This window comes from Cynocephalus volans, chromosome 12, assembly GCF_027409185.1.
Source record: "Cynocephalus volans isolate mCynVol1 chromosome 12, mCynVol1.pri, whole genome shotgun sequence".
In the NCBI taxonomy this organism is placed as follows: domain Eukaryota; kingdom Metazoa; phylum Chordata; class Mammalia; order Dermoptera; family Cynocephalidae; genus Cynocephalus; species Cynocephalus volans.
Window position 1 is genome coordinate 11463650 of NC_084471.1, and position 71663 is coordinate 11535312.

The 71663-nt window shown below is 46.3% G+C and overlaps 1 protein-coding gene across 1 annotated transcript; it reads left to right on the forward strand.

The window, feature by feature from the left end:
* The first annotated feature begins 14011 nt into the window (after positions 1-14011).
* On the forward strand, positions 14012-57785 carry APOBEC3B (apolipoprotein B mRNA editing enzyme catalytic subunit 3B). The gene is made up of 10 exons (XM_063115624.1): positions 14012-14111; positions 15158-15284; positions 15398-15554; positions 17423-17702; positions 17923-18037; positions 19580-19718; positions 19981-20067; positions 21535-21817; positions 22260-22394; positions 57523-57785. Exons 1-10 carry the CDS (start codon positions 14012-14014, stop codon positions 57783-57785), a joined length of 1686 nt encoding a protein of 561 aa, XP_062971694.1.
* The last annotated feature ends 13878 nt before the right edge of the window (positions 57786-71663 follow it).

Sequence of the window (71663 nt, forward strand, 5' to 3'; positions counted from 1 at the left end):
GGGCAAGGGTCTGACATGAGGTCCTGGGGGATTGGGGACCTGGGGAGCTGACCCTAAGGGAATGGGACCTGGGAGGGAGGGGGCTATCAGGTGGGGCCCTGGAGAGATGGGGCCCTGGGGAGGTGGGGTCCTAGGGAGATGAGGCCCAGGGAGATGGGGTCCTGGGGAGGTGGGGTCCTAGGGAGATGAGGCCCAGGGAGATGGGGTCCTGGGGAGGTGGGGTCCTGGGAAGATGGGGTCCTGGGAGATGGGGTCCTGGGTAGGTGGGGTCCTGGGGAGGTGGGGTCCTTGGGTGGTGGGTCCTGCGGAGGTGGGGTCCTGGGGAGATAGGGTCCTGGGGAGATGGGGTCCTGGGGAGATGGGCTCCTGGGAAATTTGTCCTGGAGAGATGGGTCTTGGGGGGATGGAGCCTGGGGAGATGAGGCTATAAGGGGACAAGGCCCTGGGGGAAGGGGCCCTGGGGGCATAAGGCCCTGGAAGATGAGACCTGGGCGGGGGAAGAGGGTGGCCTGGAACTTGCCCTTGGATAGCACAAGCTGAGGCTCTCTGTCCTCTTCCCAGGTTAGCTCCTTTGCCCAGATGACTACATTTTGTCAGCTTTTGGTCACATTCTTTCAGGGGTGGAGGCAGGACCTTGGCCAGAGCCCAGAAATCAAAACCAAAGGATCAGGGTTGATGACCAGGCTCTCCCTGAACCTTCCCCCTTATAGGAAGGTTGAAATGTTCTGATTTTGGACAGGGCTAAGGTGGGCCTCTGACTGTGTCTAGAGTTCCCGAGGAAGGTTCCCGTTTATCATGTGACCCTGACTATGTGGTTGTGTGTGTCCGTGTGCATCTGTGTCTTGGCCAGGAAGTGGTTAGGCCTGTTTGCCTGTGATCAGCTGCGTGGGAGACTCGTTCTTTGTCATATGTGCAGCTCCTGATGTCGCAGGGGACATTCTGAGGTGGAAGCCGCCTGCTGTGATCCACCACCTAGGGAGCAGGAAAGGGGCCCAGAGATGGAAGAGGGACCCACAGCCTCACAGAAGCCCAGGAATCCGAGAAACACACAGTGGCGTCCCTGTTCCCCTTTTCCTCACTGCACATGCTCTGGTCAGAATCCTCCTGTTCAGCCCTGGCCCCCAAAGCCCACCCAGCCACTTCTTCTGGGGTTGGAAACCTGGCTCTGCTGCGTTTTAATGGGGTGACCCTCAGTGCAGGATGAACACTCGATAATTGATACACCGTTGATATTATTCACTGAGTAATCACATCTGCTCCCCTACCCAATGTAGGCAGCAGGAGAGGCACAGAGAGACACAGACAGTCAGGGAGAGAAAAAACCTTCTCCTGGACCCATCTTGGTTTCCTTGGCTCCCAAGACTGGTGTGGACCCCTCACCCTGTACCCCTCTGAAGCCTCTAAAGAAAGCAGGCAGAGGCTGGTTCTGTTCCTCGAGCTCTGACACCCTGACATTGTTCCTGAAGAGCTGGGGCTGTCACCTGTCACAAAGAGCCCTGGGCCAGTGAGAGCCAGGGCTCTGCTCTCGGGACCTCCCTCCTGGGGTGTAGACCAAGGCATCAGGACTGAGCTCTTGAGTCCATTTCTGGATCTAGCTCAGCTCCCTCTGCTGTGCATACAGTAGGCACTGAGTGTGTGGGCGCAGATCTTGGGAGGTGATATAAGGGTCTCGTTGGGAGGAAGGAGCCTGGCTTCCGTCCCTGGCAGCCCATCCTGATCGCTGACGTCTATTGGCTGCTCATCTGTGCCGAGCAAGTTTCCATCCCACGCTCCTTGTGTCAACGTTGTTTATAGCATCTTCTGCTGCATAGACATTGTCTTTTATAACCAGCAATGCTGTCATGACCCAGCTGTGTCCCCCTGCCCCCTGCCCTCCACAAATTACCCATCAGTGCACCAGCACAGGTTGCCTGACACCACCTGCGAGTAGGAACTGGGGGGTTGGGCTACAGGCAGCATTGGGGCCTTAGCATGGGGGCCATGGCTAGAACCCAGGACAGGGACAGTCAGGGGAACGATGCCCAGGGAGGGGGCTGGTGTCCAGGGCTGGGCCCAGAGAGAGGAACAGCCACTGGGAGGCAGAGCTGGAGCCACAGGGAGGGGTCTCAGCCTGGAGGCAGGAGGCTCAGGAGGTGGAGACGGACCACAGGGCCAGGGCAACACAGGTGCCCGGACTGTGGCTGCAGCTCTGCCTAGCCCCGGGCCTTCGGCACTGGATCCTGGCTCAGTGACCTGGGACAATTTGCTTGATCACAGCTGGCGGCTTCCACCACAGGATGTCCTGTGGGACCTTAGGAGCCACACGTATGACAAAGAACGGGCCTCCCACATAGCTGATTGTGAGCAAACAGGCCCAACCACTTCCCTTGCCAAGACTTGCATACGTCACACACACACCAGCACAAGCATGCACACACACAAGCATGCACACAAACACACACACGAAACACATGCAGGCACACACACACAAGCAGCACAGTGACATGAGGAAGAGGAACCTCCCAGGGGTTGCCCCAGACACACCCAAAGGCCCACCTAACTCACCTCCACATGAGAGGATTTCAACATTTCCCATGGGGGGGGCAGTGAGGGGAGAACTTCATCATTAACCCTGATCCTTTAGTTTTGGTTTCTCACCTCTGACGACAGCCCCACCTCCATCCTAGAAGCCAGTGAGCAAAACCCCGCAAGATGCAGGCACTCTAGGCAAAGGGTAAACCTGGGAGACCACAGGGGTCCCCACCTTGGTGAAAGAGCTCACTCTGTGCTGTCCTAGGACAGGTTCCAGGTAGACTGGCCCAAGTCCTCCCAGGGGCCCCACCCTGTCTCCCCAGGGAGTCACTTCAGTACCCTGCTAAGACCTGGGAGCCCTGTGAGTTCTGGGGACGGGACTTGACAGTCTTGGAGATACTCCTGAGATGCCAGGCTGGGACCTGGCAGCCCTCCACTTCTAGGACCCCCACCCTGCTCATGATTCTAAACACTTTGTCCTCTGCAGCCCCGTCAGCCAGATCCTGAGGTGGCTTTGGGGCATCCTGCTGGCCCCTTCTCCCTGTGGTCTGACAGATGACTCAAACAAAACACCTTGGGGGAAGGTCAAAAACACCGTTGCTTGACTTCCCCACTACTCTTCAGGGAGAAGGATGCTCTTTGCCGAGATTTCTGTTGGAAAGTGACTTCAGAATGGACTTTTAGACGTGCAGACCCCCTGGGCAGAGGCTTGTCTGGCTTAAGGGGAAGGCAGGTGTTGGGAGGGGTCAGAGGACCCAGGGGATGACCTGGTCAGGCTGGTGCGTTGGGGGCGGGCAAGCAGGACGTGCCCAGGAACATATCAGTGAGGGAGACCCTAGCTGGAGGCTGAGGAGGGGGACTGGCAGGGCGACGTCCCCGGGTGCTGGAGCAGGGCACTCTCCCTGCATGGAGGGGCCCCTTGTCTCCCCACAGAAAGCTCAGGGAAGGTTGTGGTGGTCCCTGCTCCATGGGCGCATTTACTTGGGGGGCATGTGATGAAGTCTGAGCCCAGGTGAGAGGCTGTCGCTCTGAGCAGCAGGAGCCACCTGGGAAAGGGTGGGGAAGGACATGGGGGCTCTGCCCTCCAAGAGTCCCACAGGACACAGTGCAGTGTAGCAGGAACCTCAGACCAATGTGGCCATTCCCCTAACCCCAGCTCAGGGCTTTGTGCAAGGGGGACCCCTCTGTGACACCCACAGAGGTTCAGAGCACTTAGTGGGGACTGAGTGACCACAGGAGACTGGGGCTATGGGCGGAGAGCTGGCTGTGATCAGGACAATGTCATCCATCCAGGGACGGGCACATGTGGGAAGGCCTTGGGGGGAGAGCAGGGACACTGGCCCTTCCTTGTCTCAGGACCCCTGACGCTCACACAGACCCGTCTCTAGCTCAGCAGGGCTGTAAGTACTGGGGTGTGCAGCGTCTGCGTGTGCAGTCAGTGTGGGCTCTAGTCACACACACGCTACACACCCGAGATCACTTCACACCAGAAACCACCTACGACACCACTAGGGCTGACACCGCCCAGGGAAAGTCCTCTCCATTACAGGGGACCAAGGTCTGAGGACAGGTGAGACGGGGGCCCCTCACAGCAGAGGGGGCAGAGCAACCTCCCGTGTCTCTATGAGTTTGGCGCCCACCCGAGAACACAGGGGACACTGTGCTGAGGTTTTCCTCCCAAAGCATGTCACTGGCAACGAGGACGAGCAAGGAACGTGGTGTAAGTCCAGGTGTCCAGGACAGGACTGTCCCCAGGACGTGGATTTCCCCTGCATGGAAGAGCTGTGCATGGACAGGGTGGTCTAAGAGGATCCAGAACAAGGGGGTCAGCAGGACAGAGGGGCAGCCCTGTGGGACCCACAACACCAGCACCTTCCTGGGGCAGCTGTGCCCGGTGCTGGCCCGAGGACCAGGGAGAGCTCAGGGGCCGGCTCTGCCACTCGGACTCAGGGTCTCACTTGGGGCAGGAGCACACATTCCCCCAAATTGCTGGAGGTGGCAGAAAAGAGCACGGGCTGGCCCTTCCGAGGTCGGTGTATGTCCCTGCGCCCATCTGCCTGCTGGGAGGTCCTGGGTAACTCACCTAAAATCTGCGAGAATTTATTTTCCTCTCTGAGTAATGAGGATAAAAACACTCCTCTCTCTCGTTCGCCATCATTAGATGGACCGGGACACGGGAGGGTTCAGCCCGTATTTGTCCCCTGCCCGTCCCAGAGCCTGGGATGACGGCCAGGGTCCCGCCCCTCAGAGCAGACTGTCCCCTCCACAGGGCGGCACCTCCTCACCGGGCCACACCTGGCAAGCGCCGGGGAGCCCGGCCCAGGCGCGCCCTGCGCTGGCTTCTGTGGGGGACAAGGGGGCTGCCCTGTCACATGGACTCTGGGGCTTTGAGTCCTGGGTGTGGCCTTTCTCCAGGGTGTGGACACCTGTCCTCTCACCTGTCCCTCGCCTCCTGCCTTCCTGGTTCCTGCAGCAGAGAGTGACCACATTGCGACCTGAGGTCACTTTGCCCACTGTAGGTCCTCACGTGTCCAGGTAGGACTGGCATCAGAGCAGGGAAATCAAAACCAAAGCTTGCCCTGACAGCTCAAAGGGCATGATGTAGCAGAGAAGTTCCCTCCTGGGTGACACTGATGTGCGTGACCCGAGTCTGGGAAGGGGTGGGGCACAGCCTCCAGGTCGCTCTGATGCTGTAGGAGGCTCCCGGGTCCTAGGAGCATCCCAGGGAGGATGACACAGCCTCACACTGTGACGGTCACAGAAGCAGGAGGACTCAAGCCAGCACCGCTGAAGGGACTCAGACATGCAGGCCAGCTCAGCACCGATGCCCAGGTACCGCCACCCCTGGTAGCATTTCTACTTCTGAGACTACTCCTGGGGCGTCCCTGGCGGGGACTCGCCTCTTCCTCTCTAGTGGCTCTTCTTCGGACCCCAGGGCACCCCTCTCCTCCAGACCCTCTCTCTGGGCCTGGACTCTCGCTCTTGGGTCCCATCTGTGGTCCCAGCCATGGTCACTTGGTTGATGCCCCCAATTCTGCGTCCCCTCCAACCTCCTGCTGCAGGTGTGCCAAGGAGGAGACAGATCCCGGCGGATGACCGTCGTGCCTGAGAGGGGATAGACGCTGTGAGGGCTGCTTCACTGTCCTTAAATTTGTTGCACATTTGCCATGTTCCTGGACCTGGACGAAGCCCTTTTTATAACCAATCTCATCCCAGTTTACCAATGTTAGGAGTAGGGAGCTGCTCCTGTCACTATGCTGCTATGAGGACAAGTCCTGTGTCCTTTTCCCAGGAGCACACAGGTGGGACGTGGTGGAGCCAAGCCTCACACCTGGTCCATGACAACCGGAGCCCACACTGAGACTGCCCTAGGGACAGACTAATGCGACTCCCATGAGGGTGCACAGAGAGGGCTGGAGGAGCTGGAGGGGAAGCTGCGGCTTCCAGCCCAGGGTCTGGAGGTGGCCCCGCTGCTGCAGAGTCACAGATGTCACTGGGTCTATAAAGACATAGGGCTGATGTGGGATTTTTAATTGCCATATATATAGAGAGAAAGTATGTATACATATATATAATTATACATATGTATAATTATACAATTTCTAAATTTTAAAATAAATAAAATAAAATAAAATAAATTATACAATTTCTAAATTTTAAAATAAAGAAAAGGTGCTGGAACAGCCAAGGTCCTAGGAGGTGTCACCCAGGTATGGGCTTTGCATTCTTCTCCTGCATGACAGTGTTCCCTTCGGCCCTGATGTCCTCCAGCTTTACCCACTGGGTGTCCCAGACCCTCAGATTGGACAACACCACATCCGAAGTCCTGATCTTCATCCTGAACGTCTCTTCCAGCAGCCTTCCCTTTCATTCGTCCAGTTGTTTCAAGCCCCAAAGCAGCTTCCTCTCTGCTCTCACCACCATTTCCAAATAATAACTAATTCCCGTCACCTTTCTCCACCCAAGTCACCCCCAATTCATCTTTCCTGCCTTATGGTCATCTCTGTGTGGCTACATGGTGTGCTTGTCCTTCTGTGTCTCCATGCATCACCTTTCGATGTCACTCGGGACAGGGGAGCACTCACCCCCTGCTCTCCCTCCCTCCCTCCCTGCCTGATGTCGCCGCTCTCAGAGCCTCAGCTCATCCCCTCTTCAGCCTCAACTCTGTTTCTCATTCTGTCCAGGACGATCAGTCTCTCCTGGCTCCATCTTTGTAAAATTCAAAGTTTCCAAATCTTTGTCTCCACACAGTCAAGCAGAGATTGACTGCCCTTCCTTCTACAGCGTTGCAAGTCCCTCGTGCAATGACACTGGTGCATCTCAAAGAAGCGTCTTCTTAGTGTCAAGTTCAACTGGCAGCCCACTTGCTCTTGGTACTCTTTCCATCCGGTTTCTGTTCTATCCCAGGGCACCCAGGCCTTTCCTACTGCAGATGCTGCACTTCTGTTCCCTCTGCCTGCAAAGCTCTTCCCTGGGCTCCTCCCAATGCCTGTCCCTTCTTATCCTTCAGGCCTCAGTTCACAAGTCACCTTTCCTGGCCTCTTTGAAGTCGCTGCCTTGCTGGTTCCTTTTTTTTTTTTTTTTGTCATGTCACCATGTTTATTTCCTGCACTGTCCTTATCACAAACTGGAGTTATCTTGCTTATTCATACATGTTCTCACTTCTTGCCTACCCACCTCCACTGTCACATGGGTCACAAGTCCACTGCTTCCCACTCATGCCTGGAACTCCAGCGCCTAGAATTCATCTTGCCACCTGGATGGGAATCAATTGCTGTTGGAAAAAAGAGGAAACGTGAATTATTTAAAAACTCTAAAGGAATAAGAAAACGATGGATAGTAACACATAAATTATGAATTAGCCCTGAGGAGTTGGATAGGAGGTGGGAAGGTGGTGGTGGTGGCGAGGAGATAGTGACATTTTCTAGATGTGTTTGCATTGTGTCCTTTAGAAATTAACAAAGTGATAACTCTGTTTCCAGAGACACCCTTTTAAAACTGATCACAGGGGAGAAGCCAGTGGACAAAATACATGTTTCCAAATATATCTGGAAAGAAATACATCTCTGGAGACTGAATTAAGGTGAGAGGGCAACTACCAGAGGGTCCCATGTAGAATCGTGTTTGTTCTCCATGGGGTCTCACCGGGCATCTAGTTTGGACTCCTCATTAAATGGTAGCTGTGTTCCAAATAACTAGGGTTTCATCCCGACTCTGCCACGTGACAGTGGCTAATGACCCACTGGCCAGAGGAAGTCATGTGGTCAAGCTCAGTATTAATATGGGAGGGGATGCACAAGGACTTGAACATCGGGAAGGTGTGATTCGACCATGTCACAGTTTGCCACCACCTTCCCTCTGACTCCTAATGATCCATATCCCACCCACATGCAAAATGACCCACCCACACCCATGACCTCAGAGAATCATCCAATTATAAAATCATGTTCTGACTTGATTCCAGGACCTTGTCTTTTAAATCAAGCCCAGGTAGAGATGGGGTGCCTTGGGTTTGTGTCTTTGGGTGAGGTGCCTCCACTTCAGAGATCTGTGTCCTAAAAACCAAGTGATCTCCATGGACACATCCAGTGATGAAGCAGGGACAGGGCAACAGCAGTAAACATGCTGCTTAAAAAGGAGGGGGTACCCGGAAGGATCTCGCAGCCACTTGCCTGTGGTAATTCTGGAGTCCACCCGGCACATGTCACCAGGGACAGTGCCTGGGTGGACAGCTGCTGCTACACCCCACATGGTTCCCTAAGCTGTTCTGCTCTTCAACCCTACTCACCCCTGGGCCCCTGGCTCTGCTTTCTGAGACGTCTATCCTTTTCCGTTTGAAATGACCACTGTTTGCAGCTGAGCAGCTCTCAGGCTGCTTCCTGCCTTTAGAAGGTTGGGGACCTGGAGCTCACTTCTTTTCTCTTTCAACTGTCTCTGTCCATTTTAGTCCATGCTTGTAGAGCTTTGCCAACATAATTTCTTAAGACTTTGTGGGTTTTCTATGATTTAAGTGTAACTTACTCATTGCTTCTGAAATAGAGCTCCCTATACCCTCATAATGTATGCTATCTGCTTCTGTAGAACTGCTTGCTTAACCTAAGTAACTCCATTTTACCCCCATCTGACCTGCAGACTTCCTCCCCTTCTGCATGAGAAACCGTTGACCTTCTCATAGAAACAAAAGCCGTTGCATAGAAACAGGAGCCATACACAGTGAACTATTACATGGGAACAGGAGCCAGACACAGTGAACTATTACATGGGAACGTACACAATGAAAACTTGCATGCTCGACTGCTCGAACGGCTCATTCTCAGCCTCTGTGACCTAGCTCCCTAGCTTGCTTTGTGCACCTGGACAAACCCATGTGCCAACGGGATATGGTTTTTGTCCTTAAAAACGCCACAAGACCAAGGCCTGGGGCCGTTCTCCCTTGGTTGCTCCTTGAGAGATGGTCGCTGGCCGCTGGAGTGAATAAACTGCCCTTTTCTGCACGAGTGGCGTGTAAGTGCAGTCTTGTGGGAGGGGGCCTCACAGCACTTCTAAAGCACACACATAACTCCTTCCAAGACAAACCCTTCTCTACCTTGGGTGTGTCAGACCACTGTGTGACAAAGATCTTCATGTTCTCAGAAACTGTTTTTTTGGTTTTTTTCTTCTACTGGACAGGGTCTACTAGATACAGCCTTAAATCTTTCAAGTCATTACCAAAAACAATCTAGAGTCATATTCTTTGATCTTCAACCCAATGTTACATTCTACTGGCACACCCTAGATTTGATCTTTATCCCCAGATTTTGACTTTTTCTTTTCTTTCTTCTTTTGTTTTTTTTTTTTGTTGTTGGATGGAGAGACTGTCTTAAACTTTATTTCCTTCACATTATTCTTGAAAATTAGACCTCTTCCCTTTTAGATCAGTTTCCTATTCTCATACTCCATCTCACATAACTTTAAAAAGCCATTTGGCACATTCTGTATTCTGCTAGGAAATCTCCTTAGTGAGAGTCACAAGCTTATTAGGTTTGTTTTCTATCTTCCCTGTTACTGCAAGTGTCAGGTTCTCTAATTTCTCTGCTATTGCTAAACTTGGGTCACCATCTCTGCAGCTTTCAGTGCAGTTTCTTCACTGCCTGTCCAGCCTTTACTAAAGGTCTTCCATTCCTGTAGGCTTGCTAACCTCCCCCATGCTATCTGGCCCCAAGGCTAGTACAGTAGTTCCCCTTGATCTGCAGGGGATACGTTCCAAGACCCCCAGTGGCTGCCAGAAACCACAGGAAGTACTGAACCCAACTGCTGTCAATTGGGACACGCTTCCGTTCATGGCTCCCACCCATGGATTTAATGCCTTTCCATCTTAACAAAGCACTTACCATGTACCATGCCCGTAACTTTTGCAGTTTGAGGTGCAAAAGCAAAACAAACACACATTTCTTTTTCCCTTCTTGACAATTTCATGGATAGAAGATTCATTAATACTGTAGATCTTGGCAACCTTAGCAGATGATTTTTTTTTCTTTACTTATTAAGTCCACAACTTTCACCTTTTCACTTAAAGGAAGCACTTCACAGCTTCTCTTTAGCATATCCAGATTGCCACCGTCACTCCTCTTGTGCTTCAGGAACATCATTAAGTAAAGTAAGGGCGACTTGAACACAAACTTTGTGATGCTGAGACAGTCCATCTGATCACTGAGATGGCCACTAGGCGTCTAATGGATCGGTAGTGTCTGCAGCACGGGGACGCTGGACAAAGTGATGGTTCACATCCCAGGGGAGATGGAGTAGGACAGAGTGAAATGTCAAAATGCTCCCATCAGATGTGGCTAGACTGGGGGAATTTCCAGGAGGGCCCCCATCACACATCTGGGGTCTTGGGCAGGCTGTCAGTTGGGGTGCTTTTTCTCTCCACATGATCTCTCGACAGATAGGAGTATAGGCCCGGCTTCCTTGCATGGCAGTGAGCAGTCACAAGAATGTAAAAATGGCCCAATTCATTTTTCTGTCCCATAGTTTTACAGCAAAGATGATAGAGCTTAGCAGTTAAATGCATAAGCTGTGGGCACAGACTTCCTGAGTTCAACTCCCAGCTCCTCCTCCTCCATCCTGTGTGACCTCATATGAATGACTCTCCCCCTCTGTCCCTTAGCACTGAGCTCACTGGGGAGGGTTAAGGATTAAATGGATGAACACAGGCACAGTCCTGGCCAACAGATCATAAACTGCTTGTCACCTGAAACCACACTGTGCACACAAGTTGGAGTCCTGCTTTTTCCCCCACAGCATAATTTCTTCAAGTCTTAAAAAAGGCTTCAAAAGGCTGCATAATAGACAGTGTGTGGGTATCCCCTGGTGGGCTCGATCTAACCAATCCCCTAATGGAGCACATTTAGGTAGTTTCCAAATTTCTGGTATTGTCAACGAAAATACACCATATGTTTCATAAATGCTTCTGCATTTAGGACAGGCAGTCCTAGAAAATTTCTTAAGAATTGAAGACAAGCCTTTGATACACTTAGCCAAACTTCCTATGAAAATCTCCCTGCAGGAGGGTGTGAGAGGAGCCCATGGAACCGCCCCCCCCCCAGTTCCTCTGCATCTGGGGATGTCCCTGGTGAAGACAGGCACAGATGGGAGAGAGCAGACCCAGCCCAGGGGCGTAGAGGTGCTCGGCTGCTGCTGTGGGCTGGAGTCCCTCATGTCACTGTGTTGTATTCTCTCTTGGTGATGGCTGCACCTCCATCTCTGGGCTTAGCCAGACTCACCCGGCTCGATGGTCCCATGTTGGTCACCAGCTGCTCCCTCCTGAAGCAGGAGGGGTCCAGGGTCAGACCTTCAGGGACAGAGGTGCCAGTGGACAGGCAAGGGGAGGATCCCAGGGGACTTGGGGACAAAGCATCAGTGGCTCAGCACAGAGAGGGCTGGGGGCTCACACAGAGGAAGGCCTGAGGGAGGGAGTGGGCAGCCCCCGGGTCTCAGGAGTCACCATGTCCCAACCCTAGATGAGGTAAGGATGAGATGTGGCCACATGGACAGGGCTGATGTCGGCACAGAGCAGCCTGGAGGCCAAGGAGACACCAGCTTCCCAGGCTGGTTGGAGGCTCAGAGACAAACGGTGCCTTCAAGATCCCTGGCACCTTTCTGCATCTTTCTTTTTTCTCCCGCTGTGACCTCCAGTTACCTGATTTCTCCAGAATTCAACTACAAAAACCTGCCACTGGCCAAAGGGCACACAAGACATGCCTATGCTTCTGTCTGGAGCAGCTGGATGGGGACGGCCCATCCTGCTTGTCACTGACGTCCTTCACAACCAGGGGTCAGCAACGGATAGACACAGACACAGCAGATTTGCAGGGGGAAAGTGGAGCTCCCAACGCAGCTTTCTCCTCCCATCAAGTTCAGACCAGAGAAGCTGGTGGCGTGGAGTTGGGTGGAAGCCCCAAGGAAGGGACCCCAGGGCCGGGACTGCCCCAGAGCACCCACACATGGAGTCTCCCTGGAAGACAGTGGTATGGCCCAAACCAGCCCACCTGGTGACCAGAGCCACTCTGTCCAGCCCCTGGAGCAGAGCAGCCCCCACGACCACCTGCACCACGCTCCCTGCACCTCCACGGCCCCCTGGCCTGACTGCAGGTCTCAAGGTGACATACCTCCACGCAGCTGTTGGGGCAAAGGTCCAGGCCACTGAGTTCACAGGCAGATATAGGACGGGTCTGTGGGAGGGGGAAGGCGGGGTCCCTGTGGGTCCTCATCGGTCTCCCTCATGCTGTGATCTCCTGGAGGCAGGACGGTGCGAGATCCACCCTTGTGTCCCAGGCTCCTGACCAAGCCCTGGCCCTGGTGCTCATGGGTTATTGTTCAGTGAATGAGGGAATCGAGCAATGCCTGCACCAGCCTTCCTTCTTTCCTTCTGGGGAGAGAACAGGCTTCTAGAAAGCCTGGGTTTGGGGACCTCCCATCTGGCCTGCAGGGTCCCCCAACCTACCACCCCTGCCCTTCCCTTCTGTCCTGCCTTTGGGAACACGGGCACGGAAATGCCCTTCATACTGCGCTCAAGCATCCTGGGGACGCTGGCAGTGCACCAGCGCCACTGGGTCACCAGGTGGGGGCGCTGTTACACATCCTGACACCCCAGGTCACCCTCACTGGGGGGTTCTGCCTTCAGGCCCCACCAGAAGGGTTCGGGGCCTCCATAGCGAGCATAGCAGCTCCAAGTGGAACAAAATCCTGCAGAAGGACAAAATACGAGGGAACTTCAAAAAGCTCACGGAAGGATTCGTACTATCTTTTAATTCTATTTTCCACAAGCTTTTTGAAGTATCTTCGTATTTAAGAAGATTATTTGAAGGACAATATATATTCATTCCTCCAAAATATTGTGGGTTTTATCCTAAGGACTAAAACGATCAGAAAGCCGGGTGTGTGTGTGTGTGTGTGTGTGTGTGTGTGTGTGTATGTGTTTGTGTATACACATATGTCTGTGTGTGTCTGTGTGTGTCTGTGCATGTGTATGCATGTGTATCTGTGTGTGTGCGTATGTGTGTCTGTGCATGTCTATGTGTGCACATATCCATGTGCGCAGGTGTCTGTGTGTGAGCACGTGCCCTCGGTGATCCCTCGGTCCACCCCGCAGCCCTCCAGCGTCTATGCGGGTGATGAGCCTGTTTGTCTCCAGCCATCGGCCGCCCTCCTCTGACTTGCAGTGAGAAACAGCAGACGCAGCTGGCATCGCGCAGCAGCCGACTTAGGCTCTAACGCCAGCTCCACCATCTGCAGCTGTCTGTCCCGAGTGGCCACCTTGCCACCTGCGAGCCTGGGTCCCCTTGAGTCCCCCTGGGCAGCTGGGAGGGTAGATGAGGGGGCACAGGTCAAGGACTGAGCACAGAATAAGGAACTCGAAACACAACTGTCCCTTCACTTCTGTGCCAGAATAAATACAAGCGCCTGACCCAGATCCACACTTCCCATGACTCCCGAGTCTCCGACCTCCGTTCATCCAACAGGCAGCAGCTGCACGTCACTCTGGGCACAGACCCGGGCTGGGTAGGGATGGCGGGGCTGCTGGCTCCCTGCCACTTTTGGCCATGAGTAGAAGCAGCCTGAGGCCTGCACCAGATGCGGCTGTCCCAGAATCATAGGCCAAATAAACTTCTGTCCTTTATAAACTACCCAGTCTCAGGTATTGTTATAACAATAAAAATGAACTAATACAGGGGGTGTCTGCCCCACTCTCTCAGCCCAAGCCTGGACTCTCTTCTGCTCCCCAGCAGCAATTACTTTCTCTTTCCCTTTGCAGTTCTCTTGGGTCCTGCTGCAGGAAGGGCCTGTCTCCATCAGAGGTCCCGCTCCTCCAAGCCTGAGGGCCCCAGAGAAGGAGGGAAGGAGGGGCTGAGCCTCAGGACCCTCCCACCCTGGTGCCTAAGCAGGAAGAGGGTGGGGCCTGCACAAGAGTGGCCCTAGGACGTCACTCACCAATAAGGGGCTTTCCTGAAGCAAGGGCCCTATGAGCGGGAAATGGAACCCTGGCGCCAAGGACAAAGATTCCCAGGAGCCCGGTCGAGACAGGCCAACCGAGGAGGCTGCAGCTGGTGTCCACAGATCAGGTACCACTGCTCGCTGGCCCTGCTGGGCCCCTCTCTGCTGCCCCTCATTTCCTGGTGGCCCCTGATGTGCCTCTGCTCGGGGTCACTGCTTCACCAGGCCCAGCCATATTTCTGTCCCTCTCTGGGCACCTCTGCAGCACACACGCCCATCGCAGGACTTTGCCCTATTCTGGGGGTGGCCCCTGCTGCTTCTCAATTGGCCACTGTGCCCACCTGCCCCACCCTGGTCTCCCTCCCTTGCTGAGCCCCTCACAGTGAAAGTCATCGGCCTGGCTGTCCCCTGCCTTCCCTGTGCAGGGCTCCTGGCTTTATGTGTCATCAGGACATGCCTGTACTCCGTTGACAGTTAGAATTGAATGGATGGCTGACTGAAGCAGCTGGAAATTTTGTCCAAAGCACTTCCATGGATTTTCTGGAATATTTACACTGCTTCACACGCAAAGTCTTAGGAGGGGGTGGGGGAGAAGGGACTAGCTCTCAGAGGCAAGAAGATGAAGCATTTCTCCACAGACGGCTCCACTGTGAGCAGAAGAGTCAATGCAGAATGTCCCCCACATAGCCACGACCTCAGTGTCCACACGTCCCCTGTGGAACTATACAACTAACACGGAATTGGAGAAATGCTCATACTTTAAGATTAAGTAGATTAGGATTAAGTACGTGCATCCATAAGTGCACACACACTGCTGTAGGTGACATGAGGTGCCGGCCTGGCCAGCACAGGGGACCAGCTCCATCACTCACCAGCTCTGTGGTCTGGGCAGGTTACCCCACCTCTGGGGGTTGCATCCTGCAGGATTGGGGCAGGATCAGCTGAGCTCAGACACATGCGCACTCAGAACAGTAGCCTGTGCCCACTCGTGAATTCAGCTGTTGCTCTGATTAAAACAAAAACAAAAACAAAAACATGCATAGGTGAAAAGTCAGGAATGAATTGAACCACAACGTTAAAAGCTATTTTGGGGGGTGGAGGATTGTTTTCCTCTTTTCCGTTTTTCTAAAGTGTGTGCAGGCATACTGGAGGGTGGGGGGTGTCCCACTGAAAGGACCAGAGCTGGGGCCCGAGGTGGGAGAGGTGGGCTCCTCCCTGCTGCCCCGGGCTCGTCCTCTCCTCTTCCCTGTCCCCCGTGTCCCCACCTGGAAAGGCAGCGGACATTCTCAGGGCTGTGGAGGGTTGGGGGAGGTGCAGGTCCCAGCGGGGTGCAGGGAGCTGGGCTCAGAGGACAGCAGCCTGGAGGAACCGGGGAGCGCCCTCTGCATTTTCTCTTTTCTCTCTGGTGCCCCAGGAACCCAATGGAGGGGTTATACCGAGGAACATTCTATTTCCACTTCCGAAACCTTCGCTATGCCTCTGGCCGGAACACCGCCTTCCTATGCTACCGAGTGGAAGCAGTGGAGCACCGCTCGCCTGTCCTCATTGACAGGGGAGTCTTTGAAAACGAGGTACCAGCCTGACCAGTCACATCGCAGCCAGGCGCTAAGCCAGTTGAGATTGCACAAAATATCACATTAAGCAAAATGCCAGACGTGGGCTCCCCACTGTACGTTTTCTTCCCAGAACATTTCTTCAGTCCTTGGCCCTGATGTTGCCGCTTGACTGTTGCAGAATCTGACAGATGATGGTGCCCGACTTCTCACAAAAGGCCCTGCTTAGAGGCCACGGCCCTGAGTCTCTGAGTGGTTTTTTACCAAAATCTTGTAACTGCGCTCTGCATCTAGCAGTCTTCGAGGGAAGAGCCTCTGGGAAAGTTGGGGCGTCTTGTGCACCCCACACCTTATCTGGCCCTAGGACCCACAGGCTGGTCCTACCAGCCCCAGCCACAATCCTGGTTCTTCCTGGTCTAGGACACATTATCACACAGTGGTGAACACAGCCTGCTCAGAGGCCGTGGACAGGACTCCCTTGGGTGACCACTACAGCAGCTGTGGCCGGCCTCTGCAGCCACTAGAGCAGGCACCAGCCCCTGCAGCCCACGCCCACCCCTCGCCACCCCTGCAACGTCAACCCACACCTGCCGTCCTCCTCCGCCCAGGCTGGAGACTTTTCTGAATGTGTTGGGGGAGCCATTGCTGGGTGGGCAGGCGTGCTCCGTAGCAGGGCCACCCAACAAAATGTAATAGCAGTCGGACAAGTAATTTAAATTTTTCTAGACCCAGAGCTTACAAAGCTGACAGAAATTGGCAAAATTAATTTTAATAATTCATTGAGTCCAGTATACCTAACATTATTCCAACATATAAGTAACATAACATTCTTCACGAGAGAGTGTACGTTCTTTTCATTTGCATTGTGAGTCTTTGAAATGAGCTGTGTATTTTACACAGGCTGCACTGCAGGTCTCACTTCAGACGAGCCACATTTCAAATGCTCAGTATCCACGTGTGGCCAATGGCCCTCATGGGATAGTGCAGCTCTGTAGCCCTCCCCAGCAGACAGGAGGCCGGGAACCAGCCTGAGTCCTGAGGGCCTGGCCAGAGCAGGACTCGGAATGCTTGCTGAACGGGTGCCTGGGACAGTGGACATTAGAATAAATGTCCTGGAATGAGGGGGATGAGCACGACTTAAAAAAGAAGAGTAGGGAGCTTCTTAGTCCGTTCTGTGCAGAATTCCTAACACTGGGTAGCTCCCAGTAATCGGAAATGTATTGCCTCACAGTTCTGGAGGCTGCAAAGTCCAATATCAAGGTGCCGGCTCTGGTGAGGGCCTTCTTGCTGCATCATGACAGGGCTGAAGGCCAGGGGGTAAGAGGGGGCAGGAGGGGGCTGAACTTGCTCTTGTAGAACAGCATCAACCCCACCCAAGGGGAGGAGCTCTCATGGCCTAATCACCTCTTAAAGGTTCCACCTCTTAATACCATTCCAATGGCACTTCAATTTGATCATGAGTTTGGAGGGGACAAACATCCAAACCATGGCAGGAGGAAAGGAGAAAGGGATCATCAGTGAATAACAAGCCCTGGGGCGCCTGCCCCACCACCTGCTCCCCTCTCCCTGCACCTGCCCCACCACCTGCTCCCCTCTCCCTGCTCCTGCCCCACCGCCTGCTCCCCTCTCCCTGCACCTGTCCTGTGGCCTGCTCCCCTCTCCCTGCACCTGCCCCACTGCCTGCTCCCCTCTCCCTGCACCTGCCCCGCCACCTGCTCCCCTCTCCCTGCTCCTGCCCCACCGCCTGCTCCCCTCTCCCTGCACCTGTCCCGTGGCCTGCTCCCCTCTCCCTGCACCTGCCCCGCTGCCTGCTCCCTTCTCCCTGCACCTGCCCTGTTGCCTGCTCCCCACCCAAGAGCTTCCCTTTCCTTCTCCACTTCTCCCAGGTCTATCCCTGTCCTCCCCTCCATGCAGAATTGTGCTTCCTCTCTTGGTTCTTCAACAACGTGCTGTCCCGTGACAAGCACTACTTGGTCACCTGGTACATATCCTGGAGCCCATGCTGCGAGTGTGCAGGACAGGTGGCCGACTTCCTGGCCAGGCACAGAAACGTGAGGCTGACCATCTTCGCCGCCCGCCTCTACTACTTTTGGAAATCAGAATACAGGCAGGGGCTTCGCAGGCTGTGCTGGGAAGGGGCCCAGGTGGACGTCATGTCCTTCCAAGGTGAGAAGTGGGGGCGGCCTGCTGGGCTTCGGGAGGGGCCAGGGTGAGGGAGGGCAGGTGTGCGATGCCCGCAGGGTGAGGGCCCCAGGGCAGTCTCACAGGACGGAGCCAGCCCTGATCCCAACTGGCTGCCAGGAGACAGGTCCCAGGGAGGGCGAGCCCGGAGGTCAGGGAGCAGGGCCCGCTCAGCCCTGGCGGCTTCCTGCCTCTTCTATTTCAGAATTTCAAAGCTGCTGGGAAGAGTTTGTGGACAACCAGGGAATGCCCTTCAAGCCTTGGAAGAAACTGAGGACAAATTTTCACTTCCTGAACTCCATGCTGGGGGACGTTCTCAGGTGAGGGGCTTCCTGGGCCTCCTCACCTCCCCCTGTCATCTCCACTCGACCCCTCAGGCCGTCCCTCTGCTCTGACCAGCTCCCCTCCCTGCCTGGCCTCCTGCCTGCCCGGCCCTGGGCTGCTCCCCCTCACCGTCTCCTCCCTGCTTCCCTGGGCCCCTCCTGGAAAAGATCCCTTTCTCCCCACAGAGCCACCTCCATGCAGCCCAGCGTCTCCTCTGTCCAGTCTCAGAGCCCCCCTACCCTGGCTCCTGCCATCACGACATAGCAACCGAATCTGTGTTACACTGAACATAAACAGGCACGAAAACACATAAGCATGAAAACCAGAAGCTTTGAGAAATATCCTGCGAGGCAGCCTTGACTTATCAGCGAAGGCACCTCCTCTGTGAAAGTGACCCGTAGCTGCCAGGGCTGCCTTAATAAGCGCCCCAGACTAGGCGCCAGTCACCAGGGAGTGACTTCTCCTGGTTCTGGAGGCTGGATGTCCACGATCAGGGGCTCAGCAGGGTCGCTTCTCCTGAGGCCCCTCTTCCTGGCTTGCAGAGGGCCGCCCTCTCTCTGTGTCCTCACGTGGTCTCTCCTCTGTACGCACACGTCCCCCGTGTCTCTCTGTGTCCTAATTGCCTCTTGTCGTAGGACACCAGTCAGGTCGGGTCAGGACACACCATCGGCCTCACTTTAACTTGTCAGCCTTTAAAGTGCGTGTCTCCAAGTGCTCTCATCCCCTCAGGTACTGGGGTTAGGGCTTCCACACATGCATTGGGGGGACACAATTCAGCCCGTGACAGTGACCGAGGGTCTTTGTGGCCGAGCGTGGGTGGGGAGGGCAGCAGTCCTTGTTCTGTGGGTTGACCTCCTGGGTGACCCCTCACGTGACGCTGCCACCCCTTCCATCCCCCCCTGCTGCTCCTGGAGTCCCCAGCCTGTTACTCCTCTTCACCCCCAGCCCTCCCTCCTGCTGACCCTGCGTCCTGCTCCCAGCCCTCCCAGAGAAGCAGCTGGCGTGGGCTGCAGTCTGGGGAGGGTGCTGCAGGGGGAGTGGAAAGAACACGTCCAGTGGTCATGTTCACACTTAAGATTTTAGGAAATAACATGAGGCCGGAGACTGAGCTTTTCCAAAAAGCAGAATAGAACATAAGACGGACCCCCAAGGCCAGAATGCGACAGAGAAAAGGCAGTGCAGGCCTCGAGGTGAAGCAGCAGCGAACCCCTCGGTCCTGGACCTCAGTAGCCAACCGCATGGGAGTGTGGGGAGCAGGCGAGGAGCATGGAGAGCAGGGGAGAAGCACAGAGAGCAGGGGAGGAGCACGAAGAGCAGGAGAGGAGCACGAAGAGCAGGAGAGGAGCAAGGAGAGCAGGGGAGGAGCAAGGAGAGCAGGGGAGGAGCACAGAGAGCAGGGAAGAGCACATTGAGCACGAGAGGAGCACGGGGAGCAGGGGCGGAGCGTGGCGGGGGAGGAGCGCGGGGGGCGGGGGAGGAGTGTGGGGTGGTCTTAAGAGGAATCTCTGTCTTTGGGTTTCTCCCACCTTTGTTCACAGGACGTTGGAGAAAGACACATTCACTTACAACTTTATAAATGACCCTTTGGTCCCTGGGCGGCACCAGACCTACCTGTGCTACAAGGTGGACCTCCTGGATGGTGACACGTGTGTCCGATCTGGCTGCCTGCGTAACCAGGTGACCTTCCCGGCCCAATTGCATCCAGTCAGTGCCCTCCCCAGTCCAGGCACAGTCTCAGGTAGAGGCCCTCAGTGGCACATGTGTGTCCCATAGTCCCTGTCACCTCTGGTCCTTGCAGCTGCTGATGCTCTGTCCTGAAGTCAGATGGACACATGGGCTCAGGTGACTCTCCATGCTTGGTGGCTACAAGCCCACATCGGAAACTGGTCACATGCTCTAGGGCCTGGACCCACTACCCAGTGTCACCTCTGGTTCCAAGGTTCAGCCACTTACTTGCTTCTGTGTCCCTGAGGAGGAGTCAGGGGCAGAAGGAAAAGGCGACTACACAAGGACCAGGGAGTGTCAGGTATGCCCAAGGCCAAGGAAGTTCCTGGGGACTGTGCCCAGGACTCCCCTCCTGAAAACGACTCTCACAGAGAACATCTTTAGAACGGGTCAACTTGAGCATTAGGGCCTATGTGACATCACAGGGCAGGTGCCGCAGCACCTGCTCATGGGCGTATTCCTGGCAGAAGAGAGACAGAGGCAGGAGAGGCCGTCCTGAGATCCTGTCCTGGCCACGGTGGAGCCCACAAGAACGCCAGGGAACGGGCACCATGTCCAGATGTCAGGGTTGTCAGGCATTTGGGGAGGAGCAGGGACTGACCAGGCCAAGAGGCCCCAGAGCCCGAGGGACCTTCTTCCCTGGCCCTGCTCAGGACGGGCTCTGGCAGGAGAGGTTGAGTTCTGCTGGGCTCTGGTCCAGGGTGTGGGGCTGCTCTGGTCACTACTAGGAAATGGGCCTGGCAGGACACACCCACTGCCTTGGAGGGACTTGCAGGGTTGCTGGTCCGCACAACTGTCTCAGGGGCTACACCTTCCCCAGGGACGTCGCACGGCCCCTTCTCGGCTCTTCCTGGGTCAGCCATCACACCCCTCACCCTCTCCACACTCTCCCGTCAGCCTCCCTCTCTGCACTGGCATCTTAGACGGACCTGCTCCCAGCGCTGGTTGAAAATTCGTCACTCTGCAGTTTAGGGAAATCTCCATAATTCTATGAGTCACAACATGACAATCATCCCATGACCCAGGGACTTTCCCCCTCGGAGTGGATCCTGCCAGGGTTCCATCTGCCCATTCTTCTCGGCACAGGGAGCCCTTTGGGATGTGTCTGTATCACTCTGGGTCTGTGCACAGGGTGAAGCACAGGGTAGAAGCTTCTAGAAGTACTGGTACACAAGTCAGGATGGGTGGTAGGGGAATAGCTGGGTAGGGGGTAAATCCCCCCATGAAGGAGCACACCCAGGTCACTGGCATCAGTCCCCCGACCTTGGGCTGAGCTGGCCTCCCCGTCCCTCCTCCAGCTCGTCAGCTCCTCCCTGCAGACACCGCTTGGGGGAGGGTCCCGAAGGCACTTATATCTAGAGCAAAATTAGAGGTGGCTCAAAATTCAATAATCAGAGAAATCTTATTTGAAAGACATATTTAAAACTCCTAATGTAATGCACAAATTCCTTGGAGAACAAAACATGAGCATTTAAAATGAAGACACATGTAACAGTGCTGCGTGGAGTACATGGGAGCCGAGGCTGAGTAAAAAGCCATTACTCCTGATCTACCTGCATTTAAATGGTTGATATTTTGTTTATCTTAGAGTTTCGGCATTAATTTCGAATTGTTAATGATTGTGCTGAAAGTCATTTATCTTGATCGCCGCATGCGGTGCCCTCGAATTTTGTGCTGCAGGCCAGTGCCTCGCCAGCCTGTGCCTGCTCCTGCCCTCCCTCCCTGTCCCCAACAAATGACCTCACGCTTCTCTTTCTCTTTCTCCCAGGGTGGTTATGAACCTAGACTACGCCGCCATGCAGAGCTGTGCTTCCTGGACCTGCTGAATTCCTGGCATCTGGACCCTGCCCTGCGCTACAGAGTCACCTGGTTCATCTCCTGGAGTCCCTGCTGCTACTGTGCCCAGGAAGTGGCTGCATTTCTGGGTTGGAACAGCCACGTGCGCCTGCGCGTCTTCGCTGCCCGCATCTATGACTGGCTCCCAGGATATGAGCAAGGGCTGCACACACTGCAGGGGGCTGGGGCGCAGATCGGCATCATGAACTTCAAGGGTCAGAGTGGAACCCTTGGGGTGGACGGGGGTGCTGGGTAGAGACAGGACCCTGGGAAGTTGCGGGAAAGGGGTGCAGAGGATTAGCAGCCCTGGTGGAGAAGCCTTTGTTTGCTGCCTGCAGAGGCCATGGCTAGATCTGGGACCACACTTGTGGCTCTATTGGAAGAGACAGTCCAGGACAGAACATGGGGTCTCGGGGAGGGAGGGAGGGTGTTTGGAAGTGGAAGAAGGACTTGGGGGCTTCCAGAAAGAGGAGAACTGGGCTGGCTCAGCTTCCAATGGGAAGAAAGAGTTTGATGAGGAAGCCAAGTCCCTAGGGAGGAAAATAAAAAGCAGTGGACTGAAATTATGATGTGCAAGTCTGTCCCCAAGAGTCATAGACCCTGTTTTCTCTCCCTCTCCACAGCTGGAGGCTGACTCTCTCCCCTGTCCGGTTTCAGGGTTTAGGCACTGCTGGGACACCTTTGTGCACCACCAGGGAAGGCCCTTTCAGCCCTGGCCTGGGCTGCATGAACACAGGCGAGCCCTGTGGAGGAGGCTGCGGGACATTCTGCAGGTGAGGGCGTCCTGCTCTGGCTGGTCCCCGTCTGCCCTGCCCCCTCCTCTTCTCCAGGGGCCTTTCCTTCCCCTGTGCTCAGAGCCTCCTCGGGTCACCTGCTTCCTCCAGGGGAGTCCAGCTCCATCCCTCCCTTTCCCTCTCACTAAGTCCCTGTGCTCTCACCTCCTGTGTCCCTCCTTCCTCCGCCTGTCATGTGTCTGTCCCCAGACCTCTTGTCCTTGCTTCCAGCTGCCTCACTTCCTGCTCCCACTTTTGCCATTTCTTCCTAGAATCAGGAAAACTGCACGAGGGACTGCAGTACCTCTCAGGAAGGCTGAGATCTCTGCTGAGCAGCGCAGTGAAATCCCCTCTTTCAAGAAATGTAAACAGGCCTCTCGCCAGCATCTGCAGGTGCTTACAGAGACCAGCAAAGGCAATGAGGTCACGAGAAGTAGATTAATTTTAAAAATCAGAGTGGAACTACTATCTTTAAAATTTTTATTTTTATTGTAAATTGACACTATTTTTGTGGTACAGATTGACATTATGATTTATAAATATAATGTAGAATAATTAAATCAAGCTGGTTAACATATGCATCAACTCAAATACTTAACATTTTTTGTGTTGAGAATATTTGAAATTTACTGTCTTAGAAATTTGGAAATGTATAATACTCTGTTAGTAACTATATTCACCATGCTGTGCAATTGATCAAAGAAAACCTTTTCCACTGTCTTTAGGACATTTTGTACACTGTGACCAGCATCTCCCTGTTCCCTCCACACCCAGGCTCTGTAACCCCCGTTCTACTCTCTGCTTCTAGAGGTAGATTCCTTCAGATTCCAGATATAAGTGACAACATGTTGACCTTGTCCTTCAATTCTATGCACATTGTCACAAATGACAGAATGTCCGTCCTTTTCAAGGCTGGCTTGTGTTCTCTTGTGTTTATATAGCATATGTGCTGTATCCACTCATTAGCTCATGAACTTTTAGGTTGATTCCGTAACTTGGCCATTCTGAACAATGCTGCACGGAACACGGGAGTGCACGCATCCCTTTGACACGGTGGTTTTCAGTCTTTTGGGTAAATACCCAGAAGTGGGATTGCTAGATCATACAATAATTGTATTTTTACTTCTGTCAAAAGCCTCCATAATGTTTTCCACAATGACTGTACTAATTTACATTCCCACCAACAATGTGCAGGGTTCTTTTTTCTCCGCATCCTCACCAACACTTGTTTTATTTTTGTCTTTTTCATAATAGCTATTCTTACAGGTGTGAGATGACATCTCATTGTGGTTTTAATTTGCATTTTCCCAATGATAAGCAATGTTGAGCATTTTTTCATGCAAGCATACCTTGAAGATATTATGGGTTCAGTTCCAGACCACCACAGTAAAGCGAATATCACAATACAGTGAGTCACACAAGTTTTCTGGTTTTTTAGTACATATAAAAGTTACGTTCACCCTATACCACAGTCTATTAAGTGTGCAGTACCATTATGTCTAAAAACACAATGTGCATACCTTAGTCAAAAAATACTTTATTGCTAAAAATGCTAATGATCACTTGAGTTTTCAGCAAGTTGTAATCTTTTTGTTGGTGGAAGGTCTGGCCTCAGCGGTGATGGCTGCTGACTGATCAGGGTGGTTGTGGCTGAAGGTTGGAGTGGCCGTGGCAATTTTTTATAATAAAATGACAATGGAATTTTCCGCATATATCATCTTTTCCTTTCATGAAACATTTCTCTGTAGCATGCGATGTTGTTTCAAAGCGTTTTACCCACAGTAGAACTTCTTTCAAAATTGGAGTCAGTTCTGTCAAACCCTGTCATTGCTTTATTAACTAGGTTTATGTAATTCGTAAGTCCTTCATTGTCTTTTCAACAGTGTTCACAGTATCTTCACCAGGAGCAGATTCCATCTCAAGAAGCCACTTTCTTTGCTCATCCGTAAGAAGCAATTTCTCATCTGTTAAAGTTTTGTCATGAGATTGCAGCAACTCAGTCCCATCTTCAGGATCCACTTCTAATGCTCTTGCTGTTTTCACCACATTTGTAGTTCCTCCTTTTACTGAAGTCTTGAATCCCTCAAAGTCATCCATGAGGGTTGGAATCAGCATCTTCCAAAATCCTGTCAATGTTGATGTTTTGACCTCCTCCCATGAATCACAAATGTTCTTAGTGGCATCTAGAATGCTGGATCCTTTCCAGAAGGTTTTCAATCTACTTTGCCCAGATCCATGAGAGGAATCACTACCTACTGCAGCTGTAGCCTTATGTGTTTCATAAATAATAATACTTGTTAAAAATCAAAGTTACTGCTTGATCTGTGGGCTGCAGAATGGATGTTGTGTTAGCAGGAATGAAAACAACATTCATCTCCTCGTACATCTCTGTCAGAGCTCTTGGGTGACCGGGTGAATTGTCAATGAGCAGTGACATTTTGAAAGGAATCTTTTTTTCTGAGCACTAGGTCTCAACAGTGGGCTTAAAATGTTCGGTAAACCATGCCGTAAACAGATATGCTGTCGTGCAGGCTTTGTTTTGCATTTGTAAGTGTGCTGACAGAGCACAGGCAGAGTAGACTTAGCATCAATTTTAAGGGCCTAGGATTTGGGGAATGCTAAGTGAGCATTGGCTGCAACTTAAAGTCACCAGCTGCGTTAGCACCTAGCAAGAGTCAGCCTGTCCTCTGAAGCTTTGGAGCCAGGCATTGACTGCTCCTGTCTAGCTGTAAAAGTCCTAGATGGCATCTTTTTTCAATATAAAACGGTGTCATTCACATTGAAGCTCTGTGGCTGAGTGCAGCCCCGTCACACGTGAGCCGCTGTCTCAGCTGGATCCGCTGGGTCACTGGCTGCAGCCCCGCATCAGCACCTGCTGCTGCACCTCGCGCTCTGCTGGGACGGAGCCGGCTGCTTTTCTTAAACCTCGTGGACCCTCCTCCGCTAGCTTCAGACTTTTCTTCCGCAGCTTCCTCAGCCCGCTCAGCCTTCACACAATCGAAGAGTTCGGGCCTTGCTCTGAGTTGGGCTTTGGCTTAAGGGAATGTTGTGGCTGGTTTGCTCTTCTCTCCAGACCGCTACGGCTTTCTCCATCTCGGCCATGGGCTGTCTGGCTTTCTCATCACTCGTGTGTCCACTGCAGCAGCGCTTTCATTTCCCTCAGGAGCTTCTCCTTGCATTCACAACTTGGCGACCTGCTGGGTGCAGGCCCGAGCTTCCAGCCCACCTTGGCTTTCGAGACGCCTTCCTCCCTGGGCTTCTGCATCTCTGGCTTTGATTGCAAGTGAGAGACGCGCGACTCTTCCTTTCTCTTGAACACACAGAGGCCGTGGTAGGGCTACTAATTGTCCTTATTTTAATATTGTTGTGTCTCGGGGAATAGGGAGGCCTGAGGAGAGGGACAGCGATGGGGGACGGCTGATCAGGGGAGCAGTCAGAACACACGACACGTTTATCGATGCAGTTTGCCGTCATATACGGGTGTGGTTTGTGGCACCCCCAAACAATTGCCATCGTAACATCAAAGGTCACTGATCACAGATCAGCATAATACACATTGTGATGATGGGGAAAGTTTGAAATATTGTGAAAACTGCCAAAACCTGACACAGAGACACAGAATAAGCACACGCTGTCAGGAAAACAGCGCCGATAGACTTGCTCCGTGGAGGGATGCTACCCACCTTCAATGTGTAAAAACAGCATTGCTGAGACGATGACGGGAAACGCGACCAGGACCAGGCGAGGGGCCTGTACCGCTGCTGCCCAGGGCGCGTCTCCTGCTGAGAAACTTCTGCTCAGGTCCCCTGCCCGCTTTTGATTGGATTTTTTTGTTTTCTTGAGTTGTTTGACCTCCTTATATAGTTTGGATATTAAACCCTTAGTGGAAGTGTGACTTGCAGATTTTCCCCCCCAATTTATAAGTTATCTCGGCACACTCCTAACTGTTTCCTTTGTTGTGGAAAAGCTATTTAGTTTGATGGAATCCCATTTGTCTATTTTTTTAATTTGTTGACTGTGCTTTTGGGGTTAAATCCAAAAAAATCAATGCCATCTAGTTTTTCCCACATGTTTACTTCTAGTAGTTTATACTTTCCAGTTTTACATTTGTCTTTAATCCTTTTCTTTTTTTAAATTTTATTTTATTTTGTCAGTATACAATTTGGGTGATCACCGTGGCCCGTTACTGAAACCTCCCTCCCCCCCAGTCCCTCCTCCCTCCCAACAGCCTCATGTCTGTTCACTTGTCGTATCAACTCCAAGGAATTGTAATTATGTCTTCTTCCCCCCCGCCCCGTTTATTTGTGTATTTATTTATTTATTTAAGTGAGAACATGTGGTATTTCTCTTTCTGTGCCTGACTTGTTTCACCTAATATAATGCTCTCAAGGTCCATCCATGTTGTTGCAAATGGCAGTATTTCATTCGTTTTTATAGCTGAGTAGTATTCCATTGTGTAGATGTACCAGTTTCCTTATCCACTCATCTGATGATGGACATTTGGGCTAGATCCAACTGTTAGCTATTGTAAAGAGTGCTGTGATGAACATTGGGGAACAGGTATTCCCAGCAGTGGGATAGCTGGGTCATATGGTAGCTCTATCTGCAATTGTTTGAGGAACCTCCATACCATTTTCCATAAAGGCTGCACCATTTTGCAGTCCCACGAATAGTGTATGAGAGTTCCTTTTTCTCCGCAACCTCACCAGCATTTATCATTCAGTCTTTTGGATATTAGCCATCCTAACTGGGGTGAGACGGTATCTCAGTGTGGTTTTGATTTGCATTTCCTGAATGCTGAGTGATGTTGAGCTTTTTTATTTTCATCTGTCTGTTGGCCATTTGTATATCTTCATTTGAGAAATGCCTATTTAGCTCTTTTGACCATTTTTTAATTGGGTTGCTTGTTTTTTTCTTGTAAAATTGTTTGAGTTCCTTGTGTATTCTGGATATTAATCCTTTGTCAGATGTATATTTTGCAAATATTTTCTCCCACTCTGTTGGTTGTCTTTTAACTCTGTTAATTGTTTCTTTTGCTGTGCAGAAGCTTTTTAATTTGATATAATCCCATTTATTTTTCCTTTGATTGCTCATGCTTTTGGGGTTGTATTCATGAAGTCTGTGTCCAGTCCTACTTCCTGAAGTGTTTCTCCTATGTTTTCTTTAAGAAGTTTTATTGTTTCAGGGTGTATATTTAATTCTTTAATCCATTTTGAGTTGATTTTAGTATATGGTGAGAGGTATGGGTCTAGTTTCATTCTCCTGCATATTGATATCCAGTTATCCCAGCACCATTTGCTGAAGAGGCAGTCTCTTCCCCAGTGTACAGGCTCGGTGCTTCTGTTAAAGATCAGATGGCTGTAGGTGTGTGGGTTGATTTCTGGATTCTCTATTCTATTCCATTGATCAGTGTGTTTGTTTTTATGCTATACCATGCTGTTTTGGTTATTATAGCTTTGTAGTATAGTTTAAAGTCAGGTAGTGTTATGCCTCCAGCTTTATTTATTTATTTATTTATCTTTGCTTAGAATTGCTTTGGCTATGCCTGGTCTTTTGTTATTCCATATAAATGTCTGGATAGTTTTTTCCATTTCTGAGAAAATGTCACTGAAATTTTGATGGGGATTGCATTGACTTTGTATATCACTTTAGGTAGTATGGATATTTTCACAATGTTGATTCTTCCAATCTAAGAGCATGGGATATCTTTCCATCTTCTTGTGTCCTCTTTAATTTCTCTCAGCAGTGGTTTGTAGCTCTCATGATAGAGATTTTTCACATACTTGGTTAACTCTATTCCTAAGTATTTTATTTTTTTGGTGGCTGTTGTAAATGGGCAGGCTTTCTTGATTTCTCTTTCTGCATGTTCACTGGTGGAGTATAGAAATGCTACTGATTTTTGTGTGTTGATTTTGTATCCTGCTACTGTGCTGAAATCATTTATCAATTCCAAGAGTATTTTTGTAGAGGCTTCAGGCTGTTCGATATATAGGATCATGTCATCTGCAAACAGGGACAGTTTGACTTCATCTTTTCCAATCTGGATGCCCTTTATTTCCTTCTCTTCTCTGATTGCTCTGGCTAGTACTTCCAACACTATGTTGAATAGGAGTGGTGAGAGTGGGCATCCTTGTCTAGTTCCTGCTCTTAAAGGAAAAGCTTTCAGCTTTTTCCCATTCAGGATGATATTGGCAGTGGGTTTGTCATATATGGCTTTAATTATGTTGAGATACTTTCCATCTATACCTAACTTATAGAGGGTCTTTGTCATGAATGAATGTTGAATTTTATTAAATGCTTTTTCAGCATCTGTAGAGATGGTCATATGGTCCTTGTTTTTGATTTTATTGATATAGTGCATCACATTTATTGATTTGTGTATGTTGAACCAACCTTGCATCCCTGGGATGAATCCCACTTGATCATGATGTATAATTTTGAGTATGTGTTGCTGTATTCTGTTTGCTAGTATTTTAATGAGGATTTTTGTGTCTATATTCATCAAGGATATTGGCCTGTAGTTTTCTTTCTTTCTTTCTTTCTTTCTTTTTTTTTTCTTTTGAGCGGTAAGGGGATTGCAACCCTCAGCATGGTGTGGTCTGCACCATACTCAGCCAGTGAGTGCACCAGCCATCCCTATATAGGATCCTAACCCGTGGCCTTGGTACTACCAGCACTGAACTCTCCCAAGTGAGCCATGGGGCTGCCCTTCTTTTTTAGTTGTATCTTTACCTGTTTTTTGTATCAGGGTAATGTTTGCTTCATAGAATGAGTTTGGGAGAATTGCCTGTGTTTCAATCTTTTGGAATAGTTTGTAGAGAATCGGTGTCAATTCCTCTTTCAATGTTTGGTTGAATTCTGCTGTGTATCCATCTGGTCCTGGGCTTTTCTTTATTGGGAGCCTTCTGATAACAGCTTCAATCTCTTTTATTGTTATTGGTCTGTTCAGATTTTCTACATGTTCTTGGCTCAGTTTTGGTAGTTTGTGTGTGCCCAGAAATTTATCCATTTCCTCCAGATTTTCAAATTTGTTGGCGTATAGTTGTTTATAGTAGTCTTGAATTATTCATTGTATTTCAGATGAATCAGTTGTAATATCGCCTTTTTCATTTCTAATTTTTGTTATTTGAGTCTTCTCTCTTCTTTTCTTTTTTGTTAGCCATGCTAATAGTTTGTCAATTTTATTTATCTTTTCAAAAAACCAACTTTTTGATTCATTGATCTTTTGTATCGTTTTTTGGGTTTCAATTTCATTCAGTTCTGCTCTGATCTTAATGATTTCTTTCTATCTGCTAACTTTAGGTTTGGATTGTTCTTGTTTTTCTAGTTCTTTAAGGTGAAGTATTAGGTTGTTCACTTGCCATCTTTCCATTCTTCTGAGGTGAGCATTTAATGAGATAAATTTCCCCCTTAGTTCTGCTTTTGCTGTATCCCACAGGTTTTGTTATGATGTATCATTGTTTTCATTAATTTCAATAAATTTTTTTATTTCCTGCTTGATTTCTTCTTGGTCCTATATGTCATTAAGTAGAATGCTGTTTAATTTCCATCTGTTTGTATAGTTTCCAGAATTTCATTTGTTATTGATTTCTAATTTTAATCCACTGTGGTCTGAAAAAATACATGGGATAATTCCAATTTTTTTGAATTTGTTGAGACTTGATTTGTGACCTAACACGTGATCTATCCTGGAGAATGATCCTTGTGCTGATGAGAAGAATGAATATGCTGAGGTTGTTAGATGGAATATTCTGTAGATACCTGCCAAGTCCAATTAGTGTAGAGTATTGTTTAGATCTTGTGTTTCTCTGCTGATTCTTTGCCTAGATGACTGGTCCAATATTGATAGTGAGGTGTTCAGTTCCCTTGCTATTGGTATTAGTGTCTATTTCCTTCTTTAGGTCTAATAGAGTTTGCTTTATAAATCTGGCTGCTCCAACATTGGGTGCATATATATTTATGATTTTTATGTCTTCTTGATGCATTAATCCTTTTATCAATATGTAGTGGCCCTCATTATCTCTTTTTATGGTTTTTAGTTTAAAGTCTATTTTATCAGATATAAGAATAGCTACTCCAGCTCATTTTTCATTTCTATTTGCATGGTAAATCTTTTTTCATCCTTTCACTCTTAGTCTATGTGAGTCTTTACAGGTGAGGTGGGTCTCTTGAGGGCAGCATATAGTTGGGTCCTCCTTTTTAATCCAGTCAGCCAGTCTGTGTCTTTTGAAAGGGGAATTTAATCCTACATTAAGAGTTGTTATTGAAAAGTGTTGATTTACTCCCAGCATTTTATTGATTTTTGTTTGGATGTCTTAGGTGTCTTTTGTTCCTTTCTTTCTGATTTACTGTTTGTCTGTGTTTGTTGATTCCTTGGGTTGTAAATAAACTTTTTTTTTTCTCTTCATTGTTGGCATTTTTATTTTCCTAGTGGATTTTGATTTTTCTTGAGTTTTTATGGCAGTGGTAGTTATTTTTCAGGTATCAAACCCACTACTCCCTTGAGAATTTCTCATAAGGGTGGTTGTGTGGTAGTGAACTCCCACAGTTTTTGTCTGAGAAATATACTATTTGCCCTTCATTTCAGAAGGATAGCCTTGTGGGGTAGAGTATTCTTGGCTGGCAATCTCTGTCTTTTAGTATTTTGAATATATCATCCCATTCCTTTCTGGCTTTTAAGGTTTGTGATGAAAAGTCTGATGTTAGTCTGTTGGGGCTCCCTTATAGGTGATTTAATGCTTCTCTCTTGCAGCTTTTAAGATTCTCTCTTTGTCTTTGAGTTTTGCCAATTTGACTATAACATGTCTTGTAGAAGACCTTTTGGGGTTGCATACAGTTGGGGATCTTTGAGCCTCCTGAATCTGAAGACCTGTGACTTTTCCTATACCTAGGAAGTTTTCCACCACTATTTTGTTGATTATGTTTTCAATGCAATCTCCTTTTTCCTCCCCTTCTAGAATACCCATGACTTGGATATTTGAGTGCTTAAGGTTGTCTGATATCTCTCTTAGATTTTCTTCAATGTTTTTAATTCTTTTTTCTTTTCTTTTCTTTCTTTTTTTTTTTTTTTTTTTTTTTGTCTATCTGTGTTACTTCAAACAGCCCATCTTCAAGGTCAGAAGTTCTCTCTTCTGCTTCTGCAAGCCTGCTGGTTAAACTCTCTGTTGTGTTTTTTATTTGGTTGAATGAATTCTTCAGCTTGGCAAGCTCTGCTACATTCTTTTTCAGGGCATTGATTTCCTTGTACATTTCTTCTTTCAGGTCCTGTATACTTTTCCTTGTTTCATTGTTTTGTCTGGCTGAGTTTTCTTGTATCTCATTTAGTTTCCTTAGAATTATCACTCAAAATTCCTTGTTAGACATTTCAAGGGCTTCTTGTTCTATAGGGTTTAGAGCTTGAGAGTTATTACCCTTTGGTGGTGTACTTTCTTGATTTTTCATATTTCTGGTATCTTTCCTTTGATGTTTAGTCATTTTGTCAAGGGATTCCATGGTCCACTGGTTCAACACTATTGTCAGGCTAGTATGCTACTTGGGCTGCCAATTTGGCACAGCTGCCTCAGTGTCTCCTCGGTCTCCCACTGGCACCTTGGGCATGTGGTTGCCTGTGGTCTTGGGCCTCTCTGGGGAGGCACTTCTCTGGTCATCATGCACTTGGCTGGGCTAGGGATTGAGTCTGGTGGTGGTGAGGCCTACCTGCTCAGTTGCGCACTGGCACCGCGGGGTACATGGTCTCCACAGGTCTCGGGCCTCTCCGGCAGGGCACCTCTGGTTGGCATGCACTCAACCGGGCTCTGTCTTTATTCCATTTTGAGTTGACTTTTGTATATGGTGTGAGACAGGATGCAGTTTTATTCTTCTGCCCTGGATATCCAATTTTCTCAACAACATTTATTTAAGAGACTGTCCTTTTCTTATCACATATTCTTGGCACTTTTGTCAGAAATCAATTGATCATACATGTGTGAGTTTGTATTTTGGCTCTCTAGTCTGGTCAATGTACCTATTGTTTTTTGCCAGTACCATGCTGTTTTAATTACTCTAACTTCTGACTGGATAATGTTAAATGTTCTATCTTTCAGTTCACTGATCCTTTCTTCTGCTTGATTAAAGCTGCTGTGAAAGCTTTCTATTGGAGTTTTTAGTTCAGTCATTGTATTCTTCATCTCTAGGGTTTCTATTGAGTTCTTTCTTATTTTTTCTACTTCTTTGTCAAACTTCTCACTTTGTTTTCCAAATTTCATTAACTTTTCTGTGTATTCTTGTAGTTCACTAAACTTCTTTATGAGTATTATTCTGAATTCTTTGTCAGTCATCTCATAGATCTCTATTTCTTTAAAGTCTATTATTAGAGCTTTATTAGTTTCTTTTGGAGGTGTCATGATTCCCTGATTCTTCATAATCCTTAGGTTCTTGCATTGTTGTCTGTGCATTTGAGGAGACACCCTCCTCTTCTGGCCTTTTCAGGTGTTCTTTGGAAGGAATAGACCTTCACTATTTAGTATATCCTGTGATTCTGGAGGGGCCAGCTGGTGATGACTATAAATAGGCAGAGATTTCTGTAAGTTCTCTACTTGGCTGGGCAACTTCCTTTGCTCTGATATTGGGTGGAGCTGATGGCTGGGCTCTGCTGACCAGTGAGACAACTGGGTGGGCTCTGCTATCAGGCAGAGCTTCTGAGTGAGTGCTATCAGGCTGGTCAGTTTTGAGAACCCCCATCTAAATTGGATTTCCAATACCAGAGAAACTAGCAACTCTATCCTAATGGGAAATGCCGGGGAGCTGAATGTTAGTGTTTACAGTGTGCCTTTCATGGGATACATCTTTTACCTGGTGGACAGCCTAAAGCCTAGTTGTATGACCCAAGAGTAGAAGGTCCCTACAAGGAAAACTTTATTTTTAAAAAAATAATTAATTAATTATTATTATTACTTTTTAACATTCTAAGATGTTGTTGCAGAGCAGTTGGGGGGAGAGGGAAGGGAGATAGGTAGAGGAGGGGAAAAGGAGGGGTGTGTGTTCAAGGCCTGTGGCACCCCCCCATTCTGGCAGGGGAGCCCAGGGGGCTTCTGGCAGAAGCTTGGTCTTTGCTGGGCTGGATGTGGACATTGGGGGGCATGGCTGAGGCCCTTCACCCTCTACTGCCCAAGCTCAGGAGCCCCAGGGTGCTTCCAGCAGCAGCTTGGTGGTTGTTACTGGGCTGGAAGCTGTCATGGGGTAGCATGGCTGAGGCCCATGGCCCTCCCCCAATCCTAGCTTGGGAGCCCAGGGGACTTGCAGTCCTTCTAGGTTCTATAGGTGTTCTTTGGTGGTGTTAGACCTTTACTGGTTAATATCAGAACTTTGTCTCTGATCTGTGGGTATTTTGTTTTTTCTTTCAGTTCTGTGTTGGATTCTTCACTGTTCCCACCACTTAAACTCTGCACTGGAACTAATTTGTTGTCCTTTGGTTACTTCTAAAGTGGGGGAACTTCCTAAGGGCACCAGCACTTGAGCTCTGTGGTTCAGCTAAATTGCTGCTTTGCTGTTGGTTCTCTGGGGAAGGCTTTTTGTGCAGCTCAGGTTTTAATTTTTGACCTTATAATCACTTCTGGGTCTTGTGAGGTCCAGCACACCTGGGTTGTGTGGAAACTCTGGTCTGGGTCTGAGTCTTTTCAGCAAACTACACCCCCTGCAGTTCTATATTCTTGACCAGTCTACACTGAGTGGGCCTGTGCCAACTGGAGGGAAAATCAGCTGTCCATGCTGTGCCCCAGTGTTTCCCCAGTGGGCCTTTCTCCCCCACAGCCTGCACTCCAGACACTTCCCATGGGACAGGCCATGTGCCAGTCCCTTGCAATGACTCACCAGCCTCTCAGTGGCTCCTTTTTTCAATTGTCTGTGGCCCCTCACTCCTATGTGGGTCCATGGGAACCCTGTTAGTGATCTTGCTGGCCTGGGGACCACCAAGGCCCTCTTCTCTCCTATAGCCTCCAAGCAACTTCATACGAAGGCCACAACTCTTGCTCCTTGTGCTCACCAGGGCCAGCCTTGAAGTGGCTAGAGCTCGATATGGTCAGAGCGGTTCTTTCTTTCTCTCATTGTGGTTACTTCTGCCTTCATGAACCCCATTGGTTTCTCCTCTTCTTCTCCTGAGCTAGTGGCCCCTGCTTGGCTGTCCTTGCTTTTTAATAGTTGTAAATTGGTTGATTGTGGGAGAGGGTGACTCTGGGAACCATCTGTCCTGCCATCTTGACTGGAAGTCCAGGAAACTTGTTTATACTGTCTTGTGGCTCTTGTCTGACCTATGTACAGTCTATGCTTGTCTGACCATTGCTCTAGCTCTAGATCTTAGACTCATGTTCCCCCCCAGCATCCTGGGGAAAACCCAGCCTGGGATAGCCCCTAGTTCTTCAGATAGAAGGCACAAATTCAATATACCACCACAATAGAAAACAAGTTTAAATATTTTTACTTGCAGATCCTAGGCAGAGAGGGTACAGTGAGTTGGGAGGGCAGTCCTTCACTCTTCACCCCTGGGTCACTTGAGGCAGGAATGAAGAGTAAGGCAGAAAGAGAAAGAGCATGTGAACAAGCAGCAACCTGAAATGCCTGAAAACCATTCAGGCATTTTCCATTGTGGAAAATGCCTGAATGGTTCATTTAAAGGGAGTGGTGGGAAAGCAGCCAACCCAGTCTTCTAAGCTGGAAAGATGCTTCCAACTTCTTATCTCCAGACACTGGCTTAGGCCATTCAGGTGTATTGTTCTAATTCTAATGCCCAAGCAGCAACCTTTACTGTGTCATTCCCATTTCAATTGATTTTGTGATGCCAAGGCTTTAGACCTTGTGCTTGTTCAAATGAGTACTTTTTTTTTTTTTTTTTTTTTTTTTTTTTTTGTGACTGGCACTCAGCCAGTGAGTGCACTGGTCAGTCCTATATAGGATCCGAACCCGCGGCGGGAGCGTCGCCGCGCTGCCAGCGCAGCACTCTACCAAGTGCGCCACGGGCTCGGCCCAAATGAGTACTGTTTTAATAGTGAAGACATTAAAGGCTACCAGAGAAATATGGGTTAAGCAGTGAGTAAGACACTTGATGAGCAGAATGAAACAGACAAACAGTGTTAAAGCACCCACTACAACTTGCAATCTCATGGATGGCCGTCCACATCACTGTGTAGGGCTGAGCCAAGTAAACAGATCGGCCCTTACCCTAGAGCAGAGTGGGACTGTTGCTGTAAACCTGAGTAAGGTTATGAAATAACTATACCTGCTGAGCCATGAACTTGCTTCTATATTGGCTTGTACTTGGCTAGAGTTTCCTTTAGGTATGGAAGTGCAGGAGTGTGCATTTGAGCAGTGAACAAAGGGTATACCAGGACCATGGGCTAAGCAGGCAGTGAGTTCTGAAAGAGAAGCAAAAATTGCCCTGTGTCCATTTTTGTCTTAGGAGAGGCAGTCCATAGGCATCGCTGGAGTGGAAGGTTAGTGTAAGGGGTGCAGCAGAGGGAGTGAAGTTATCTCCAATCATCTGCAGCAGAGGGAGTGAAGTTATCTCCAATGTCAAGGTCTTGGGTCTCAATGTTGTTTGAGACGATGTCATTTCCAGTGGTGAGACTTTGGGTCAGGGTGATGTCATCTAGGATGTAGGACTGGGTATCCTTTTCAAGTGGGTACCTACTTGAGTTGACTTAGGCTTCAGCAACTGTTATAATTGGTTGAAACTGTGACGTACTGCTTGGGCCTCTGAGAGAAACCAATGGAAGCATCCAAACCAGTAGTAATAAGACCAACAATCAACAGAACAGTGTGCAGTTGTACCTGATGGGGTTTTGCTTTGCATAGAAGTTCAGGTTCAAATGGGTCACATATCAGAGGAGCAGCTGCCTGGCCTGTGAGACCATCTATGGTTCATGAGTCCCAGGAGCATATGTGCCCTCAGTCTGACCTCTAACTCTTGTGGGATGCGGGCAAGATTAAAAAATTGTTTAAAAAAATAGGATAAGGCCTGGGGCAAACTGGAGAACTTTAAGAGTTTGTTCGTTGTATTGGGATTTGAAAAGCATTTCTTTGAGGACATCATTTTTCTTTCAGTTAAACCAACTACTTAAGACCTATCAGGGACATGAAAGTACTATTGAATGCCTCTTCCAAGAGCTCAGCATAGTGTGTTCTAAGCGAAATGTGTGTCTTGGTTACCATTAGTAATGTACATAACTGAAAGAAATAAGGAGTATCCTAGTGAGGCTTTGCATTGTGCCCTTAGAATATGTGGAGATGTGTGATTTTGATTTATACTTTGGGTGTCTGTGAGGCAAGAGATTCCCAGAGTATATTGTTTTTGTTTTTGTTTTTTTACTTTGAAGGGACAATTTTTAAGTAACAGCCCAATAGTTTATAATAAACATGAAGATGAGACTATTTGTTGGCATCCAGTGCAAAGACAACTGCTTGAAGTTTGGCCAGGTGTGTTAATCCTCTGGTCCTGCCCTTTATTAGAAGCAACCTGGCTACAGGATGGCATGCAACATCTCTTCACCAAACTCTATCATGTACGATGCAGTTAGCAGTGCCATTTCCAACACTGTTCACTCAGTTAATCCTAAGGGGCCTCCCAGTAGTCTAGGGGTCTGGGGCAGGGATGACCTGGCATCTAACAAGGGACTGAGGATGGAGAAACCCCCGCCTCCTGCAGGTGGAATATACCAGAGGGCCCAAGTTTGGCTCCACTCTGTCTTAGGAAGGCCTTGGTAGCTGTGCCAAGCTTGAAGGGTGCTGTTTCCATGACCCCAAGCATAATGGCCAGCTGGGTATGGAGGGTCACAGGCTCAGAGTCTGTGAGGCCCTCTATTTCCAAGATAGCCTAGCATATAACCTGTCATTTGTGATTTTAGTGGTATATAGCATGAGGTCAAGAGGGGCAGGATCTTGCATTGGAAGCCCTGATGCAACCAATGGCCAACAGTGGTCTGGAGACCCCAGGAGGATTACAACAGGCTGCTGAGGCCTCTACAGTGGAGGAATTTTTGAGGGCACACATAGGAGAGCCTGTTGGCTTTAATTTAGAAATAAAATTTATAAATATGGAATATGTTGCCACCAGAATCCCAAAGTACTGAGAAATATTGGACTTAAATGTCCTTAATGCATATATTGGAGGAGGATGTCCTCAATGTAGTGTCATACCTGTGCTGCTGGAGAGGGTGGATGCCATAAAGATCTTGTCTGCAAAGATTATATGTGATTACAAAACTGTGGAGGTCCCCCGTGGGTGACCTGGAAATGTGTATCGTGTCCCTTCAGAGGTGGAGGCAAACTGCAGCTGAGAGGCGGTTGAAATAGACACGAAAGAGAACATGTCAGCCAAATCTATAAGAGCAAAATATTTACCAGTTGTTGATGAAATAGATTCAGTAATTTTACTAATATGAGATATTGGGTTGAGGCCCTGATAGATGGGACCACAGCATGAAGGTACCTTGGATGTGCGTGCGTGTGCGTGCGTGTGCGTGTGTCTTCAGATTTGAGAACTGGGAAGAGTGAGCCCGCTAAATTGGGACGCAATGGGGATAATCACCTCTTTGTTAATTAGGTTTTACATAACACATTTTAATATTTGAGGCCTTGCTTTAACTTACACTGGGCCACGTTAACTATCTCTACTGGGGATTCATGGGGTTCCATTTTATCAAGCCAAAAATATTGCAAGTGCCAAAAATTTACTATAATTTTAATTTATTACTCACCGTGTCGGAACATCTATGTCCGACGTAGTTATGTATGCAGTTAGAATGAAGCACGCTTGTTTTTCTGTTTTCTATTCAGTTACCTTCTCAAGATTAGAGGGACACAGTGTTTAAACTTAGTGGGAACCCCAGGCATAACTCTAATTTGAGCCCCAGTATTGATTAAATCCATGATTTTTTGTTAATTAGTGCATTTTAGCAAATGTTCAAATTAAAGTAGAACGTATGTTGTCGAGGCATAAAAGCCAGTTAGTGCGCTTTTTATCTTTTACGTTATACGGGGTCTTCAGAAAGTTCATGGAAAGGTTCATATTATCTTTTAATTCCATTTTTCCATGAACTTTTTGAAGTACCCTCACATATTCTTCAGTCTATAAATTTGGAATTTCCAATTGAATCAAATTATGAAAAATACATACACAATTTATTTATATTACAATACAATACATATAATTTATTTAATTACCTCTTATTTTCCCTCTGTATCTAGGAGTTTGTTTATAAATCCATAAGCAATCTAGGGCCAGCATTGTGTTTGCTAGGCCTGGAGTTTGCTCAGTACTTAAAGTTCCTTTTTTTTTTTTTTCCTTGGACTTGCAGCTGTCTGAAGGGGCAGTCTCTTCTTTCTTCCTTTCTTTTCTTGCTTTTAGGCTTTTAGCCAGTTGAAACCAAGGTTCTTAGTTTCTGTCTCTAGTTGATAAAAGAAAAATAGGGAGGAGGAAGGGGCCCAGTGCCTCTAGGCCCTAGCCTCTCTCTAGGGTGGCCCCCCCACCACAAGATAATCAGTCCCTCTTCCCCTATTTTTTCCTTTAAGTAAAATCTTTAGAATGGCTTGTATTTCTAGGTGGCATATATACATATGCATATTTTTTTTTTTCTCTTTGGATGTTTCCCTGACAAGTTCCTGGTGGTACTGAGCAGCCACTGCTTGAATGGTGGTCTCCATTTGTGATTCCTGTTTCTCAGTCCTGCTGATTATCTTGTGACAACACCTGGGCAGGAGGTCACCTTCTCCCAGACTCATGCCGCTGTCTCCCATCCCAGGGTGTACCAGGGAGTGAGAAATGACCCCTCCAGGTACATTCAGCTTAGTGCCCTCCACACTGAGGCATCACAGTGTGCTCTGAGCTGGCAGGACAATCAACCCCTCCCCAGGGCCTTTCCATAGAAGGGACACCCTGGTGCTGGGGAGGGCAAGTGAGAAACTGCTGCATGTCCCCCAGGGGCCAAACCTCTCCAAGAAGCCTTAACAAAGAGCAGCCTCACTGAGACTCTGGCTTCAGGGTGGGTGGGGGTTCTAGAGGAAGGGCCTCCTGTGGCCCAGGTCTGCCCCCAGCCTGCAGAGTCTGGTCTGACCCCAGTGCTCAACCCCCGTGGAGGCTGCCTCCAGGAGCCAGAGCCCCAGGGAGTAACTTTCAGTCCCGGAAGCTGGGTTCTGGAGTCTCTGTGCCCATGCCACCCCTAAAGAGTTGATCCATTCTTGTATTTTGGTCATCCTGATATTGGGTGAGGAGTGAGCTTGGTGTTATGTGTGCTATGTCAGTGGCACCTCTTGGAGCTCAAGTCCCTAAATATCCCCTGAAGTTATGCAAAACTATAGGGGTTGGGCACAAAACACTTGAAAGTTTTTTTTCTAGAAAAGGTGCTCCTTGTCACCCCTGATATAATTTAGTTAATGATCTTTCTTGCTTTGAGGGGTCCATTTGGTTTCCTCTACAGGCAGGAGTTGTCAGAAGGGAAACCCAGTGCTTCAATGGAGTTCCTGCTGGACAGTGTCCCCACACCACTCTAGATAGGTCACCACTTCACCCGCTTGTGTTAGGGACCGACTGCATCCTCCTCAAGTGCCTCTGGACACAAGTGAGGGTCTGGGCGCTAGGTGACTTGCTACATGATCCTCCTGGTGACATGTGTTTGTGTGGCTCTGACCTTGACAACAGACAAGTGGATGGGGATGAGGACCCATTTGGCACCTTTGGTGGCCTCACTGGTTTGCCATTTTTCGCACTCAGAATCTCTGTCCTGTACTGCAGCTTCCCTGTATAATCTGTTTTTGGCTTTGCCTCAAACCAAGACAGAGAACTCAGCCTCTGTCCACGTTGCTTCACATCTCCTATCACCAAGAAGGGCTCCTGAGCTCTGCAGCTCACTGAAGGTTCTGTAAGGGGGGCAGGAAGCAGAGCGTGGCACAATCTCCATGGTACACGCTCTCTTAGTCCCTTCTCTCCCAAAGTCCTTTTTGGGCTGCTGTGCCCCTGGGCCTCTCAACTCTGCCCCACCATGCAGGCCCCTCTCTCGTCTCTCCCATGTGCCCACCCTTCCCCTGGGGTTTTATTTCCTTCCACTTTATTATATAGAACAACTCGCTTCCCCCAAGTCCCTCCCCGCGTCCTTCACCCCCCATCTGATCTGGGAGCGGAAGGCCGCCTCTTTCACATGCCCAACCTCCTCTGAGAGTGGCTGGAGTTACATGTGCAGTAGCTTTTGTTCCTTTTCAATCCCACCTGTGATCACCTTGACTTTGAAGCATTCCTGACTCTTCCCATCTTCCTTTTACCTTTTCATCAAAATCCTTAAGGACCTCCCCAAACTCACTTTTTATATTAAAATCAAATATTTTATGAACCGATTCTAATTTTTCTACTAAAACGGGAAGTCCCAGTCAAGAAGTCCAATGGGTATCTGGAAGGGGAACAGGAAGAAGAATGCTACACAGCACTCCCCAGGGGGTGAAATATAGTCCAGACCTGTAGATTTATAAGAGGTGGATGTAAGTGGCCTTGGGAGGGTTTTTTCTTTCTTTCTGTTCATAGAAGAATATTGATCATTTATTGAGTATCAGTACCTCCTGTGCAGGCTCTTAAGTTTTACAGTCTCTTTGCAAGGAAGGTAAATGTCATTATCACCATGTTACAGGGGATCAAAGTAGGCTCAGAGAGGTGAAGCCACTTATGCAAAGGCACAGCCAGGAAGAGGCAGAGACCAGACTCAACTGCAGGTCTGTTTGATTCCAAAGCCCCCGCTGAGGAAAGGCACATGTGACAAATAGACTAAACAGGAAGGAGTTTGCAGAAAGTGGAAGTTGACACCAAATGTTCTGGGCTAGGTGCTGCAGGTTTGAGAGGCTCAGCTGGAGAGTCAAGCTTGGGGAGCATCAGTACAGAAGGGAGAGTTGAGGCCTGAGACAGGACAGGGACCCAGAGGGAAGGAGACTAGAGAAAGGGCAGGGAGGGGCAGGCCTGAGACAGAGAAGGCCCTCCCAAGGAGGGAGCGGTAGTCCAGGAGGAGAGTGACTCAGGGGCCACAGAAAGAAGCTGCCCTGGAGTCTGGTGCTGCAGAAGGGGCCGTGGGACCCCAAGCTTCTCTTGCTCTCTCTCTCCACCGCGTATTCTGTTTCCTGGGATCTCTGGTCACCTTCTCTACCTGTTAGGGATCTTTGGTTGGAAGCAGAAAAGCCCCACCACTTCCCTAGTGGAAAGACATGGGGAACACACAAGGTTAAAGGATAAATTATAGAATCTGGGCTCAGGAAGGACAAGAGCCAGTGAAGCTCCAGGGTCCAGGAGCAGGGACCAATGAGCAGTCCTGGAAATCTTGGCCTTTGGGATAAAGATTGCTCTGGCCATGTTTTCTGTTTTTGTCTTATCTTGTTCAGAATCAGAGCTCCAGGAAAGCCAGATAGGCCAACCTTGGGTTCTGAAGTGGCCCTAGTCCTGGAAAGTGCAGGGGCCTGGAACATCTGTCCATGACCCCATCAGGATGGCATCAAGGGAGAGGTGGCTCCCCAAAGGAGGTGGTGGAAGGGACGCTGGGCAGGCCAGACCGATGAAGTTCAGCTACTCCTTTGGTTTTGTCTTGCTTTCTGCACTCGACAGTCACGGTCCGAGGAAGCCAACCAGATCAGGGCATGATTGTGAGTATAATCAGTGGAAAATCAAAAAGACAGAACCATTTGCTCTCCACACTAAGGGGATTATTATTTTTAACAGCATTGAGATAGGAGGGCTCAGGAGGGGAGTGCAGCCGTGACGGGCTTAGTGGGACACAAGCTTTTCCTGTATCCACAATGATATAAACCACAGATACTAGGTTTCTGGCATTTAGATTCAATCTGTAGACAAGACATGGGAGGCTGAGATATGTTCACAAAATTAATAAAAGTATTCTCAATGTTCCTAATGTGAAGGCAAAACTAGAGAGGTTGGGAGAAGGAATGAAGAGGAAGAGTGGAAGAGGAGGGATGGGAAACGTGGGCTGCTGGTTTGCAATGTCCAGGTGTTTGCAGCTGCAGAGCTTTCCTGTGGGGGACTGAGGGTGCTGATGAGCTACCCAGGGAGGGAAGTTCTGGGGGGTGATAGAGCTAAATCCTCATGCTCTGTCATGAGGAAGGCAGTAGATAGTATCAAAAGGTGGTGGTCAAGAAATAGTGGTGCCCGGAGGAAACCACCAGAGAAACTAAAGCCAGAAGAGGCTCAATATAACTTCCTCTGAAAAACAGAAGAAGCCTGGAGGAGGAAATCCTTCACATTGTATTCCCTTCTCTACTGTGTTATTTCTTAAATGGTGTGTTTTATAATAATAATCTAAACCCCATTTACAATATGGAACAAAACTATAAAATAACTAGAAATTAGTCTAGTAAGAAAGCACAGACTTTCATCAAAAATCACCATTAAGAGAGTAAAAAGCTATACTAGGGAAAGATGCCTACACTACATCTGTCTGACAGAGGGCTCATCCCCCAAATATATAAAGAACCCCCCAAAAAATCAGTAAGAAAAAGATACAGTTGTAAAATGGGCAGAAATATTGAAGAAGCAGCTCACAAAAGAGGATATCAAAATGGCCTACGGACACATGGAAAGGTTCTCATTAAAGACACTTAAATTAAAATCACAGTGACATACCACTATGCCCTCCCCATCAGCATGGCTAAAATTAAAAAGATTGACAATACCAAATATTGCTAAAGATGTAGAGCACTTGGAACCCTCTCACACCGCTGATGGCAGCATAAAGTGGGACAACTACTTTGGAAAGATGTTTAGTGTAAGAAAATTAAGTGATTCATTTTCAGAAATGGCTTATCTGAGGGCGTTTTAACTGATTCAGGCGCACCCCTTAAGTTGCCTGGCTGGTCCAGCCCATTCCCAGAGGGTCTCTGAACAGACAGAGCTCTCCTTGAGGTGGTGATTAGTTACGAGCCCCCATTGTTTTCTTCATTCCCTGGTGTTTCCCCCTTTCACAGGGCATAAGTGGGCCTTTTCTGTGGGCTTGTCCTGAGCCTCTAGACAAAGGAATTCCTTGCAAGGGGGTAATAAATCTTAAGCGGCATCCAGGAAGATTGTGCGCCCTGTAGTACTCAGCCAATGAGGAAGTGGGGGGAGGGACTTGCACACTAGGGAGTAAATAGCTCGCTGCAGCCCTTTCCCATGTGCCTGCCCTTCAGGCACCCAAACCTTATAAGGCCGTAATTAAAGTCTGGCTTTGCTGTACCTCGCGTCTCCATGTCCATCCTTTGGCATTGGATGGGCAAGGGCATTTCTCACATTTAACACCTACTAAAGCTAAACAAACATCTACTCTATGACTCAGCGATACCACTCCTAGGTAAATATTCAATTGAAATGAGTTACGTCCACCAAAAAACATGTACAGAATGTTCACTGGTGCATTCATAATAGCCCCAAATTGTCAGCAACTCAGTTTGCCCAGCAACAGTAGAATGGGTAAACACACTAGGGTATATTCATCACGGGAACACTACACGGCAATAAAAGTGAATGAACTCCTGTTACGCACAGCCACATAAATGAACCCCAGAAATAATACTGAATGAAAGAAGTCACACATAAAAGTTCAGGCTGTATGATTCCACTTATATGCAATTCAAAAACTGGCAAAATCAGTTTGTGATGATAGAAGTCAGAACACAGGTTCCCCGTGCAGGGGGAGCAAATGGCAGGGAGTGGGGAGACGCCAGGGAGCCTATGGGATTCTGGAAATAGTCTCCACCTCAGCTGGGCAGTGGTGGCAAGAGCTGGAACCTTAAGATTTTGCAGTTAACCCTACGTTAAATCTCAATTAGAAAAAAAAATTGTAAAGGTCACACAACTCATATTTTTAAGAAAAAAAAAGTTTTACTAAAGAACATACGATACAACATCCCAAATAAATCGATAGATGGAAATGTCGTACAAATACAAACAGAAACACCATGATCGCTGCTAGCTCTATTCTGTAAATTAGAAAAAGGGCTATTTAAGTCCAAATGGCAAGGTAAACATGGTTGAAAGTGAAGATATTTTCAAAAAGAGGACGTGAGGGAGGTACTTACAACACATCAGAAACTACAAAAGCTACAAAGCTGCTGTGATCAAAAGTGTGGTATGTGCAAGGAACATAAATAGAAAAGCACCACAAAGAAACAGATACAAGTATATTTGGGACCCTCGCATATGAGCAAGGTAGAGTTGCAATTCAGTGCCGGACAGATCAGCATCAACTCACCTGTGTCACTGACTGAACAAGAAATGGACCCCTGTGACATCGCCGTGGTACCGTGCGAGTGACCCCTCCCCTACACCGCTGCTCCCACTGCTGCCCTACCTCAGTCCCCAGCTAGTGATCCCACCTCAGCCTTCAATGAGCAGAGAGAAACAGAAAACAGCATCCTCCTCTTCACCCCCGTATCTAGAGACCTGCCTCCGTCAGTGCCTGTATCCCTTCACATGACATAAATTTTACTGAGCACCTTCTAGGTGCCAGGTGCAATGCTAGGGACTGGATATACACTGAAACAAAACACACACCTTCCTGACGCCCCAGTTTACCACCGTGTCTGTCTGCCCTTTCAAAAGCCAACCCTCTGCTCCTGCTCCCGGGCTCAGCCCTCGCCTCCTTTCGTGGGTTTCTCCTCCGCAGCTTTCTCTCTCAATGCTGGCTCATTCCCATCAGCAAACCACATGCACTGGTATCGCCCACTTTTAAAAACAAAAACCCTCCCTCGAGCCACATTTTCCTCCATTTTCTGCATCCCTTCGTAGGAAAAAAATCGTACACACAGATATATTGAATCTTTCTACATGGTTTGCCCCAGCTTCGTGCCTCCGTTTGTTTTTATCCCACTACACTCTGGCTCCTGTCCCCACCCCTCCAAGAAACTGCTCTTGGCCGCACCACCAATGACCTCCACGTTGCTGGAAGCAAGGGATGCTTTTCAGTTCTCATCTTACCCCCTTTCTGCGACACCTCTTCTCTCATTGTTGGTGACACTCCTGTCCAGTGGTTTTCCCCACTTCTCCTGCTCGCTCACTGGCTCCTCCTCTTCTCCCAGATCTGAAAACACCAGCACCAGACTCAGGGGTCGTCCCCCTTGTACCTCCCACCCTCTCCCGGGGAGACCCCAGCCTGCCCCACGGGCACGCAGCTCACATCTCCAGTCCTGGTGCGGCCTGAGCCCGCGACTGGGACACAGGCCTCCTGCTGGACACCCAGCCCTGGACGTCTGATGGCATATTTATTTTCCTCAGACATCCTCAACTTTACAAAGGACACCAACATTTACCCAGTGAGCAGTGAGTTTAAGCCCAAAACCAAGGAGTTATCTTGATTCTTCTTTTTCCTGACATCCAGTTCACAACCAAATCCTACCAATGCTACCTCCAAATTCATCGCTATCCATCTCCAAGCTCGCCCCGATCCTTCTGCTGACCTCCATCCCCATGGCCTCCACCATCACCTCTCACTGGGATGATGGAGAACCTTCAGCTCTTCTCCCCTACAGTCCGTGTCCACAGAGGTGCTGGAAGGAGCCTTTCAACAAAAGGCAGGACATGTTATCACCCTGATTAGATTCCCCAGCCCCTCAACACGCACGCGCAAGCACGCGCACGCGCGCAAGCACGCGCGCGCACGCAAAGCACGTGCACGCACGCAAGCACACACAAGCACGCGCACGCACGCAAGCACGTGCACAGGAAAGCACGCGCACGCACGCAAGCACGCGCGCACAGGAAAGCACGCGCACACACGCAAGCACACGCACACAGTCTTGTACGAAGTACAGGCGCATGTCTCTTTTCTGCTTCCCCAACACACCAAGCTCCTTCCTGCCCCAGGGCCTTTGCACGTGGGTTATCTCTGCCTGCAAAGCTCTTCCCCCAAGTCCTCCTCAGCCAGTTCCTTTTCATCCTTCCCGTCTCAGTGCAGCTGCTCTGACCACCCTATTTAAGATCCCACTCACTCCCACCCCTAGTCTGTTTCTATCCTGTTTATTTCCCTCAAAGCAATTGCCTCAGTTGGGTTAACTTACCCATTTGTATACATTTTTCATTTCCTTTCTGTCTTCCTCCACTACCACATAATCCCCTTGAGGTCTGGAGCCCCCTGTCTCTTACTCAAGTATGTATCCCCAGTGCCTTAAACCAACCCTACGACACAGTTGGTGCTCAATTAATATTAGTCAAAAGGATGAGCTAATAAACAAATGAATAAAGTAGGGAAAGAGAAGATACAGATTAGAGAGGAGTGAAGAAGGGCTGGTGGTCAGACAGAGGCTGTGAACTTTCCCATGAGACATCTTTCTATCACTTGACTTGTTTCAATAAGCAAATACTTCTTTGATCAGTAACCACTAATAAAGCCACTGCAGGAGAAGAGGTTTCCAGGCGACAGAGGCAGGAAAGCCAGTTCAGGCTGCCAGGGCCAAAGGCCTCATGGGCATCACACACCACCTGTAATTAGTCACCAGGAGAAGGAATTCGGGGTCAGAGCTGTGGGTGGGAAAGTGGTAGCTGAAGTGATGTTTCATAATCCACCCTCCTGCTCCCAGGGTCATGTAAAGAAAAACTAAACAAAACAGTGAGAGCCAACAGGAATCTGGTCAGGTAGTAAGTGATGAGCCCCCGAAAATAGAATCCGAAATGATAAGTCAGGGTCTCTGTAAGTCTTCCCAGCCCAGGGTTTTCAGTAACACCCAGACTTCAGCCCAGCCTTGGGGAGCAGGTCCTGCTGTGGGCTCCTGGGGATCCCAGGCAAAGGCAGAGCCTGCCGTTAGAACCCGGGGACACCATGGTGTAGGGATGCAGCACAGGCTTTCCAGCCTTCTGGATCTTTCTATCAATGCCCACTCTGGCATTTACCTCCTAGGTGACCTTGGGGATATCATCGCTTCACCTCTGTGGTGCTGTTTCCTTATCTCTTCTATGACGGCTTCTGTGATTATGGTAAGACTTGGCACATGGCCTGACACAGGGTGGCAGTGGGGAGCTCAGCCAATGTCCCCCTCTTCCCTCCCTAGAGCCAGGGATGAAAACCGGGTGACCAATTACTAGACCAGCTTCTTTTCTCTCCGTCCCCCATACTCCTTGTGGAGTTGACCCGACTCAGTGCGTCCACGCTAGCAGGGAAGCCCCAGGCTGGAGCCCGGCAGGCATGGAGATCAGTCCCAGCTGACTCCTGCCCTCTGGCAGTGCCCGAGGTGGACACCTGGCTGCTCCCCACTAGCTGACCTGCCCCTTTCCACCTGGGTTTGGTCCCTGCTTCCCAGAGTGACCATACCTGGGCCTGTGTGCTCCTTGTCAGATGTGAGGCCCCTGGCTTCTGGGAATGACCGTGCACCTGTAGTCAGAGCCTGGGATGCAGCGACTTTGGGCAGTACAGAGACACACATCCAGGTGAGTCCTGGGTGACCTATGTATGGGCAGGATCCTTTTCTGATTCTGTGTGTGTGTGTGCGTACACGTGTGTGACCAGACCAGGGAAGGGGTGGGCCTGGCCATGTGTCAGGAGGGCCCTCTGTCTGTAGATACATGGAGCTCTAGAGACCAAAGAGAGCTTCCTGGGGACAGAGAACGCAAATGAAAGTGGAATAGAAGCAGGAAGATACAGAGCCCACAATCAGAGACAGGGACTCACGATGACGGTGTCGAGGGCAGCTCCGTGACCCAGGTAGCCTGACCCCCTGCAGCAGCAGGCCAGTGTCATCTTTTCCCTGCTTCCCAGGACTTCCAGGGCAGTGAGCTCGATTCTTCCCTGGGGCTTCTCCTTTCCTTCTGGCCCCTCTCTCTCGGTCTTCTCCAGCACAGTCCTGGCCTCCCGTCCTGTCTCTGGGCTCCTTCCCCCCAGGAACTGGCTCTGTCTCAGTTTCCAGTCGTGACTGCTCTGCTGAGCCCCCCAAGTCTGCTTCTTCAGCCTGGCTCCCCCAGGCTCCTGGCTGGGCTCCGGGTGTCATCCTGATTCTCTTCTGTACGTGTTGCCAATCCCTGTCATTTCTGCCTTTGCAAAGGCTCTCAGGCCTTCAGTATTTTGCGTCCCTGAGACACAGGAAGCACACCCGCCTTTTAACTCTGTAGCAGATATTAGAGCTGTAGGAACCCTTGGGCGTGTTCTTTTCAGATGCCGATTCAGGTGGAACTGAAACTATGCCAAAATGACTTTTAAACCACTTCGGCAAACTTTACAAAAATGTACAGAGAATATCCACTTTTCAGATCTATGACCAAAAAAGCAGGTACCCTAGACAAGGTTATACTGTTTCCTATAAAGACATTGTCAGCTGTGAGAAGAGCAGTCTATTAACCCTTAAGTCCTGCTTACTGACTGTTTCCACTCTAACTGCAACCTAAGTTAGGGTTAGGGTTAAATGACATAATTCAACGAATATCTGATAATGAAGAAAATGAGTAAAGTGGAAAGGGCCTCCTCTAGAGGAAGAGGAAGTTACTCCTCTGACAGACCCTGATCGTCCCTGCAGTGGGAGCCAGAATTTTATGAACAGAAGCCAAGGTCATTTAGAGAGCGCTCTCTGCTTTTTTTTTTTTTTTTTTTTTTAACTTCCAGAGATCTTTTGGATCAAGAAGAGTTTTGCTTTCATTTTAAAAACCTCAAGACCCATGAACAGAGCGTTCCCAACCCATGCACAGGCTACAGTGACTGAGTGCTGACCACAGCCCAGCCTTGTTGGACACTGGTCCCTTCAAAACCATATGTCAGAATCCAATTTTACAGGAATCTGGGAGAAGATGGGCCTGACTTAGCACCACATTCCATGCCTCGTGATGCTAAGTTCTTTAAATTCCATAACGCCAGGAAGTCATGGTTTTCCCCCAAGATCATTGACTCTTCCCAAGTCCCTAACACCCGAACATACTTGAGCCTTGCCCCCTACCATCAAACACCTCAATCCCTCTCCTTTAAAAATTCTCCTGGGAGTTGAGGGACAGGAGATGGGGCTTCTGAACAAGGGGGAAGTTCGCAACACAGCTGCAGGAGCCAGACCAAGGTAAAGGCCAATAATTCCACAGTCCCAGAACTCGCCCACGTAGGCATGGCTACTTGGCTGCAAATAAAAAGGAAGGAGGGGGATGGGCTCTGAGTGCTAATGGACTCGCACAGCTGATTTTCATTAGCTGTATGATTCCCAAATGTCCACTTCCTAATTCAGAAAGATAGGAGGGAAATGAGGCACATGAAGAGGAAGAGGAAGACATTGCAGACAGGAACAGAGCCCAGGCAAAGGTGGGAGGCAGGTGGAAGCAGGGCCAGGAGATAAGTGGCCAGAAATTGTGACCCAGTGGCAGGGAAGTCTGCACACAGAAGACTTCAAAAAAAAAAAATAGGGCATGTATAACAAAATTTACCATTAAGTACTGCTACGGTTTGAATGTCCCCTCCAAAACTCATGCTGAAATTGAGTTGCCATTGTGTTGGTATTAGGAGGTGGGACCTTTAAGTGATGATTATGTTCTGAGGGCTTTGCCTTCCTGCGTGGATGAATGCCCTTATCACAGAAGTGGGTTAGTTACTGTGTGCATGTGGCCCCCTTTTTCTCTGTCTCGCCTGCTGGCTTGCCCTTTCGCCATGTTATGAGGCAGCAAGCAGGCCCTCATCAAATGCGGCCCCTCGACCTTGGACTTCCCAGCCTCCAGAACGGTGAGCCAAATAAGTCTCTGTTCTTTATAAATTATGCAGTCTGTGGTATGGCAGCAGAAAACAGACTAAGACAAGTACATTCACAGCATTGTGCAACCATCACAATCATCCATTTCCAAAATGTTTTCATCATTCTAAACTAAAATTCTGTACCTATCATACACTAACTCCTCATTCCCCCTCCTCCCAGTCCCTCTAAAATGTCACCTGTTTACAACACACACAGGATAGTATCTGCTTCATGTCTGCCAGTCTTACTGTACTTTAAATAATTTTTTTTGGAAGGCACATAGGATTGTAAAAGTTAGCTGCCCAATTTTATTCAATCACAAAAAGCACAAATGGTAGGCCCAACACCGCAAATTTGAAACGGTTGAGATAGTAGACACTGTTTGTTATCTATAGTAGGTTTGACTGTTTCAGCCTGAAATTCTTGGCTTATTCTCTTAAGAAAAATAAATCTCTTTAGGCTCTTTCCTCTAACTTTCATAAACTGGGCCCAGAAGCAGAGTGAATGAGAACAACAAATTCAAAGTGTGACAACTATGTTCTGTTGCATTATAAAAGAAGAAGATGGGAATTTTGCAAGTTATCTAGAATAAAGACAACTGCTTGTTAAATGGCATTTTTAAAATGCTGACCCAAGTGTCACTACTTAGTGCAAACAACCGAAGAATATTTTACAGTAATAGGTTGACTTTTAAGAGATGGTTAACATCTTTGCCATGCATATTTTATAGGTTGAATTAATAGTTCAAGAGTTTATAAAATAGGATCATGCATTACTACCTCTAAGAATACCATATACATGATAAACCCCAAGTGCTTGTGATAGTATTTCAGGTAGAAGCAGTTTCATATAAGAAAAAATCTAGTGTCTGTATTGTGTGGGTATTCAATTTAAAGAAATTTCAGAGACTACTGAGAATAAAAATCTTGGTCTATTAGAGATGGATAGAAAAGATCAGTTTGTGGAATTTAAAATATTTTCTTTATTAAAAACACCCAGAATACATAATTTTATGCATAAATAAAAATAGTAGACTTCCAAATGGCCGTATTTGATCACACTGCATGATTTGGTCTTGTATTATGTCTTTGGTTGAAAGCTGTTTTCTACTGTACTCATTCCTTTGACAACTAAATTTTTGTGAACTAAATTTTATTTTGTGAACTAAATGTCTGAAGTTTATATTTAGTTCATCTGCCTTTATGGCATGAGATCTCATTTTCAAAACAGCACCGCCAGTTTTTCTTAAGTATAACAGGACTCAATTTTTAGCAGCAATTATATTTTTAAGAGGTCAACAAGCAGTAAAACAAAATGTCTTAGTTATACCTATTTTATACATCATATTCACTATCTACCAGTTACAATATTTGGAGAAAGTTTAATCTACCTATAGAATGATCTTTCTTACTCTCCCATCCCACGTCTTATTCAAAGATTTTTTTTTTCCCCACCTCATTTCTAACCTGGTTGGGGCAAGTGGAGAAGTTTCAGAAAAGGTACCTGTGTATTTTAGATGGGGTTCTTGATTTCAACTATAAGGCAAATATAAGACAAAAAATCCTTAGTTCAGGGTACATTATAGTACCCCAAGAGTTAGTTATGTCAAAAATAGTACCTATGAAGAGCCCACAGAAGATGAGGCATTCTGAGGTGTCTGGCCATATGATTAGTCTGTAACAGTGGAAGGACAAGAAATTCATTTTACTCAAAAAAGTCACTTAGTCAACTCAGTCATGCAGGCAACACTGACTGGGCAAATTCCAACAATTTGCAAGGTCAGACTCTCATCCTGTGGTTATTAGCAGACAGGCAAGTTTAATTTGAAAGGTGTCACTAAATTCAAAAACTGAAAATATGTTTTTGAAAATCAACATTGAAGGAAATATGTTTCTAAGGTATTTTGTGTAAAAATATTGTGAAATAAGGGAGTTGGCAACTGGGCACGCTAAATCAAATTCTGTGAATACAATTTTCATAATTATATATACTACTTGCATTTTGTTAATGATATTTCCCTTACAATAACTAGCTCCATAAAGTTGTACTTTGTGTTAAAACTACTCTAAGTTATTAAGGGTAATGTTCATGGCAGATAGCTAGTGACAAAATACCATCTGTTAAAATTGAGGCAAATTGAGAAACTAGAAGTTTTCCCACCAAGATCAGGAACAAGGTAAGAATTTCCCCTCTCACCACTCTTTTTCAGCATTGTACTGGAAGGCCTATAATGTAATAAGACAAGGAAAGGAAATAAAAAGTATACAGATTGTAAAGAAAGAAACTTTGTTTGTAGATAACATGATCATTCTCTTAATACATTTGGGATGCTATAACAAAATACCTTAAACTGGGTAATTTATAAACAATAAAAATACATTGCTCACAGTTCATCCAAAATTATCTGGTCAGAGAAAAAAAGAAATAAGAATAAAAAAGAGTGAAGAAAGCCTACAGGAATTATTAGGGGACACTATTAAGCAAATAAATATTTGAATTATAAGCATTCCCAAAGAAGAAGAGAAGAGAAAAGGTATTGAAAACTTATTTAATGAAATAATAGCTGAAAATTTCCCAAGTCTTGTGAGAGATATGGACATACAGATAGAGAATGCTCAAAGGTCCCCAAATAGATTCAGTCCAATAAGGTCCTCTCCAAAGCACATCATAATCACATTGTCAAAAGTCAAAGACAAAGAGAGAATTTTAAACACAGCAAGAGAAAAGCATCAGGTCACATATAAGAGAATCCTCATTAGACTAACAGCAGATATCTCAGCAGAAAACTTACAGGTCAGAAGCAAATGGAATGATATATTCAAACTGCTGAAAGAAAAAAAAAAATGCCAGCCAAGAATACTATATCCAGCAAAGCTATCCTTCATTATAAAAACCCTCAACAAATTAGATATAGAAGGAACATACCTCAACACAATAAAGGACATATGAGACACACTCACAGCTAATATCATTCTGAACAAGGAAAAGCTACAATCTGAAAGCTTTTCCTCTAAGAACTGGAACAAAACAAAAATCCTACTCTCTCCACTCTTATTCAGCATAGTACTGAAGTCTTAGAGAAGTTAGGCAAGAGAAAAAAATAAAGAGAGAAAAAAATAAATTGGAAAAGAGGACATCAAATCGTCCCTGTTTGCAGACAACATGATCTTAGAAGTGAAAAAACCTAAAGACTCCACCAAAAAACTCTTAGAACTGATAAGTGAATTCAGTAACATTGCAGGATACAAAATCAACATGCAAAAATCAGTAGCATTTCTATACACCAGCAAACTGAAAAAGAAAACAAGAAAGCAATACCATTTACAATAGCTGAAAAAGAAATCAAGAAAGCAACACCATTTACAATAGCTACCAAAATATAAAATACCTTGGAATAAATTTAACCAAGGAGGTGAAAGATCTCTACAAGGAAAACTATAAAACACTGATAATTTAAGGACACAAAGAAATGGAAAGACATCCCACATTCATGGATTGGAAGAATTAATATTGTGAAAATGACCACACTACCCTAAGCAATCTATGGATTCAATGCAGTCCCTATCAAAATACTAATGACATTCTTCATAAAAATAGAAAAAATATCCTAAAATTTGTATGGAACTACAAAAGACCTCAAATAGCCAAAGCAATCCTGAACAAAAAGAATAAAGCTGGAGGCATCACACTACCTGGCTTCAAAATATGCCACGAAGTTGAAGTAACCAAAACAGCATGGTACTGACGTAAAAACAGATACACAGACCAAAGGAACAGACAGAGAACCCAGAAATGAAACCATGTATTTAGAGCCAACTGATTTCCAACAAAGGTGCCAAGGATATTCATTGGGGAAAGAATGGTCTCTTCAATAAATGGTGTTGGGAAAACTGTATATCCATACACAGAAGAATAACACTAGACTCCTGTCTCTCACTATATACAAAAATCAACTAAAAATGGATTAAAGACTTAAATGTAAGACCCCAAACCATGAAACTACCAGAAGAAAACATAAAAGAAATGCTTCAGGACATTGGGCTGGGCAAAAACTTTATGAAGAGGACCTCAAAAGCACAGTCAACAAAAGCAAAAATAGACAAATGGGACTACAACAAATTAAAAAGCTTCTGCACGACAAAGGAAACAATAGAATGACGAGACAACCTGAAGAATGGGAGAAAATATTTGCAAACTATACATCAGACAAGATATTAATATCCAGAATATACAAAGAACTAAAACAACTCAACAGAAAAAAAACCAATCTGACCAATAAATGGGCAAATGAGCTGAATAGACATTTCTCAAAAGAATACATACAAATGGCCAAGAGGTATATGGAAAAATGCTCAACATCACTAATAATTAGGGAAATGAAAATCAAAACCACAATGAGATCTCATTCCAGTCAGAATGACTATCACCAAAAAAGACGGAAAATAACAAATGTTGGCAAGTATGCAGAGAAAAGGGAACTCATATACACCGCTGGTGAGAATGTAAATTAGTACAGCCACTATGAAAAACAGTATGAAGTTTCCTCAAAAACTTAAAAGAGAACTACCATATGATCCAGCAATCTCACTAGTGGATATATACCCAAAGGGAAGGAAATCAGTATATAAGAAAATACACACACGCCCATGTTTATTGCAGCACTATTCACAATAGCCACAATAACCAACTTGTGTCCATCATCAGATTAATGGATAAAGAAAATGTGTTATATATACACGATGGAATACCATTCAGCCATAAAAAAAAAAAAAAAATGAAATCCTGTCCTTTGTGGCAACATGGATAAGCTTGGAGGATATTATGTTAAGTAACGCCAGGAACAGAAAGAGAAATACTGCATGTTCTCACTCATATGTGGAAGTTAAGAACATTGATCACATACAAGTGAAGAGTTGAAGGGTGGTTCCCAGAGACTGGATAGGGTAGAACGGAGGGGAGATAGTGAGAGGCTGGTTAACAGCTACAAAATTACAGCTAGATAGGAAGCATAAGATCTAGTGTTCTGTAGCACTGTAGGGTGACTATAACAACGATTTATCGTATACTTTCAATGAGCTAGAAGAGAGGATTTTCAATATTTCCAACACAAAGAAATGATAAATGGTTGAGGTCATGGAAAAGAGAAAAATCAGTGATTACAAGGGCTTCAGGGAAGAGGGAGGGAGAGCAGGATGAACAGGTGGAGCACAGCAGATATTTAGGGCAATGAAACCATTCTGTAGGATAAATGCATGCCATTATGTGTTTAGCAAAATCCATAGAACTGTACAACACAAAGAGGGAACCCTTATGCAAATTTGAGTTAATAACAATATATCAATATTTGTTCGTAATAAGATGAATTCATAAGATGTTAATAATAGGCCAAACTGTGGGGGGGAGGGGTAATATGGAAATTATCCGTACTTTCTGCTTAATTTTTCTGTAAACCTAAAACTGCTGTAGTAATGAAGTCTATTACGCGGCAGGGGGAGAGACACATCTGATAAAGGACTGTTATCCAAAATATACAAAGAACTCTGAACACTCATGATAAGAAAACAAACAACTCAATAAAAAAATGAGCCAAATACACTAACAGACAACTCATCAAGTAAGATACGCAGATGGTAAATAAGCATGTGAAAAATTGCTCCACGTCATATGTCATCAGGGAAACACAAATTAAATGAGATACTACAACAGACCTATTAGAATGCCCAAGATCCAGAACACTGAGAGGATGTGGCGCAACAGAAACCGTCATTCATTGCTGGTGGGAATGCAAAATGGTACAGACACTTCGGAAGGCAGCTGGGCAGCTTCACACAAAACTAAACACTTGCACTCTTACTGAATACAAATTCAGCAATTCCACTCCTTGGTATTAACCCAAAGGAGTGGAAAACATATGTCCACACAGAAACCTGCACACAGATGTTGATAGCAGCTTTATTCATAACTCAAAACTTGGAAGCAGCCACGTAGGTGAATGGACAAACTGTGGTGCATCCAGACAACGAGTATTATTCAGCACTAAACAGAAATGAGCTATCAAACCATGAAAAAGACAGGGAGAAACTTTAAATGCACATTGCTAAGTGAAAGAAGGCGATCTGAAAAGGCTACATACCATACAATTCCAACCGTATGACATTCTGGAAAAAGCAAAACTATGGAGACAGTGGTCCCCAGCAGTTGGGGAGAGGAAAGAGTGAATAGGTAGAGCACAGAGAGTTTTTAGGGCAGTGAAAATATTCTGTATGGCACTATACTAGTGAATAAATGTCATTATACATCTGTCCAAACTCACAGAATGCACAACACCAAGAGTGAACCCTAATGTAAACTACAAACTTTGGGTGGTTATGATGTGTCAGTGTAGGTGCCTCAGTTGTAACAAATGCACCACTCTGGTGGGGGATGTGGACAGTGGTGGAGGCTCTGCATGCACGAGGACTGGGGGTATATAGGAAATCTCCGTACTTTTCTCTCAATTTTCCTGTGCATCTAAAACTGCTCTAAAAAATAGTCTCTAATAAAAAAATTTTTTTCCCAAAGAAAACAAGTTGAGGCAAATGAGTCAATAAATTCCCCAAAAGAGCAAATTAAATCATTTGTCAAAATAATTAATGGACAATACAAAACTAGTCCAAACGTGAAATCTATAAATTAAGATTATGATTCTATGAAACAAGTTTTGGAATGGATGTAAAATTTCTTTAAGCCCGAGAATGATCATATTCACTAACTCCCCCCAGCCAAGGAGTTGTTGAATATGTTAATGCTGTGAAAGAAAAACAAGTTAGGGGAGAAATGTCCCCCAAGCGAGTGGATCTGACTTTTAGAAGCTACCACTAAAAAATAAACCACAGACTGATGTCAAATGGACAAAAATAAAATTGAATACTGTGGGGAAAAACATGACAACTAAGAAGCATGGGGTGGGGGAGTGGAGGGGACACAGTTAAGACATATTAAAAAGAAAAAAAAGCCACAGGGCTTTTGGCTTGTTAAAATAAAATATGGTACACTTTTTTTTTCCCCCAAAGAGGATTTCAAAGCATCTGGATAACATGCAAATTGTAAACTCTGCATGGCAAATCCAATTTGCAGGCATCGTACAATACAGCCGCCTCCCCGGGGCTGCGATTGTACGCGGTGTTCGGTGTTGGTGGCACCTCAAGTTCTGAGCAGTTTGGGGACACAAGGCACGGGAGGGGAGGGCCCGTGGCGCTTGCACTGTTTGGGGAGCAGCCCAGCTGGCGGTTTCCAGGTCTTCTGCATGCACAGGCTCAGGACACTGGAGAACGGTGCGTCTCCTGCACGGCGTCGTTCTCTCCCTTCCCGTGGTCACAGAACCTTCCCAGTCTTCCAACATTTCAGTGACTGTGACAACATGAACACACGTGCTCGGCTTTCGGTCTCCGTTCCGCTCCCGTCTGCCCGGCGTCCCCCTGACCTTCCCTTGGCTCCAGCTTCCAACAGCTCAGGCAGGGGCGGCGCGGTGGCTCCACCGTCCCCGCAGCTGGGCGACGCGGCCCGGGTGTCCGCGGGGCGACCTCGGCAGCTCCCGCCGCTGCCCGCAGGGGGCGTGGGCGAGTCGCGGCCGCGGGGGCCGCGGAGCGGGGGAGGGGCGCCGCTGTCACCCCGTCCCCCCTCGGCGCGCGACCCCGAAACCCCGCCCCCGCCGCCCCCTGCGCCACGCGCCACGGCTGCGGGGCCGGAAATCTTCGAGTAACAAATAGATCTTTGTATTTTAATTACTACCCTTGACCTCAGACCCAACTCTCTCTTTAGTTTTTAAAGAACACCAGGAGGAATATTTTTGTTTGTTGAAAATCCGGACCACACATACGTACAATCCATTATCTTTCAATAAAAAGTGTTTTCAAAAAATCCATACCAATACTGAAAACACGACTAACCTTCGGTGTTACTGGCAAGGAGAAAATGAAAGAAAGGCAACGAGAGTTTACAAGCGGGGACACACGTGGTGTCTGCGAAAGGCCCGGGGAGCGGGGACGGGCCCGCCGGGGGCTCCGCCGGGCGCACGTTCCTCCTCGTGTTTGTTTCTTCCGAGCTGTCGTGGTCACTATTCATTGTGCTGGGCCTCCAATTCTCCGCGTAGCCCAAAGGCAGGGGGTCTGGCAAAGGGACCGGCGTCCTGTTTTCGGTTCGTGTACCCCGTTTTGGTCAGAGGAGGCGAGGCTGTGCTGCAGGGACAACCCCCCCCCACCCCCCGAGATCTCAAAGGCTTAAATCGATGAAGCCCTTTGCTCGTTTACGTGAAAGGCCGTGGGGGGTGGGGGTCTCTCCCCAGTCCTCGCTGAGGCGGGCTGACACGGGGCGTCCCCGTGCTGGACACTGATCAGCAACGTGGCGGGGACGCCTCAGTGACTCTCTGGCTCTTACAGCTTCTGCCTGGAAGTGAGGTATCACTTTTGCTCGCATTTCATTGGCCAAAGCGATCCCAGGTTCAAAAAGGTAGGAAAGTGTGACTCTACCATGGGCCCAAAGAGGGGGACTGGGAAGGTTTGCAAGCAGCCCCGATGGCCCTCGCGCGTCGTCCTGTCGCCGGCTTGCTCAACATCTTTGTGAAGGTCTAAGCCAATACATAAGCCAAGGAAAAGGGAAGAAGTGCGATCACTGGAAAGGAGACACATTTGTTGTTATTTCCCGGTTATTTTTCTATCCTATCTCCACTTAGAGCCACAACCTGGCAGAAGTTTATCTCACTGTCCAGCTCAGGACCGCCACCTCCTGGCCAATGAAAACGCAAAAAGCTTCTATAGAAAGCTGAGAGCTGAAGGAAAGACATTTAAAGTATTAATGATCTTGCAGTCCTGATATATTTTTTCAAAGACTTACTGTTTTTACCTACCTGCTTCCACCTCTCCCCCCATTTCTCTCCCCTGACATACGCACACAAACACACAAACCTTTAGAACATCAAGAATAAAAATAAAATATTAAAAGCTACCAGTTAGAAGAAATACACTGCCTAGAAAGAAATAAGAATCAGACTGACACAAGTCTTCTCCTTTGCAAATTGTTCTTTATGTTTGTTACTTCTGAACTGTTGTGGCCACTATTAAGTTGTACTGTAGCTCCAATTCACAAAAATGGATCAATGACTCATCCTCAATATGTTACTGTTAAAATTAAAACTCTGATAAATGATAATCTGAAGCCATAGAAATCTTTTCTATTACCTTCCAAAAAAAAAAAAATAGCAACTAAACCCATTTTTCCAGAACAATCACAAAATAACACTTTCTGATGTAAGATTGATTGTTCTTGTTACTAAAGCTACAGAGACATCATCTAAGTTGCTGTCCTTTCAACAAATGCACATGTCAGTCATACACTTGCCAAGAATCTCTCAAACCAGCTGCAAAGATAATGAAAAGACTATGCTTGGAGAGAGAGCCAAAAGGATATTGACAAAACTCCTTTATCAGATAACACCGCCCAACATTGCACAATATCAAGAGCATACAAAGTAGAAAAGCAATTTTCAGTGCATACACATGGTAGCAAACACTTTGCTTTTGAGCAAGCCAAACTGCTCACGTGTAAGGAATAAAGCAGCCCTCGGCACAAGTGGGGTTCAAACACGAAGGAAAAATGCTGCCTGACTTGTCATCTTGTTTTTCGTGCCAAAGTATGTTAAGAGGCTTTTCGCTTATAGATTATTTACTTTGTGAGTCATGTGCTAGAAATGGCACTTTGGGATCCATGCCAGAGTTGAAGCAGCCATGACGGCGTGAGGAAGGGCTTTGCTCTGTGAAGAAAAAAGGCTGCTCCTCACATCGCTTTATCCACAGGGAAGAGTTAATGGTCAACAAAATGCATCTGGACCTTGATTCAGGGTTAAAGGAAGTAATAAAAAAAAATACAGACATCGTCTAATACTGGCTGAGTTCAATGCACATCTTTTCAGCATGCTGTGAGAAAAAACAGGTAGTGTGCAGGTCAGCACACTTTCAGTCAGGGATGACAGGAACCCAGTTCCAAGTGGATTAAACAATAAATGGAACTAATTAGAGCATTTGTGATGTCAGGGCTCTGGCTCCATCTCGCTGCAGGTGCCTTGGCTCTGTCCTCCTCCTTGTGTTGGCTTCTTTTCAGACCAGCTTCTCTTGTGGTAGAAAAATGGTTACAGCTATGCCAAGCAGTGCTGTAGTTCACCCCACCCTACCCAGACCAACAGAGAGCATCTGTGTCCCAGAATTCCCAGGAAAAGTCTGAGATTCACACTGATTAGACTGGCTTAGGTCACGTGGCCACTTCTGAACCAACCATGGTGTGGCTGAAGGTGGATCCCATGGATTGCCCCACCCCTGCCCTAATGGCCAAGGCAAGCAAAGCAGCAGCAGAAGGGAAAGGAGGTAGAAAGGCAGGGAGGCAGGAGGGAGGCCTTTTCACTGATATGAAATGATAATAAAACACTGTTTTGGCTTTTAATTTAAAATCATAGATGAAACTACTTTTGAACTACAAGTTGATGTTCTATGATTGTGCCAAATGCCTGTTAAGTGGTCTGTGGTGTAAAAAACTTTGAGAATCTGTGTCTTTTTTTTTTTTTCTGAGTTTTTAAAAATTGATTATACATATTCATGGGGCACAGAGCTGACCTTCAGCACCTGTGCCCAAGATGTGGTAATCAGATTAATACCTCAGATTGCAAGGATTCCCCATGTCCCCCACCCAACCTCTCCCCAATTCCCCTCTCCCTTCTCCACCCAGTCTCCCTCTCCCTCCCTCCCCCCCCCCAGCCACCTTAAGTCTGTTCTCTCCCTCTGCAAGTCCAACACACCCCTGTGGTCTTTATGAGAAACTGTGTTTTAAGAGGATGTCTTAAGGATCTAATACTTAATAAATACTCCTTGCAAATCCATGTTCTCCTAAGTAGCAAACACTCAAACAATTATTACAAATGAATACCCCCTAATAAAACTCTCTTTCATCTGTTCCCCTCACAGACATTAAAGTCAGTGAATGGCAGGGAGAGAGCTGGAAGCATCAGGGCAGACTTTCTGCTGTGGGGTCTTTCCAGGTGTCAGCTGTGCCACTGTCCTGATCTCTGTGCCCACCAGCACCAGTCTGATGCTAAGACCACAGAGAGGGTCGGTACCAGCCCCACAATGTTGGTGTTGCCTGCAGGCTGTCCTCACCAGCACCTCTCTCTGCCTAGTCCTCTCTGTTCCTGTGTCTCCTTCAGTTCCTTCATTCTACCTCCGCATCAGTCTTGTCTCTCTGTACAAGGACTATACCCCTGTCCCATAATGGCATCCTCAGCCCTAGGTCTCCCTGACCTTCCAGGTCCAACAATCAAAACAAACTGCTTCTTGACTCTAAAGAAGATAGAATCTGATTGATGTAACTTGCATTAGGTGTTCACTCCTGGTTAAATCGACCACAGAAGCCTGCAGGACCCACTAGCATGGGTAGGAAAAATTGAAGCAAAGGGGACATTGGCTAAGTACATACTTTAAAGTCTGTCTACAAATCCTTGGGAAGAAGTCCTGACATCCTCTAAATATACCTTGGGAAGACAGTTCATAAGGGCAACACGGACTAGGCTGATCAATGGGTGAAGAACAGCACTCAAGTGGACCAAGTTGAATTAGGAAAAGCCTCAGAAGGCTAGAAAAAACTCCATTCCCTGGTGACGTGAGGAGAGAACTGGCCCAACACAGATCTACTGGCTGCAGCTCTGGATCCTGATTGAAGTCCGGGTGGTGGTCAGGCTGATTCATCCATGAGCTGATGAAAACCACCTGCCTGTAGCTTAGACCAAGCCCCACCAGATCTGTTGTTTCTTTATTGGCTTTCCTAATGACTCCTTCTGTTGCTGGGAGTCATTCATCACTTTTGCTGTCTGAAATTAGTCTATGAACAACATCAAGAAAAGGAAAAACCCTAAGCCCATCCTCACCCCCCTCCCCAATCCTAGACCTAAATATTTACCGTCACAAAACCAATTTTCTGACCTTTTAACATGACCTCTAGACATTAACCAAGATGCTCGTCTGATCTGTAAGCCCGTTTTTCCCTTATGGCATTTGCGTCTCTCTCTTTGTATAAGAAGGAAGTATCCAGTGATGGTGAGAAAAACTTGGGCTTTGGGGTCAGCAAGACACAGGTTTCAGCCCTAGACTCACCACATAGGAGCCATGGGGTCTCACTCAGGTGGGAAATTTGTGATAAATTTCCGTGAGGATAAATTTAAAGAACCTAGTATCAAATGCCTGACACATAGATAGACACTTAAATGTTAGCCCTTTTGCCATCCTTAGAGGCAGGGATGCAAGCAAAACTTATTCTGAGTACTCAGTCCAGGCTCTCTCTCTTACACCCGACATCTTACCAGTTCAACCAACACTTATTGAACACCTGCCATATACACTGGCAAGGTGATAGGAAATCCAACATGGACCCTGAACTCCAGGGATTTGCAGTCCTATGTCTCCATCCTCTTCCATAAACTTACTACCAGAGGAAAGTGGTGTAGTGGGGTCACGTGCTTCCCAACTTCTCAGAGGTCTGGGTAACTAAAATTTTGGAGTTGATGACCAAAAGAAAAAGTCCCATTTTCTTCTCCCTGGAAATATCTCAGCAGAAGGATTTTCCAAAGGATTCAGTCTGCTTTTCTCTCTTCTCTCCGTCTTTCACATCTTTGCTCACTTGTTTCCCAATTCCTGGAAGGGGCTGGACAGGAGTCACCACTGCCCCAGGGGAAAGTGCAGTAGAGACCAGCAGCTATGGTTCAGGACCACGAACAGCGCCAAACAGGCACATCACATCCCAAACAGGTGAGTCCTATTAGCCCAAGGTCTAATTGCCCCTGTACAAGAGCCAAGGTGAGGACAGAGCTTCCTGCCTCTCATGGGTTTGGCTCCTGTCGCTGCAGTAACTGGATCTTCACCAGAGCCTGTGTTGTAAATTGTTACAACCCTCCCCTCTCATATGGGTCTGAGAAAAAAAATACCCAGGAATGTTTTCCATTCATACCCACAAGTGGAGAAAGGGGAAATCCAACTGCTGGCTTCTGGGGAAAGCAGATGTAAAGGGATGGGATTATGTAGATTTGCCTAAGAGAAATTCCTAAGCCGAGTCACATGGTGCTTTTATGCTTGAAGCCTAAAGCCAGTCGATGACACTCAGGTGCAAGAGTTCACAAGGAAGGAATGCCCTAGAAAGGGAACGCCAGAGCCAAGCCCAAAGTAAGGCTGATTCTTCTCTGCTGGCCTGTCTGCAGCTCCTGGGATGACTCTCCCCTTCTTGAGAGTCCGTTTTTACAGCAATGTCCAGCCATTCTGGCCTTCACATAGCAAATGGTGTTTTTTCTCCCTCCTAACCCCTTACTCAAGGACATGAACAGCACGAAGTCTGGGCCATTGTGTTTGCTTTCTCCACACAATCCTACTGTCCTGCTATGTCAAGCTTCAGGTCTCACCTCCCTGTCTCTGCCTCCAAAACCTGCTTTACCATCCCACATTGCTGGTAAAATACATGGTCTCTAAAGAGAGAAAATCTTCCAGGCTTCCAGGCAGAAAGAACAACTTGAGAAGACAGAGCTCTACTGTGCAGTTTATGCTTTGGGTAAGAAACCAATATATGGTGCTTTGTCTCCCATCACCAGAATGTATAAGTCCAGGAAATAAGGGGTAGAAGTAGGAAGGGCTCCTCTCACTATACCCTAATAAACTGCTTGCAGAATTTTTACTTCCCATTCCCACAACTCTGAGTTCTTCTGGGTTGGAGGTTGTGTTTTCCAAGACAGGAATGCTTCCACCATAGGACACAACAGCTCCATCCAAGTGGGTGTTAAGACTGCTACCAGCCATTTGAGGTCTTCATTGCCAATGAACCACAAGGAGAAGAGATGGATCCTCTACTGCCTGGGGTGACTGATCCTGATTACAAGGAGAAGCTGAGTTTCTGCTACACAGTGGAGGTAGAGAGGACTATATCTGAATCCCAGAGGATGCTCTGGGATGCTTCTTAGTATTTCCTTATCCAATCATAAAAATCAACAGAAAACTATGACAATTAAAAACATCAGGACCACTAAAATCTCAGAGACTTCAGGAATGACGATTTAGGTCAACCCATCAAGTAAAGAGTCCTAACTAGTTGAGAGCACAGGGTACATAGAATAAGGTGTGGAAAAGGGTATTGAAAATGTCAACTATAGCCACATGACCAGTTATAAAAACAAAGTCCATAGCAGTTATGAATATTTTATTCCTTGTTTGCTATATCTGTGTGTGTGTGTTGACTACTTTTTTCTTCTGTCTCCTCCTTCCCGTTATTATTTTGTGTAAGTTTTGTCCGAGGTTAACTTTTCCACTTAGTATTTAGGCAACAGAATATTCTGATGGCTCTGTGACTGGATTTGAGGAGTTCTTAACATTGTCTAGAGATGGATACAATGGCTGTTGGGAGTTTGCATCTCCTTATTTTGGGGAGAGACTGAAAAGTTCTTTATTTGCATGAATGATAGTTGCATCTCGTTAGGTGCAAACATAGAGTTGTTTTCTTGTTGTATGAAAGTCAGACATTCACAGAATATCAATTCCCTTCCTTCTCTCTCTTTGGCTTTTTGTTTTTTGCTTTTGTGCACCAGTTTTTTTTCCCAACTTCTTGAGGAGGCAGATGGTCAGCTCAATAATCTTTAGTGTTCCTTATTTTCCCATGTATGAAATTAAAGCTGTAAATTTTCCTCTAAGTTCTATTTTAACTGCATGCCACAAGTTTTAAAATGTGATATTTTCATTATTATGTTTCATCTGAACACTTTTCTAATTTCCATTATAATTTTGTCTTTGACTAATGGATTATAGAAAATTGAGCATCTTAATTTCCAAATATATTAGTAATTTATTATCTTTTTGTTGTCGATTTATAACTTATGCAATATAATTCGAGAATTTTGATCTGTATAATTTTAATCTTTGATGTTTGTCGAGACTTGTTTTGTGGCATAATATATGATCAATTTTCACAAATGTTCCACAGGAGCTTGAAATGAATGTGTATTCTCCAATTCTTGTGCAAAACATTCTTCAAGTGAAAATTCAATCAAACCTGTTAACTATATTGTCCAAATCTTTTACATTCTTATAGGGCTTTTCCTGCTTAATCTATCAGTGACAAAAGTATGTTAGAATCTACCACAGTGGTGGTGGATTTGTCAAGTTCTTAGTTTTTCTTTTTCTCTCAATTTTTTGCTTCATTCATTTTAAGGCTATAGGAGACATATAAGCTTTTAACTGGTTTATCTTCTTGGTGAATTAAATATTTTATATTTTAACAATTATTTGTATATATTTGTGCGGTACAGTATGTTGTTTCAATACATGCATATACTGCACAATGATTCACTTAAGGAAGACAGCACAGTTTTGTACCCATTTGTATTAGCCCATTTCTGTTGCTTATAACAAAATACCTGGAACAGGGTAATATGTAAGAAAAAAAATTGCTTACACTTTTGGAGGCTGGGAAGTCCAAAGTCCAGGGAAAACATCTGGTGAGGTGACTCTACAGCAATGCAGGGTGTCACATGGCGAGAAAGACAGAGCAGAGAGAGTAACCTCCTCATTCATTCTCCTTTAAAAACCACTGGATCCACTCCCTTTATTCCAAGAACGGAGCAATCTATTCAGAAGGGTACATTCCTCACAATCTAATCACCTCTTCAAGGCCCCACCTTTCAATAACCATAACAGGATTTTCCACCTCAACAGTTGCAGTGGGAATTAAGTTTTGAGGGGACATTCAATCCAAGGCACCAATAATCCACAATTTTCCTCCTTCCCCTCCACCCTGCCTCTGGTAACCATTATTCTACTCTCTACTTCTATGAAAATCACTTTTATATTTTTTAGCTTTCACATATGAGTGACATCATGCAGTATTTGTCTTTTTGTACCTGATTTACTTCTCTTGACATGATGGTTTCCAGTTCCGTCCATGTTGCTACAAGTGATAGAATATCATTTTTCTTAAGTAGCTGAGTGGTATTTCATTGTGTATATATACCACAGTTTTTTTACCCATTCACTCGTTGATGGACATTGAGGTTGATTCCCTCTCTTGGCTATTGTGAATACTGCTGTGATGAACATGGTAGTGCAGATGTCTTTTCAATATATTGATTTCATTTCCTTTAGGTATATATCCAGTAATAAGAAAGCTGGGTTTGAGGGTAGATCTATTATTAGTTCTCTTAGAAAACTCCATGCTGTTTTCCACAGTGGCTGTACCAATTTATACTCCCACCAGCAAAGTAGGAGAGTTGCTTTTTCTCTGCATCCTTGCCAGCATTTGTTATTTTTTGTCTTGTTGATAACAGCCATTCTAATTGGAGTGAGATGATATCTCATTGTGGTTCTAATTTGCATTTCCTGATAACTAGAGATTTTGAGCATTCTTTCATGTGCTTCTTGATCTTCGTATGTCTTCTTTTGAGAACTCTCTGTTTCACTTCTTTTGAGAAATGTCTTCTTTTAAGAAATTTTGCCCATTTTTTAAATTGGGCTATTTGGTTTTTTGCTGTTGTTTCAGCTCCTTGTATATTCTGGATATTAGCTCCTTATCTGATGTGTAATTTTCAAACACTTTCTTCCATTCTGTAGGGTGTCTCTTCACTTCGTTGGTTGTGTCCTTTGCTGTTCAGAACTTTTTAGTGTGATGTAGTCCCATTTGTGTATATCTGCTTTATTTGCCTGTGCCTTTGTAGTCTCACTCAAAAAAGTGCTGCCACTCCCATCCTGTGTAGCATTTCCCCTGTTTTCTTCTAGCAGTTTCATAGTCTCAAGTCTTAAATTTAGATCTTTAATCCGTTTTGAGTTGATGTTTGTGTATGGTAAGAGATAGGGGTTTAGTTTCAATCTTCTGCATGTGGACATCCAGTTTTCCTAGCACCATTTGTTGAAGAGGCTGTCCTTTCCCCACTGGATATTTTTGACACCTTTGTTAAAAAGCAGTTGGCTGTAAGTGCATGGGTTTATTTCAGGGCTCACTATTCTATTCTATCGGTCAATTTGTCTGTTTTTATGCCAGTACCATGCTGTTTGGGTTATTATAGCTATATGGCACCTTTTGAAGTCAGGAAGTGCAATGCCTCCAATTTTATTCTTTTTGTTCAAGATTGCTTTAGCTATATGGGGTCTTTGGTTGTTCCATACAAATTTTAAGATAGTTCTTTTTCTATTTTTGTGAAGAATGTCATTGATATTTTGATAGGGATTGTGTTGAATGTGTACATGCTTTGAGTAATATGGACATTTTGATATTGTTAATTCTTCCAGTCCATGAACATGGGATATCTTTCCATTTATTTGTGTCATCTTCCATTTATTTCACCAGTGTTTTATAATTTTCTTTGTAGTGGTCTTTCACCTCCTTAGTTAAATTTACTGTTGGGTACTTAATTTTTTTGGTAGCTATTGTGAATGGTATTTCTTTCTTGATTTCTACTTTGGCTATTTTGTTGGTAGTGTATAGGAAGGCTATTGATTTTTGTGTATTGATTTTGTATTCTTCCATTTCACTGAATTTATTTACTAGTTCCAATAATTTTTTTGTAGAGTCTTTAGGGTTTTCTACATATAGGATCATGTCATCTTCAAATAGGGATAGTTTGATTCCTCCTTTCTGATTTGGATGCCCTTTATTGCTTTCTCTTGCCTTATTGCACAGGCTAGAATTTCCAGTATTATGTTGACTAAGAGTGAGGAAGGTGGGCATCCTTGTCTTGTTCCAGATCTTAGAGAAAAAGTCTCCAATTTTTGCCCATTCAATATGATATTATCTGTGGGGTTTTTGTATATGGCCTTTATTTTGTTGAGATACATTCCTTCTATACCTAATTTGTTGAGTGTTTTTATCATGAAGCAGTGTTGGATTTTATCAAATGTGTTTTCTGCATTTATTAAAATGATCATATAGGAGTTTTTCCTTCATTCTGTTGATGTGATGTATCATGTTTATAGATTTGTGTGTGTTGAATCATCCTTGCATCCCTGGGATCAATCCCACTTGATCTTGGTGTATGATCTTTTTAGTGTGTTGCTGGAATCTGTTTGATACAATTTTGTCGAGAATCTTCACATCTGTGTTCATTAGAGATATTGGTCGTAGTTCTCTTTTTTTTGTTGTGTCTTTTTCCAGTTTTGGTATAAGAGTAATGCTGGCCTCATAGAATGAATTTGGAAGTACTCCCTCCCCTTCAATTTTTCTGGAAGAGTTTGAGAAGAATTGGTATTAGTTCTTCTTTGTTTGGTAGAGTTTGTCATCAAAGCCATCTGGTCCTAGGGTTTTCTTTGTTGGAGGACTTTTTATCTCTGCTTCACTCTCATTGTTCATTATCCATCTGTTTAGGTTTTCTAGTTCTTCATGATTCAACTTTGGTAAATTGTATTTTTAGGAATTTATCCATTTCTTCTAGTTTTTCCAGTTTGTTCACATATAATTGTTTGTAGTAGTATCTTATGATCCTTTGCATTTCTGTGGTATCAGTTGTAATGTCCCCTTTTTCACTTCTGATTTTATTTAATTGAGTCTTCTCTCTTTTTTTTTTCATTAGTCTAGTTAAAGGTTTATCAATTTTCTTTGTCTTTTTGAAAAACCAACTCTCTGTTTCATTGATCTTTTGTATTTTTTTTTTTTAGTCTCTAATTCATTTATTTTTGCTCTGATCTTTGTTATTTCTCTCCTTCTACTGATTTGGGCTTTGGTTTGTTCTTGTTTTTCCAGCTCCTTGAAGTATAACATTAGGTTGTTTATTTGGAGTCTTTGTTCTTTTCTTTTCTTTTTTTTTTTTTTTGAGTTTTTAAACTTTATACATTTGTGTATCAAAACAATAATTTGAGTGTATATATATGATTCATACACACTTTCTTCTTTTCTGATATAGGCATTTATTGCTATAAATGTCCCCCTTGAACTGCTTTTGCTGTATCCCATAGGTTCTGGTATGTTGTGTTTTCATCTTTATTTGTCTCCAGAAATTTTTAAATTTTCTTCTTGATTTCTTCTTTGACCCATTCATTATTTAAGAGCATATTGTTTAATTTTTTTTTAATTTGTTGAGACTTGTTTTCTGTCCTAACATATGGTTTATTCTAAAGAATGCTCCATGTGCTGCTGAGAGGAATGTGTATTCTGCAGCTGTTGGATGAAATGTTCTATAAATGTCTGTTAGATCAAACTGGCCTATAGTGAAGATTAATTCTGATGTTTCGTGGTTAGTTTTCTGCCTGGATGATCTGTCCTTTGCTGACATTGAGGTATTAAAATCCCCAATTATTAGGTCCAATAGTACTTGCTTTATATAACTGGATGCTCCAGAGATGGGTGCATATATATTTAGAATTGTTACATCTTCTTGTTGAATTGATCCCTTTATCATTATATAATGACCTTCCTTATTTTTTTTTTTGCTTTCCTCGGCTTAAAGTCTACTTTACCTGATATAAGTATAGCTACTCCTGCTCTTCTTTGGTTTCCATTTGCATGAAATATCTTTTTCCGTCCCTTCACTTGCACTTGTTGTGTGTCTTCATAGGTGAAATGAGTTTCTTGAGGGCAGCATATTGTTTGTTGGTTCTTGTTTTGTAATCCATTCAGCCACTCTGTGTCCTTTAATTGGGGCATTTAATATGTTTACATTTAGGGTTATTATTGATATACAGGGTCTCGTTACTGTCATTTTGCTATTTTTTGCTAGGTTCTTTTTGTGATCTTTTTTTCCCTTTTTTCTGGTTTTAGTGTCTCTTCTAAGTTTTTGTGTTATTTTTACTACAAAGCTTACAAAAAACATGTTATAGTTATAATAAATCATTTTAGGCGAATAACAATTTACCTTCAATATCTAAAAAATAAAAATAAAAAAAACAAGGCCAACTCTACACTTTGGCATCAATGGGCTTTGTGGAGACACATCCCCACTCCTCACCCCACTTTTTGAGGATTTGTTGTTTCAAGTTACATCTTTTACTATTGCCTATCTGTTACACAGTTGTGTATATTAGTGTCTTGTTAGGTTTGTCCTTTAGTCTTCATACTAAGGATGTAAGTGGTTTATTCACCACCCTTATGACATTGGAGTATTCTGAGGTTGTCTGTGAACTTACTTTACTAATGAGTTATGCACCTTGAAATGTTTTCTTGCTGCCCCTTAGTGTTGTCTTCTTTCAGATTGAAGAACTCCCTTTAGCATTTCTTGTAATGCAAGTCTAGTGCTAATAAATTCCCTTAGTCTTCGTTTGTCTGGGAAAGACTTTATTTCTCCTTCATAGCTGAAGGTTAGTTTTGCTGGATACAGAATTCTCAGATGATGGTCTTTTTCCTTCAGCACCCTGAATATATCATCTCATTCTCTTCTGGTTTCTCTGAGAAACCCACTGACAGACACATTAGGGCTCCATTGAACATTATGTGTTTCTTTTCTCTTGCCACTTCAGTATTCTCTCTTTGTCTTTGGTTTTTGATAATTTGCTTATGAGGTGCCTTGGGGTGTTCCTCCCTGGATTGAATTTGACTGGTGACCTCTGAGCTTTCAGTACCTGGACACTGTCATCTATCTCCATACATGGGAAATTTTCAGCCATTACTTTCCTGAATATGCTTTCTACATCTCTTTTACCTGTCCTTTGGGTATGCCAGTTATGTGGAGGTTATTTCATTTGAGGAAGTCCCATATTTGCTGTATTTGTTTCATTTTTTCCTATTCTTTTTTCTTTTTGCTTCTCTGATTAGATAATTCCATGTGTTTTATCTGTGAGCTCACTGATTCTTTCCTCTGTTTGATTAAGTCTGCTGTTGGAGCTTTCTATTGAGCTTTTCAATTCAGATAATGTATTCTTCATTTCTAGAATTCCTATTTTTTTTTTTTAGTTGATCCTATTCCTTTGTCAAGTTTCTTATTCTGCCCCTGAATTATTTTCCAGATATCATTTAATCTTCTATCTATATTTTCTTTAAGAGAGTTATTCTGAATTCTCTGTCAGACATTTCATAGATCTGCTGCTTTTCTGCATCCCTTGCTGGTGCTTTGTTTGTTTCATTTGGGGGTGACATATTTCTCTGTTCTTTCTTGATCTTTGTGTCTTTACATTGATGCCTAGGCATTTGAAGAGACTGCTATTTGCTGCTGATTCTCTGGGAAAGGCTTTTTAGTGAGGATCGTTAATCACTTCTGGGTCTGGGCTGTGTAGAATTCCAGCCTGTGATGGGGTCTTGCCTGCAGATTACACACCCTGCAGTTCTACTGCCCTGACCAATTTCCACTGCCCACACTACACGCTGTTCCCCTGGTGCGTAGACTTTCCCCTGCACTCCCACTGCTTCCCATGAGGAAGGCCATGTATGTGTCCCTCAGGATAACTCACCCACCTCTGGGCACCTCTCCTCTTCAGTCGGTTGCAGACGTCTGCTCCTATGTGGGATAGGGAATCCTGCCAGTGGCTTTTGGCCTGTAAGCTGGTATGGTGCACTCTGAAGCCCTCCTTTCCCCTGCAGACCCCAAGCAGATCTATGTGAAAGGTGCCATGGCTTTTTCCAGCTTGTGTAAAGGCTGGTCCCCACCTCCATACCAGGC

Excerpts from the sequence above, each read along its gene's own strand:
- APOBEC3B (XM_063115624.1), top strand. The coding sequence starts at position 14,012 with ATGAGCGGGAAATGGAACCCTGGCGCCAAGGACAAAGATTCCCAGGAG. Across the intron at positions 15,285-15,397 it reads CATTCTCAGGGCTGTGGAGG|GAACCCAATGGAGGGGTTAT; the intron begins GTTGGGGGAGGT and ends CTGGTGCCCCAG. Across the intron at positions 18,038-19,579 it reads ATGCTGGGGGACGTTCTCAG|GACGTTGGAGAAAGACACAT; the intron begins GTGAGGGGCTTC and ends CTTTGTTCACAG.